This window comes from Aristolochia californica, unplaced genomic scaffold (genome assembly GCF_029961685.1).
Source record: "Aristolochia californica isolate CCGP_79_NKW_82.1479 unplaced genomic scaffold, dmAriCali1.0.hap1 SCAF_4, whole genome shotgun sequence".
Classification (NCBI taxonomy): Eukaryota; Viridiplantae; Streptophyta; class Magnoliopsida; order Piperales; family Aristolochiaceae; genus Aristolochia; species Aristolochia californica.
In genome coordinates, this window is record NW_027182103.1 from 41,801,896 (window position 1) to 41,852,429 (window position 50,534).

General features: G+C 37.5%; 4 protein-coding genes across 5 annotated transcripts; all 4 read left to right on the plus strand.

Moving 5' to 3' along the window:
- The first annotated feature begins 15,386 nt into the window (after positions 1 to 15,386).
- On the plus strand, positions 15,387 to 19,493 carry LOC137963356 (lipoxygenase 6, chloroplastic-like). Its single transcript, XM_068810488.1, has 9 exons — positions 15,387 to 15,765; positions 16,087 to 16,367; positions 16,460 to 16,697; positions 16,930 to 17,262; positions 17,364 to 17,449; positions 17,538 to 17,645; positions 17,761 to 18,065; positions 18,245 to 18,511; positions 18,658 to 19,493. Exons 1-9 carry the CDS (start codon positions 15,387 to 15,389, stop codon positions 19,415 to 19,417), a joined length of 2,757 nt encoding a protein of 918 aa, XP_068666589.1. The 3' UTR covers positions 19,418 to 19,493.
- Positions 19,494 to 21,084: 1,591 nt separating this feature from the next.
- On the plus strand, positions 21,085 to 23,454 carry LOC137963933 (4-coumarate--CoA ligase-like 9). The gene is made up of 6 exons (XM_068811165.1): positions 21,085 to 22,180; positions 22,262 to 22,451; positions 22,536 to 22,681; positions 22,770 to 22,837; positions 22,925 to 23,027; positions 23,112 to 23,454. Exons 1-6 carry the CDS (start codon positions 21,164 to 21,166, stop codon positions 23,235 to 23,237), a joined length of 1,650 nt encoding a protein of 549 aa, XP_068667266.1. The 5' UTR covers positions 21,085 to 21,163; the 3' UTR covers positions 23,238 to 23,454.
- A 1,003-nt stretch (positions 23,455 to 24,457) lies between these two features.
- LOC137963043 (COP9 signalosome complex subunit 3-like) lies at positions 24,458 to 35,363 on the plus strand. 2 transcript variants are annotated; one of them, XM_068810224.1, is made up of 12 exons: positions 24,458 to 24,574; positions 24,692 to 24,929; positions 26,714 to 26,829; positions 26,997 to 27,243; positions 29,193 to 29,250; positions 29,355 to 29,444; positions 29,650 to 29,712; positions 29,801 to 29,890; positions 34,578 to 34,736; positions 34,811 to 34,932; positions 35,010 to 35,082; positions 35,162 to 35,363. In XM_068810224.1, exons 2-12 carry the CDS (start codon positions 24,745 to 24,747, stop codon positions 35,225 to 35,227), a joined length of 1,269 nt encoding a protein of 422 aa, XP_068666325.1. In that variant the 5' UTR covers positions 24,458 to 24,574; positions 24,692 to 24,744; the 3' UTR covers positions 35,228 to 35,363. The 2 variants fall into 2 exon arrangements, with proteins under 2 accessions (XP_068666325.1, XP_068666324.1); XM_068810223.1 differs by having other exon boundaries at positions 24,570 to 24,603.
- An 844-nt stretch (positions 35,364 to 36,207) lies between these two features.
- LOC137962441 (protein TPLATE-like) lies at positions 36,208 to 46,141 on the plus strand. Its single transcript, XM_068809310.1, has 7 exons — positions 36,208 to 37,654; positions 39,498 to 40,094; positions 40,962 to 41,323; positions 42,192 to 42,495; positions 44,400 to 44,522; positions 44,788 to 45,243; positions 45,442 to 46,141. The coding sequence occupies exons 1-7, from the start codon at positions 36,533 to 36,535 to the stop codon at positions 45,964 to 45,966; spliced, it is 3,489 nt and encodes a 1,162-aa protein (XP_068665411.1). The 5' UTR covers positions 36,208 to 36,532; the 3' UTR covers positions 45,967 to 46,141.
- The last annotated feature ends 4,393 nt before the right edge of the window (positions 46,142 to 50,534 follow it).

Genomic DNA, 50,534 nt, shown 5'->3' on the forward strand with positions numbered 1-50,534 from the left:
AATAGAATGATGAAAGAAAACCTTGACGATAGGGAAACTAAGATAGAAGAAAGAAGTCTTGACCTTTTTAATTTGTCACTAAAAAGTGGAATATTATGTTATGTAATTTTAGAAGAGGGCTAATCTAATACGAAAAATCATTTGGTACGAAATATGCGAAATGCTACCTCACTCATCCGATCATGATCAACAGTTATTTAAATTGTTCAATGGTGATCTGACGGTTGAGATAGACGATATGTGAGCTACGTAAGAGATCAGTGACTGCGAAGAAGAATTAATTGTCAAAAGTAAAACTTAGTATAAGCGGCTTCTGCCGTGCTTCGATCAACAAGAATCGGATCTAGCAATGCAGACAGACATAAATTTCTTGAACCAAAGGAACGAGAGAACAGATGTGCCCGGATCGAATAAAAAAGAAAGCTTCGTCCAACCATAATGATCGTAACGAGTACGAGGCCAAGCCCGGAGCTCAACAGATGTCGACGGAATTCAAAAGAATGAACAATTGAATAAAAGAAAAAAGAGAGAGATCAGCTCGTTTTTACTTATCAACTGATCTTACATGTAGAGCATACAGAGACCCACCAACCTTTCTAACCTTGTAAGGACATCTCTTCCCTTCATTTCCTGGATGGCTGTAATGTGTACAGGTAGTGGGCGGCGTGACAGACCCACGAGGCAGAGATTCAACAAAAACCAACCCCAACGATCTCACAGATGCAGAATGTAGAGACGAGGCCCAATTGTCAAAGGTCAATGGCCGGACAGCATGCACTTGGGAGGAGAAGAGTAGTAGAGGCAAGACGAGCAGAGCAAGGAGCGATTTGAACGTCGCCATGGGCGGAGCAAAGAAGCTCCGTAATGGAAGAGAGGGAAAAGGAAGACGCTCGCTGGTTCTCTACACCTGGGTTTCCAACTCCCCAAGTATATATTTAATGGGAAGTTTCGTTTTCTCCTTCTCTTCGAGAAAAGGATCAGCACTATAGTTTGAATAACAGAAAAGCAGTACGTATTTGAAGGTTATCAATTTTTGAATGGCGGTGCTTTAGGAAGACAAAGAAGAAGAAAAAGAAAAAAGGGTTTGAACTTTGAAGAAGACGACCTGCAGTCACTGGTGCCTCTGTTGAAGCCGCTAGCAGGTCTGCTGGTCCAAATCCAACAGAGAGAAACGGGAGCCACAGCCATTCAAGACTGGATCAAGGAGGAGACAAGCCGTAGAAGCTGTAATTACCTCAATCGGCGAGGCTTGTAGTCTGAAGTCTCTAGCCTCTATACTCTCTAAAACGGCGGTTCTTGACCGAGAAATTTATTATCTTCGTAATTAATACTCAAACAAAGTTAAGGTTAGCATGTGTTAATTCAGAAGAAACGAGGGAGTTTCCTTGTCAGCTTTTGAGTTGAACGAGTCTCCTTTCGTCTATAGCATTTGAGTGTTCAGATATATATTCATACTAGAAATTATTGAAGATTAACATCCATCAGAGATTAATGAGAGATCTATTGAAGTTAAAACTCCATATTGAAGATAAACATCCACAAAGATCGATCTCTGATGGATGTTTATCTTCAATAGAAACAATTCACCCTAACAGTAACACCGTCTGGACCTCTTTGGTAGAAAGCTTCGGTAACTGAAGGTTGTGAATGGGAAATTGGGAATGGGCTCAAAAGCCAAGTCAGTAAACTTCTAAGACAAAATTTTTAGCAAAAAAGTTTTCTATTTTGTATGTTTGAGTCAACCTATAATTATAAAATGGTAGCTTTCTTTATACTAAATTATTTCAATATAACGACCAATCACTCTCTCTCTCTCAAGACATCTAAATGTTCTTTGGTGCCTATTTTGTGGACTACTTGTGACATTTTAACTCTCTATCAAAGGTGTCCATAGATCCTTAAAAATTATTAAGTATTTACCTCCTAAGCCTACTCCTACATAGTCAAGTAGCTCCACGAATTTTTGGTCCTAATAGGTTATTACATGCAATTTATCAAGAACTATGGCATTATTGTCCTCCCATTGACTCAATTATTGAAAAAGGGAGGTTTCACATGGACGGAAGAGCCATCTAAAACTTTTCAAGACCTCAAGTTGGCCTTTATAATACCTCAGGTTTGCTCTTCTATATAAGATTTTTATATATGTTTATATTATATATAATCTTCTTCGGTCTCCCTCATTATTTAAATGTATATTTTAAAATAATATTTCACATTTAAAGTTTAGCTTTTTTTGTCTATTATCATTTAGTTAAAAAATAATATAAAAAAAAATCATTCTAATCCATAATATGATTTGTTCTAATTAACACCCAATCTGATTTGTGTAGAAATGGATCACAAGTTGATAGAAACCTAAGGGACAAGGGGCATGAGGGCAAAAAGAAAAATGCCAAAGGGGTATTGGGCATGAGGGTAAAAAGGAAAAATACCCAAGGGGTGTGGGGCCTATTGTGTTTCTTTCATAAGATCATGTGAGACCCACAAAGATAAGATCACGAATTGGCTTTCTATCATGGTTCACGTGATTAAAGAAGAGTTAAAAGTTGAGTTAAAGTAGTCTCTTAAATGAATGTAATCTTATCATGATAGGCTTATCTTAGAGAGTTATAGTTGGAATGTAATTAGGAGTCCTAAGATTACTTGTACATGGACTCTAAAACCTTTCACTTAGTCATATTTTGATTACTTGATTGGAGAACTATTTTACTTGATTTGCCTACTATGGTTGAAGATAATATGAGTCACAAGAGTGACATACTCAAAATCACCACTGTACCCTTACGACATCAAATTTTATGAACTGATCCACATCGGTTCGTCGGTTTCTTATCACAAAGGACCTAGTTGGTCATCTCACCAATCGTGGACCACATATTGATAAAGATGATATATTCTATACCAAATGGTTAAAGGAGGAAACATTGGTTATTAGTTGGGTTATCAACAATATGGAAGACCATGTCTCCAATAATGTTATTCATGTAGAGATAGCTAAACAAATTTGGGAGACATGCGTCCAAGTTGTATTCAAGCTCCGACAACTTACAACAGTCATTTGATATTTTACAACAGATGCTTACAACTAAACAAGGAGACAATATACATGAATATTTGGGCCGCTTTCAAGGCTTTCTTTAAGAATGTAAACTTGCCCAGCCAACCGCTACAGATATCTTTGTCCAAGATAAACAGAAAGAGACTTTAATAACTGCCATATGTCTTGCTAACATTAAACCACATCTTGAAGTTGCTAATGTTAATGTAAATATGTGTATGTAAATAGGGGCATTCTTGTCTTCTTTTTTTGACTAAGGGTATACTTGTAAATTGCCTTTTTCTTCTTCGTTTTGTATAGGGTTCCTCGTGAAACCGTCAGAGCATTGTATTCTAAGTTTATTGCATAATGAAATATACTCTATGAAATTAAAGTAATTTACATGGTATCAGAGCGGGAAATCGAGTGATTTTGCTTCGATTTTGCAGTCTAACGTGATTCGTTTGTTCTCGCACTCAATTTTTTTTGCTCATTTTGCGCTCGTTCTGCTCGTCTGCTGTTTTCGTCCCATCGGTTCCCTCATCGTCCGGTGATCTCTGGTTCTTGAAGACGCCGTGCCGCCCCTCAAAAGCTTTGTCTCTGGCTGAATCGCCATTTCGGTGCCATCAGAGGTTGGTTCCCCTCTATCTTTGTTTGGTCTGTTCTCGATTTGTTTTCTATAGAGGATTTCGGAGTTCTTGGTTCGTCTAGGTTATTCTTTGCTTTGTTTCGCCGGTGAGAGGTAGGAGACTTCGATTGGTTATGTTTCGGATGCTGTAATGGTCTAAATGTCGTGGGACCAGTATTTGGTTTGGTAAAATTCTGCCAGAATGTCGTGGGAACTATAGGCTTTTCCCCATTTATCAATTTTGGTTGTGGGGGACATCTGTATTCTTTTTGGTTTGGGGGTTCTGTCCCACTGAAGTCAAAATTCACAATGGCTGATTTCTCCAGAGTGGCATTTTGGAGTTTGCTTGATTTCTTGGAAGGTTTGTTCAAGTTGGGGTATCCTACAATGGGCTGAAGTGGATTAGGATTTTGCGACAATAGAGCCTTTGGGATTTGAATTCTTGTGGATTATTGCTATCCAGAGAGGTTTTGGTATTTGGATTAATATTTGCACAGTTGGATATTTGATATTTGGTTATTATTGGGAGAATTAGCACTGTTGAATTCCCTTTGCAAGATCATTTGACAATCATTTCTATGGATTCTATTAGTCACTCAAATGATTCTACACTTGATCTCTCATCATTAGCTGCCGAGATCGCACGCATTCTTGGCAAGTTGTATGCTCCTAGTACTCAATTTGCATCTCATGCAGGTATGTCTTGTTTGGCTGGCTCCATTGACACTCATAAATAGATCTTAGATTCTGGAGCCACACACCATATGACACCCCATTTGTCTCTTTTACATGATTGTGTTCAACCTTCTCACCCAATTAACATCCTAGTTGCTAATGGCTCTCCCATGCCATTAGCTTCGGTTGGAACTGTCACTCACCCTACTTGGTATTTGTCTGATGTTTTCCATGTTCCCCATCTAGCTGTTAACATTCTTTCAATTGGCAAACTTATTAATTTAGGTCTTACTATTACCTTTGCTTCTGATCATTGCCTTATACATGATCGCAAGTCCAGGAGGCAGATTGGGATAGGCGATAGAGAAGGAGGTCTTTACTTGCTTGATGACTTGAATTTGCCAGTACCTCTATAGGCTTCTAGTTTTTCAGTTCAATCCATATTGCATGATTTACTTTCTATAAATAATCCTTTTTATATATGGCATTCTCTTTATGGCATTCTCGTTTGGGACATGTTTCTACTTCTCGTTTACAGTTTATGATCACACACAATATGTTAGATTCTATTATTAAATCTTCCACTCTTCGTGATTGTGTTGGTTGTAATCTTGGCAAACAATGTCATTTACCTTTTACATTAAGTCACTTTGTTACTTCTTCTCCTTTTGATCTTGTTCACTCTGATGTTTGGGGACCTGCAATTGTATCCACTAAAGGCGCGGCTCCATATTATGCATTGATTGTTGATGATTTTTCTCGTTTCTCTTGGATATTTCATATGCATCGAAAATCAGACTTCTATTCTATTTATGTTCAATTTTGTGCTATGGTGAGAACTCATTTTTCCACTCACATTAAATTTTTCGCTCTAATTCGGGTGGTGAATATATGTCATCTTTATTGAATGATTTTCTTAAGTCTGAGGGCATTATTCGTCAATTGTCTTGTCCTTATACGCCTCAGCAGAATGGTGTTGCAGAACGCAAACATCGTCATCTTATTGAAACCGCTCGCTCTTTACTACTCCATGCCTATGTCCCTTCTTAATTTTGGGGGGAAGCCCTTCTTACTGCCACTTATTTGATTAATCGTATTCCTTTTTTTGTTTCTGGCAATATCTCACATTTTGAACGGTTGTATGGTGTTCGTCCTACCTATGAGCATTTGCGTGTCTTTGGTTGTGCATGTTTTGTTTTATTGCCCCCTTCTTGACGCATTAAATTGTCTGCAAAATCTGCATTGTGCGTGTTTATTGGTTATGGTTTTGGTCAAAAAGGATATCGATGTTATCATCCTGAGTCTAGTAAACTTTTTGTTTCTCGAAATGTTAGGTTTTTGGCATAGTTCTGTTACTTTTTCATTCCCTTGTCTACTCCTGTTTTGCATGATACAAAATTGTTACACATTGATCCTTTTGTGTCTAATGCACACCATGATGACCAGTTGATCATTCAACATCCATCCATTGATTCACCACTACATCCTGAGGTTTCCTCTCATATGCCTTTGCAACAGTCACCTGCAGATACTGACTTACCTTCTCCTATGGTGCCTCTCCCTCTCGACTCCCTGGACTCTGGTAATCCGCATCCTGCCACCCCTCGCATTTCCACTCGTGTCCGTCGTCCCCCTCAGAGGTATAGTCCATCTTCATATTTGCTCTCTTCCACCTATTTGACCTTTTTGTCTAAGATTCATTCTTTTGTTGAACCTAAGTCATACAAGGAAGCTGCATCAGATGCAAATTGGCGACAAGCCATTAATGATGAGCTCACCGCCCTACACCAAACTGGTACTTGGGAGTTAGTTCCACTTTCTCCAGGTAAGCATGCTATTGGTTGTAAATGGATTTTCAAAGTCAAAACTCAATCTGATGGTACACTTAAGCGATACAAAGCTCGGTTAGTTGCTAAAGGATTCTCACAAACTAAAGGCCTTGATTATGATGAGACTTTTGCTTCTGTTGCTCAAATGAAGACAGTTTGCACCTTGATTTCTATTGCAGCTGTTCAAAAATGGTATCTTTATCGAATGGAGGTTAAGAATGCATTTTTAAATGGTGATTTGGCCGAGGAGGTATATATGTGGCCACCACCAGGCCTTCCTCATATGTCTGGTCATGTTTGTCATCTTTGACGAGCTTTATATGGTCTCAAACAAGTTCCTCGAGCTTGGTTTGAGGAGTTCAGTTCCTCTTTGATTCGTCTTGGATTTGTTGCTTCAAATTATGATTCTGCCATGTTCATTCGCAAAACTATTGTGGGCCATATTGTGGTTCTTCTTTATGTTGATGATATGATTATGACTGGTGATGATGAAAATGGGATTGCTGACCTTAAACAACAACTTCATTCTATGTTTGAAATGAAGGATCTTGGATACTTACAATATTTTTTGGGTATTGAAGTTGCCTATTCTCCTAAAGGTTATATTTTGTCTCAATCGAAATACACCTCTGATGTGATCAGTAGGGCAGGATTGACAGATGATCGGATTATGGACTCTCCTATTGAACTCAATCATCGCCTTAACCTTACAGATGGTGAATTGTTATCTGATGTTACCCGATATAGAGAGGTAGTTGGTTCACTTGTTTACTTGATGGTCACCCGTCCTGATATTACCTATGTTGTTCATGTGGTTAGTCAGTTTGCTTCTGCACCTCGTACCGCCCATTGGACAGCCGTTCTCTATATCTTACGTTACTTACATGGCACTGTGCATCATGGTTTACTTTTGTCTTCCGCCTCTGATTTGGTTCTCACTGGTTATTCTGATGTTGACTGGGCTGTGATCCGACAGATCGAAAATCTACCACTAGGTATTGTGTCTTCCTTGGTAATTCTTTGGTGGCTTGGAAGAGTAAAAAACAATCAGTTGTCTCTCTCTCTCTCAAACTCTATTTTTATGCTCCACTTGATAAAATTTTGCGTCGATGACATCTTTATCTATAGTGGTACTATGCAAGATTATGTTGACCATTATATCCAAGTTTTTCAAATCTTGGTACAACAATTTATTTGTCAAGAAATCTAAATGTTCTTTGGTGCCTATTTTGTGGACTACTTGTGACATTTTAACTCTCTATCAAAGGTGTCCATAGATCCTTAAAAATTATTAAGTATTTACCTCCTAAGCCTACTCCTACATAGTCAAGTAGCTCCACGAATTTTTGGTCCTAATAGGTTATTACATGCAATTTATCAAGAACTATGGCATTATTGTCCTCCCATTGACTCAATTATTGAAAAAGGGAGGTTTCACATGGACGGAAGAGCCATCTAAAACTTTTCAAGACCTCAAGTTGGCCTTTATAAGACCTCAGGTTTGCTCTTCTATATAAGATTTTTATATATGTTTATATTATATATAATCTTCTTCGGTCTCCCTCATTATTTAAATGCATATTTTAAAATAATATTTCACATTTAAAGTTTAGCTATTTTTGTCTATTATCGTTTAGTTAAAAAATAATATAAAAAAATCATTCTAATCCATAATATGATTTGTTCTAATTAACACCCAATCTTATTTGTGTAGAAATGGATCACAAGTTGATAGAAACCTAAGGGACATGGGGCATGAGGGTAAAAAGAAAAATGCCAAAGGGGTATTGGGCATGAGGGTAAAAAGGAAAAATACCCAAGGGGTGTGGGGCCTATTGTGTTTCTTTCATAAGATCATGTGAGACCCACAAAGATAAGATCACGAATTGGCTTTCTATCAAGGTTCACGTGATTAAAGAAGAGTTAGAAGTTGAGTTAAAGTAATCTCTTAAATGAATGTAATTTTATCATGATAGGCTTATCTTAGAGAGTTATAGTTGAAATGTAATTAGGAGTCCTAAGATTACTTGTACATGGACTCTATCACCTCCTCAACTATAAATATAGGTGATTGTAACTCGGAATTCAATCAAGCAAGTCCCTACTCTTTTTCTCCTCTCTCATGTGAAGTGCTCTCTCTCTAATCTCATTTATTTTCCTTCTCTTCTCTCACTACCCGAGAGTCTTTCTCTTTTTCCCTTCTTTTCTTTCTCTCTCCCCTTGCTCGAGGTATTATTCATGAGGTCCTAAATTCAATATGGTATCAGAGCTGCCAATTTAGGATCCCAATTATGCTCTATAAAGATATGATTAAAAGTTGCTCATAGAATGCTCCTTATGAAGCAAGATTGAAACTCATGAGATAAGTATTTATTTCTGATATTAATAATTTTATGCTACTGGTTTTAGGTATTAAGAGGTGGTTTAGAGATGTATTTATGCATATTTTCATCTTATAAAATTATGAGAATATATGCATCTTGGATTATCTATGATTAGAACAGATTATCAAGGCAATTATTTTTCGGTTTGCACAATACTGTGACAGAGACCAGTGCATATTGGATTTTTTTTTATAAATCTATGGGAACAAGATTCTTGGATAAAGAAGGATGATGTTGAGCCTTTTATGAGTCATTTTCCATTAAAAATAATTACTTAGCTTTTATGTTAAGCATCTCCATTAACCGAGTTGGTTAAAACCTTTCACTTAGTCATATTTTGATTACTTGATTGGAGAACTATTTTACTTGATTTGCCTACTATGGTTGAAGATAATATGAGTCACAAGAGTGACATACTCAGAATCACCACTGTACCCTTACGACATCAAATTTTATGAACTGATCCACATCGGTTCGTCGGTTTCTTATCACAAAGGACCTAGTTGGTCATCTCACAAATCGTGGACCACATATTGATGAAAATGATATATTCTATACCAAATGGTTAAAGGAGAAAATATTGGTCATTAGTTGGCTTATCAACAATATGGAAGACCATGTCTCCAATAATGTCATTCATGTAAAAATAGCTAAACAAATTTGGGAGACATGCGCCCAAGTTGTATTCAAGCTCCGACAACTTACAAAGGCCATTTGATATTTTACAATAGATACTTACAACTAAACAAGGAGACAATATACATGAATATTTGGCCCACTTTCAAAGCTTTCTTCAAGAATGGAAACTTGCCCAGCCAACCACTACAGATATCTCTGTCCAAGATAAACAGAAAGAGACTTTAATAACTGCCATATGCCTTGCTAACATTAAACCGCATCTTGAAGTAAATACCCTTGCATCATCAAATAATCACTTTAGATAACTAAAAATTAACATTTAATTTTAGTGAAAAATTCAACCCAAAAAATTATTAGAAGGAATAGTAGGAGAAATAAGAAATAAGCATGAAAGAAGTGGGATAGTTTTAACATGTTTTATAATGATTAAATTCCTTCACCAAGAAATCACAAAATCAAAGCCCTACCTCAACCATGTTGAGATGGCATCTACAAAACAAGCTCCGCCTTTATGCTATCTACTTGACCATCAAAGAACAAGGACAACAATCCTCACTTATGACTCACTAGCCTCTTTTGACATGCCTGGCGCATCCCAAAAGGTTTGGTAGTCACCATCTTTGCCCCAAGCCAAAAAGAAAAATACCTAAATCATTGAGAATCATATGTATTATCCTAGAAAAAATCCAAGAGAGATGAAATAGAATGATGACAGAAAACCTTGACCACAGGGAAAGCAAGATAGAAGAAAGAAGTTGGCGCATCTCTCTTCTTCCGTTTGATTTGACAATCAGTGGGTGGGTAGAGGTTGCCCTCTTAGTGAAACCGTCTTAGTGAAACCGTGAAAAAGTCTCAACCCTTGACCCTTGTTTCTATACTAATTATATAGATTCATTTTAATCTATGTTTTTTCCTTTTAATTTGTCACTATGAAGTGGAATATTATGTTATGCATTGTTAGAAGATGGCTAATCTAATACGAAAAATCATTTGGTACAAAATATAACGTTATCTCAGCCGATCGATCATGATCAACAGTTATCTCAACTGTCCAATCAACGGTTATCTCAACTGTGTGATCATGATCGAACAGTTGAGATAGTTGTTTCGTATGTTTTGCACCATATTGGATCATCTTTGTTGCTAGAATACTATGTTATTAGATAGTTGCAATTCACAGGAGTATTAAATTTTTAAATTTGACATGGTTTTTAAGGGTTCAAGAATATTAATATTTACTGCATAAAGTAAGACTATAATAATGTACAAGTGGAAGATGGGCAGTTCAACCTAAACCCTTGTCCTCAGGTTTTATTTGTCACAGTTCTGATATTTTGCACTTTTTGTGTTCAATGATCGGTATTACTGGCTACTTTTCATTCGTATCTTTTTGCAGTGAAACTGGACAATTTTTCTAAATTTTTTCTTCTTTTTTTGATAGGTAAGCGGGGATTTCAGCCAGCTCCCTGTTCTTTTAATTTTCTTTCTGACGATTTGTGAGCTACGTAAGGGATCCGTGACTGGGAATAAGAATTTATTGTCAAAAGTAAAACTTAGTATAAGCGGCTTCTGCTGTGCTTCGATCAACAAGAATCGGATCTAGCAATGCAGACTGCATAAATTTCTTGAACCAAAGGAACGGGAGAACGGGAGGTGCCCAGATCGAATAAAAAAGAAAGCTTCGTCCAACCATAATGATCGTAACGAGTACGAGGTCAAGTCCGGAGCTCAACAGATGTCGACGGAATTCAAAAGAATGAACAATTGAATAAAAGAAAAAAGAGGAAGATCAGCTCGTTTTTACTTATCAGCTGATCTTACAAGTAGAGCATACAGAGACCCACCAACCTTTCTAAGCTTGTAAGGACATCTCTTCCCTTCATTTCCGGGATGGCTGTAATGTGTACAGGCAGTAGGCGGCGTGACAGGCCCTCGAGGCAGAGATTCAACAAAAACCAACCCCAAAGATCTCACAGATGCAGAATGTAGAGACGACGCCCAATTGTCAAAGCTCAATGGCCGGACAGCATGCACTTGGGAGGAGAAGAGAAGTAGAGGCAAGACGAGCAGAGGAAGGAGCGATTTGAACGTCGCCATGGGCGGAGCAAAGAAGCTCCGTAATGGAAGAGAGGGAAAAGGAAGACGCTCGCTGGTTCTCTACACCTGGGTTTCCAACTCCCAAGTATATATTTAATGGGAAGTTTCGTTTTCTCCTTCTCTTCATGAGAAAAAGATCAGCACTACAGTTTGAATAACAGAAAAGCTGAACGTATTTGAACGTTATCAATTTTTGAATAGCGGTATTTTAGGTAGACAAAGAAGAAGAAAAAGAAAAAAGGGTTTGAACTTTGAACTTTGAAGAAGACGACCTGCAGTCACTGGTGCCTCTGTTGAAGCCGCTAGCAGGTCTGCTGGTCCAAATCCAACAGAGAGAAACGGAAGCCGCAGCCGTTCAAGACTGGATCAAGGAGGAGACAAGCCGTAGAAGCTGTAATTACCCCAATCGGCGAGGCTTGTAGTCTGAAGTCTCTAGTCTCTATACTCTCTAAAACGGCGGCTCTTGACCGAGAAATTTATTATCTTCGTAATTAATACTCAAACAGAGTTAAGGTTAGCATGTGTTAATTCAGAAGAAACGAGGGAGTTTCCTTGTCAACTTTTGAGTTGAACGAGTCTCCTTTCGTCTAGCAATTGAGGGGTTCAGATATATATTCATACCAGAAACTATTGAAGATTAACATCCTCGTAGAGTGATCAGAGATCTATTGAAGCTAAAACTCCATATTGAAGAAAAGCATCCATCAGAGATCGATCTCTGATGGATGTTTATCTTCAATAGAAACAATTCAGCCAACAGTTAACACCCTCTGGACCTCTTTCATAGAAAGCTTCGGTAACTGAAGGTCGTGAATGGGAAATTGGGAATGCGCTCAAAAGTCAAGTGAGTAAACTTCTAAGACAAAAAATTTAGCAATTTGTTTTTCTATTTTGTATGTTTGAGTCATCCTGGTAGCTTTCTTTATACTAAATTATTTCAATATAACGACCAATCTCTCTCTTTCTCTCTCTCTCTCTCAAGACATCTAAATGTTCTTTGGTGCCTATTTTGTGGACTACTTGTGACATTTTAACTCTCTATCAAGGGTGTCCATAGATCCTTAAAAATTATTAAGTATTTACCTCCTAGCCTACTCCCACATAGTCAATTAGCTCACCGGATTTTTGGACCTAATAGGTTATTACATGCAGTTTATTAAGAACTATGGCATTATTGTCCTCCCGTTGACTCAATTATTGAAAAAGGGAGGTTTCACATGGACGGAGGAGCCATCTAATAAGATTAGAATGTAGAGGAAACAAAATCTCAAATTATGAATGTTGAAAATGAAAATCCTACACCACTTAAGATGAATCATATAAAATCCAACCCTACAGTGCAGAAATGTTGCCATGAATCTCACATGGTAGATAAGCTCTAAGTTTTTTCTTCTCTGTTTTTTGTTTGGTTAAGACTCGAGAGACGTGGGAACATGGCTTAAAGCTATAAATACAAATCTAAAGCATGCGCTGCTCGGTGGGAATAGATAAGCCCTCCTGATCCTCAGAAACTGAAAAGTTTTGATGCATGGAGATTTGAGAATTCTGCGAGCTTATCACTTCTTTAAAAAATGCGTTTCTGTCTGATCCGGTCGTGAAAAGTGAAAAACGTTTAGCGAACAACGCCTCGTCTCCAATGAATTTCAGTTGCTAAAAAGCGATGCAAATTTTTTTATTTCTGAAGTTACGGATACCAGACAATCGAGGAAGAAGGTGCAGCTAAGTCATCGAAGTATCTCGAGCCAAACGGATGAGCTTATCATCAAAGTGGCGTCCCACATTTAGCACGCTAGGTTGACGGACCGAAGAAAACGAAAGGGTTGTGGAACACCCAACTCCGGACGGGGCTTGTGGTCTCTCCGACCGGAGTCTGGGACCTTTTTTATTTGGAACCGCTTCTTCTGTTCTGTTACACACAATAAAAAGGAAAAAGAAGTAAAGAACTTTCATATCCTGTTATTGGGAAATTTTAAAAATCTGTGTTTGGCTCTCATTTCTGACCACTGCCAGTCAGTAATTAAATATTAGTAATTTCCCCGGTCCATGCTCTCCTCTCACTCATAGGGGAGATTATCAAGGATGTGTTGATACCCGAAAATCTACTTCTTGTTTTATCTTTATGTTTGGAGGAGGTGCCATTTCTTGGAAAAGCAAGAAGCAAGATTGTGTCGCGCAATCAACCATGGAGGCAGAATATGTGGCTATGAACTTAGCTACAAGGGAAGTTGTCTATCTTCGCAAATTCTTGCGAAGTCTTCTAGTGGTAGACTGTGTGGAGCGACCTATTCCTCTCTTTTGTGATAATGAATCTGCTATTGCTATCACGAAAGATCCGAAGTGTCACTCCAAGGCTAAACATATTGAAGGCAAATACCACTACATACGAGACATGCTGAGGAAGGAGGAAGTTGTTCTTTATAAGATATCTTCTCCGGATAACTTAGCTGATCCACTAACCAAGTGTCTTCCCGTGACCAGTTTCACTTTCATGTGGGGAACATGGGTTTGATTTGTTTACAATTGATGAGACCAAGTGGGAGAACATTGTTTTGTATGCATTGTGGTCTCAATGATTTGTAATACTATGTATGTCATGACATTGTAATTTATATTCCATGGAATGATTTTGACAAAATGCATATGCTTTTGTGTGATAATATGAGTACTCAGTGTATGCCATGAGATTCAGCTTCCCTATTAGGTATGCACTTGTACGTGTATATATGAGGGTCTCAATAGGGAATGACGGTTGAGTCTCGAAATTGTCCAGGCCAATGGGACTGCATAGGCACAGTTTCCTTTACGGCTAATACTCATGCTGGTATAGAGCTTTACCCTGAGCTCCTCAGGTACTGAGTATGCTATGGACGGTGAGATGCCTTGATGTCCAACTTTTTTATTAGGTATATACTTGTATGTATATACGGAAGGGTCTCAATAGGAAGGTTGGGTTGGATGTCTAAATTATTCAGGCCTATGGTACTGATTAGGCACAGTTACCTTAGTGGCTAATACTCGAACTGGTACAGAGCTTTACCCTGAGTTCAGGTCCGAGTATGCTATGAATGGAGACCGCTGAATTGGAAAATTTGACAAGTATGGATTTGGTTTATTCCCCAGCCTTAGATATTTAAGATATATATTGTGTAGGCCCGGGTTAACTACACATGTATATTAAAGTGTTTAAGGTAATGCCTATGGTCATGGTATGGTTTTATGTGTCAAAATTAATTTTCAAAGTTTTTTTTCGAAAATCGGACTTTGAAATGGATTTGAAACCAAGTGGGAGTTTGTTAGAATTATGGTTTCAAATAGATAATTTATAAAATAAAATTACCATGATATTAGAGGCGTGGGACCCACTTCTAGATGTTGTCATTAGATGTTCAGTATAGGGAATAATGGCCAGCACATCCCCCTATAGAGGTAGATTCATTGGGTGCATTGACTGGACACATCCCTTGGGCATAAGGAGATGTATCTCTCTTGAGGGGATGTATCTTTCCTTAGAGGATGTATCTCTCCTAAGGGGATGTATCTCTCCTAAGGGGATGTATCCTTATGAATAGTCATAAGTGCCACACCCTTTGGAGATCTATAAATTCCTCCATGGTCTTACAAGTGAGGCAAAGGCTATTTGCACACCCAGGCTGAACGGGAGCAAACTTATCACTTGTAAACGAAGTATAAAAGATTATCTTGTGCACTTCAAGTTCTGTTTATATTCTTCAAGATGAAAGGTACGCTCTCTTTATTCTTCTTATTTCAATTCTATGATATATATATGGTTTTCTTGATAATGAAATTATGGAGGATTTAATATCTATTTTCTATGATGTTTATATTATTATTAGACATCAAGTCTAACAAGGGGCACAGGATTTACCTTTTTGAAGCTTCCCAGATTTGGTCTGAGATGCTGAGATGTTATCAGCACGGCCAGCACTCTCGAAATCGGAGACCAGTCCTGGTCTTCAGTTCCGCATTTGTATCAGTTTAAATACTAGTAGTTTCCCCAGTCGGAGCACAGGATTTCTCTTTTTGAGTAGGAATTTCCTTTTTGAAGCTCCCCAGATTTTCTCTGAGTTGCTGAGATGTTATCAGCACGGCCACCACTCTCGAAATCGGAGACGAGTCCTGGTCTTCAGTTCCACATTTGTATCAGTACCGACGAAAAGAATGGGAGAATGAAGAGGACCCAAGAGACACGATTCCGATCCCGGCGACAAACAGCTCAACCAATCCGAGCAGTGATCAGTAGCGGCGACCAAAGCGTGGGGGTGCCCACCACCTTTTCCGCCTCCGGGGAGTCCCGAACATCGATGTCGGATATCAATATCAAGGCTGTGATCACAATCAGGAAAAAGATGAAGGAGAAACTGAACGACAAGATCGAGGAAAGCTGGGAGTCATTCCTTAATGGAATTGGTCAGGGGATCATGATCCAGCTTGTAAGCAAGGAAGTTGATACAGGTTAATATGCTGAAGTAACGGAGCACTTTATCACAAATTTCCCAGTTATCAAATCGTTAGCTCTCAGTGGATCTTCAAAGTTGATCATGTTCTTGTTTTCTGTAGCGTTTAAATAAAAATTTCATTTGCAGTTTTCAGTAGTTTATGGAAGATAGGTAGTTTGCTTTCTGTCTGGAAGACACTGAATCACTGATTTGTTTGTTTCCGTTTATCCAAACTTTATTTTATCAGAAAATGTACGTCTTTTTTGTTCAGTTCTAGCTTCGATCTCTTATTTTAGTTGTAGAGTGTAGACTAACTCATCCTTCTGTTCTATTTCAGTAACCAAAGTAGGGGCAAAAAGCGCAGAAACTGCTGTGAGAGGTTGGTTTTCTACTTCACCAAACCATCACTACATTATCGAGTATGCAGCAAATCTCACAGTAGCATCTACTTTTGGCCAACCTGGGTCCATTATAATCACCAATCTGCATCCCAAGGAGTTCTACTTGATGGAAATCGTATTACATGGTTTTACTGAGGGGCCCGTCTTCTTTCCTGCAAATTCATGGATCCACTCACGTAATGATAATCCTTACGGTAGAGTTATATTTTGCAATCAGGTAAGAAGAAGCAGGAGAAACCATTTAATGTTTTTTACTCAAGAAGTAGTTATCATTAGTGTTGCTGAGCTTCTTATCCATGCTTTCCCCAGTCATATTTGCCCTCCCAAACTCCAAGCGGTTTAAAAGAACTTCGCGCTGCTGAACTGGTTAGGCTTCGTGGGAATGGAAGAGGTGAACGCAAAAAGTTTGACAGAATTTATGATTATGCTTGTTATAATGACTTGGGCAATCCGGATAAGGATGAAGATCTTGCAAGGCCAGTTCTGGGTGGTGAAGAGCGGCCTTATCCTAGGCGGTGTCGTACTGGTAGACCTCCATGCAGTTCAGGTTTGTAAATTTTGATCTCTTGAAATCCTAATTTCGTTTCTTTCTTTCATTGTGCAAAACAAGAAAAGATTGTGAGTTAGCACACAGATCAACAGTACGGATTTGTTTATTTTTTTGGTTCCTATTCTAGACCATTAGTGCTTCACAATCTTCCTATACTTGAATCATATGCCAACATATCTATAGCTAATCACAGTTTTCTTCACGATCTCCCTGTTTCTATTGTTTGCAGATCCTTTTTCAGAGAGTAGAATAGAGAAACCCCATCCAGTATATGTCCCTCGTGATGAAACATTCGAGGAAACCAAGCAGGCCACCTTCTCAGCTGGAGCCCTTAAAGCATTGCTCCATAATTTAGTGCCTTCTCTGGTTGCCGCCCTCTCCAGTTCTGACAATCCATTTCAGTGTTTTACTGAAATCGACCAACTGTACAAGGATGGAGTTGCTCTGAAGCTTGAAGAATCCAAGAGTATTTTTAGCAATATGTTGCTGCCAGCCATGATGAAAAAAGTTGAAAATGCCAGTGAAAGTATGCTCAAGTTTGAAACTCCTGCCATAATATCAAGTATGTAACTTAAGCTCAGCTTGTCAATTTCAACCAATTTTTTGCTGCAATTTGAATTTTTGGGGTTCACTGATCCAACCTTATTCGACATTGATTAATAGGAGATAGATTTGCATGGTTGCGTGACAATGAATTCGCCAGACAGACTTTGGCAGGTGTCAATCCAGTGAACATTGAGAGACTGCAGGTAACTAACTGTGATTTTCTTTCTTAGAAGATCCATACTCTGATCCAGCAGCTATTCAAATCATTTCTGTGTTGCCTGGATTTTGCAGGACTTCCCAATTCGTAGCAAATTAGACCCTGCTGTTTTTGGTTCTCCAGAGTCTGCTTTAACAAAGAAATGCATCGAGCAAGAATTGAATGGGATGAGTGTTGAAGAGGTACAGCTGATGCATGTCTAAAGTCATGTCTGTGCAATGCATTTTGTTTATATATGTATCTGCACTGAAGCAACCTTCGGCCCTTAACTCTGTGATCCATAGCGGATGCATGCAGGCAATTCAGAAGGGAAGGCTGTACATACTAGATTACCATGACTTGCTCCTGCCTTTTATCAAGAAGATGAATGCCTTGAAAGGGACGAAGGCTTATGCTTCCAGGACAATCTTTTTCCTTTCACAAAACTCTGATACTCTCAGACCTATTGCTATTGAGCTGAGTCTTTCACCAACTCCTTCATCACCAGAATCCAAACATTTGTACACTCATGGCCATGATGCAACATCATACTGGACTTGGAAGCTAGCTAAAGCTCATGTCTGTTCGAACGATGCAGGGGTCCATCAACTAGTCAATCACTGGTAACTGTATGCAAATAGTCAAGATCAATATGGTCTAGCATTCCCATCCTGGACTGTCTATGATCCTTAAATTGTTTCACTGACACTCTCTATACAGTTTCTTCATCCCATGGACTGAAACAAAGTCTGAACATCAGTTACTTGAGATGGTAGCGAACCCTAATATCTAATCTTCTCAGGTTGCGTACCCATGCTTGTATGGAGCCTTACATTATAGCAACTCACAGACAACTAAGCTGCATGCATCCTATCTACAAGTTGCTTCATCCACATATGCGCTACACCATGGAAATAAATTCTCTGGCTCGACAGAGCTTGATAAATGGTGGGGGAGTAATTGAGTCATGTTTCAGCCCAGGAAAGTATTCTTTGGAGGTGAGCTCAGCTGCATACAAGAGTAACTGGCGATTTGACATGGAAGCACTACCAGCTGATCTGATTCGGAGGTAAACTTCCTGCTTGTTGCCTGGAATGTGTTTAAAAACCCTAAACCTAAAGTTGCAAATAATTTTTTTCAGTGCTTCAAATTCCTGGACTTTTCCCCCTTCTTCTGATAAACAACTCTGTTCTGTTCTGTTTTGTTCATATACAGGGGAATGGCAGTGGAAGATCCTTCAAAGCCGGGGGGCGTGAGACTCCTGATAGAGGACTACCCTTACGCAGCAGATGGACTTCTCATCTGGGAAGCCATAAAAGATTGGGTGGAATTCTATGTGAACCGTTTCTATGAAGAACCCAACAGTGTGGCATCAGACTACGAGCTTCAAGCATGGTGGGACGAGATAAAAAACAAAGGACACCCTGATAAGAGAAACGAATCTTGGTGGCCTAAACTGAAGACCAAGGATGATTTATCGGGTATTTTAACCATCATGATCTGGACTGCGTCCGGGCAGCATGCAGCCATAAACTTCGGTCAGTACCCCTTCGGAGGGTACGTCCCAAATCGTCCCGCTCTCATGAGAAAGCTCATTACCCAGGAAGGGGAACCAGATTACGCCAAGTTTCTTTTAAATCCTCAGCAGACTTTTCTATCTTCAATCCCAACCCAGCTTCAGGCGACCAAAGTGATGGCGGTTCAGGACACGTTATCCACCCATTCGCCGGACGAGGAGTACCTTGGTGATCTCCACCATACGCACGCACGCTGGATCGATGATCAGGAAATTCAGAAGGCGTTCAAGAGGTTCTCTTCGAGGTTGGAGGAAATCGAAGAGATCATAAACGAGAGGAATAGAAACGCTCGTTTAAAGAACAGAAGTGGGGCAGGTGTTCCTCCGTATGAGTTGCTTCTTCCATCTTCGGGACCTGGGGTGACTGGCCGAGGGATTCCAAACAGCATTTCCATTTGAAATTGTAACAAGGTTGCTCAGGACGGTGCCTATAGGGTTGTCGATCTGAAATCAGTCGTCAATGTTGTGGCTTCTTGTTAAGTTCAGGGAATGTTTTAAAGTAAAAGTTCTTTGCTTTCCCAAAACTATAATCTAAAAAAATCCCATTACTGCATTAAAAATATTTATATCAGAAGAGATCCTTGACTAAATTTTATTTCTATGAAACCTATTAAATGAAAAAATATCTCTTAAGATCTGAAACTCACCCTTTTTGGGTTTCTTCCTTGGAGCAATTGACCTAGCTAGCAGGTTTCTTCCCCGGAGAAAAAATGTAAAACAGTTGGGATCCGTTTCATACTGTATTTGCATTAATTTCTTTCTTCCTAATATAATTTTCTTGCAGATCTTTGTAATAAGCATTTGGGAAGTGATTTGTGGAAGAAGAAGAGGCATGGGAAGGAAGAAAGAGAGCGCAGGAGATAAAATTTTCATTCAATCAACATCATTATCCCATACAGTTACAATCAATTAATAATAAGAGAAATTAAAATTCAAAATTTTAAAAAAAAAGATAAAATACCCCCTTAAAAAATTATTAAGTCCAAGATATGCCAAACCCATTGAAAACTGCCAAACCCGCTTCACTAACACAGGAAGTTTTATACAAAGGCCAGATGAAACCCTAATTCTCATCACGTTGCTAAAAATCAAACCACTAAAACATTCTTACAAAACACTTAAAACACAAAACATAACAGAATGGTAAAAACTAAAAACATAAAAAAAAATCAATAGTAGGGTGAGAGGCTAAGAGCTTTAACCTCTAAGAAATGAGTAGGAAGACGCTCTTAAAACAATATCAGCACGAGGTGTTTGTTCCATCGAAGATAAATAATAGAATACAAAAGATAAAAAAAAAAAACCCCAAAAGATTAAGAATAAAATAACTTACCTCTGTTCTATCACTTCTGTCGATGAGGAAGAAGTTCAGAGAAATAAATCGAAGAGGAAGAAGATCAGAAAAGGAAGAAATTAGAGAAGAAAAAATTGGAGACTGAAATTGATTGTAAAAAATCAGAAATTGAGATTGAGAGTAAGGAATCAAAGAGAGAGAATGAGAAATAAAAAGATGAAATTCTCCTCATTTCTTTTGAATCGTCGCCTGCCGAACACCGTTTCCCTATTCCCCCTGATTCCCGAGAAAACGAAAGACAAAGAGACTCAAACTCAAAGTCAAAGACCTCCTACCTCCCGGGCCTTCGTTAAGTTAACAAGCGCAAGTTTTTGAATCGAACCATGATTCTATCGAGTTTGGGTCGTTAACTTAAACGAGCCTCATCTCCGTATAAACCGAACTTAAGCCACTTACAAACCGGTTTGGTTCCATACGAAATACAATTTCAAGATGCATTCAACTCCCAAATTACAGGTCAATTCGTTCAAGATGCACTAACCTCCCAAACGATCGGTCAATTTCATCGGATTGCATTATTGTGGCCATCAATTTCTTGGATTCTCTCAATTCATGGTGGAAGCTCGACTGATTTCTAAAAGGATACCACCAACTCTTTCGGATAGGACAGAAACGCTCCAACTACCACTTTACACGTCGATTCCTACTGTTTTGTCTGTGACGTAGTAACTGCCAGTAGTTTTTTAGAACACCTTAGAGCATCATCCGTGAAATCTACATGATTCCAATGACCGGGCAATTTCATCAGGTTGCACTATCGTAGCCATCAATTTCTTAGATTATCTGAATTCATGGCGGAAGCTCGACAGACTGTTCTTCCACCGAACGTTGACCCCAAAAGCGGCTTCTGTCCAGAGACAAAGACCTTCTACAGCCTCAGAGCCGCCGTCCCCCTGCCTCTCCCTGATGTTCCCCTCTCGGTTGCTTCCCATGCTCTCTTTCTCCACAGATCTTCCCCCACGGCCGCTGCTACCGCTGTCATCGACTCCGAAACTGGCCTTCGCCTCTCCTACGCCGAATTCTTCAACCAAGCCGAGTCTCTAACTGCATCTCTCCAAAACCTGAGGCCTTCCCTCCCCACCGGATGCGTGGCGTTCATCCTCGCTCCCACCTCCTTCCATCTCCCCGTTCTCTACTTTTCTCTCCTCTCCCTCGGTGTCGCCATCTCTCCCTCCAACCCCCTCTCCACTTCCGCCGAGATTTCCCGCCAAATCCAACTGACGAAACCCGCCATCGCCTTCGCCACTTCCGCCACCGTTCAGAAGATCTCTTCCAATATCCCAGTCGTGCTCCTGGATTCGCCCGAGTTCGAGGCCATGACGCGCAACGCAGTCGTCGTGACTCACTCTCACCTGGATGTCAACCAATCCGTCCCCGCCGCGGTTCTCTACTCATCCGGCACCACGGGGAGCGTCAAAGGCGTGGTGCTCACTCACCGGAACCTGATCGTGACCCTGACGGTAATCAAAGACATGCTAGGAGGTCGGACCTGGCCAAAGGTGTATCTGCTGACGTCGCCGCTTTTCCACGTGTTCGGTTTCGTTGTGTGGCTGTGGGCGGTGGCGATGGGGAATACTATAGCCCTGATGAATAGATTCCAGATTGGAAAAGCATTGAAGTCGATCGAGAAATTCAAGGTCACGCACTTGACTGCTGCCCCGCCCGTGGTAATGGCGATGGCGCAGGAAAGAACGACGGGTCAGTACGATCTGAGCTCACTAGAGGAGGTCAGGTGCGGTGGAGCCCCACTTGCCATCACTGCCATGGAGCGCTTTGTCTCAAAATTCCCGCACGTGCGGCTAGCTCAAGTAACATATCTTCCAAAATTTGTCTAAAAAATTAATATGATCATAAGAAAAAGTAAGAAGTAATTATATATGTGTAAATAGGGATTGGGAATGACGGAGGTGGCGGTAGGCATCAGTCACACGATGGGAGCAGAAGAATGCCGGCGTTTTGGATCTGTGGGTCGACTCAATTCCAGTCTGGAAGCGAAGATCATCGATCCGGTTACCGGCGAACCGCTGCCTCCTCGTCGGAGGGGGGAGCTCTGGATCCGAGGACCTGCTGTAATGAAGGGTAACAACCAGCAACTACGAAAGCATTTCCTTCTCATAGCCGAACAATAGCAGAAAATATCACCAAAATCTTGACCTATTGCAGGCTACATCGGAGACGAGGCAGCGACAGCGGAGGCATTAGATAGAGATGGTTGGCTAAGAACTGGCGATCTTTGTTACGTAGACGGTGATGGATTCCTCTTCGTGGTGGATAGGTTGAAGGAACTGATAAAGTACAAGGGCTACCAGGTATTGACTCAATTTATGAGGCTTTTCGTCTGAACTCATCTCTTGACTTGCCTATTTTTGTATCCGTGACGTGATTCGATAAAAATAGGTGCCTCCAGCAGAGTTAGAGAATTTGCTTATGAAGCACTCAGAGATTGTTGATGCTGCAGTGATCCCGTATGTATTTCTTTCTGTTATAACTCTCTCTCTCTCTCTCTGTGTTTTGGGCTGTTACTCCACTCCAAATGTGATATTCTTGTGCAGATACCCCAATGAAGAAGCTGGCGAGATTCCTATGGCCTTTGTCGTGAGACATCCCAAAGGCAGCCTCGACCACAGTCAAGTAATAGATTTTGTGGCTCGGCAGGTAAGCCCCATCTCTCACTTTCCTCTCTCTCAATCAGCTGAAACTCTGCTCAATTAATTTTTTGTTTTCTCGTCTTTTGATAAGGTTGCGCCTTACAAGAAAATAAGGCGAGTTGCCTTCGTGGATTCTATTCCTAAGACTCCTTCCGGGAAAATCTTGAGGAAGGAACTCACAAAGCGAGCTCTATCTGCCTCTACATCCAACTTGTGACAAACTTGGGAAAGAATGAACGCAGGGCCTCTGTGGAAGGTTATAAATTAAATAACTTGTTAGGAAGTGATTGCACTCTTTGGCTGTGGAGATGGGAGAATGCTTTCTTCCTTCTCTTATATCTCTTTTCTCTTCTGTTTTTTTTTTTTTTTTTAAATTAATTATTTTTATCTTTGATATTAGAAATATTTATAAATAAAATTAACTTGTTATTTTAGTTATGTGTATTTTTATTGATTTATTAAGTAATATAAATATTTTTATTATTAGTAATTTTAAAATGTGAAAATGTATGTACTTTGAGTAAATAGATTTATTATATGGTTCATCATTATTATATAAAGCATATTATTTTATAATTATTTACCATTATTAATACAATTCTAAATCATATATTATAATTATTAAAATAATTTAAAATATTAATTGATATATAATTAAATTTAATTATTATTTTAATTAAAACAATTTTTATATTTTTGTGTGAGAGTACATTTTTTCTTAATTATTTTACACAAAATATATTTTATTAATAATTTTTTGACACTTTTCGTAAGGTTACATTAACATAAAAAAATTATAAAAAATAGAATCCATATTCACTTTCCTTGCCCCTCTGGCAAGAACTCATCTCGTCGATGAAATTTTTTCAAATTTCTTCTTGCAAAGAGAACGCATTATGAGGAAGATGATGGAGGCAACTTTGTCTGAGAAGCAATTTCGATAAATTTTGAAAAAGTCAAGAGTTAAACTTAGAGAGATTGGATTTCAAAGGTTAGGTGAATTTGTAATGAGATAAAAGAAGTTAAGAGGGTAAGCATAGGGAGATTAGATTTCGATAATATATTATGAATTATTAGTGTCCATGCACGTTAAAATATATTACAAACTCTAAAAAAATACATATTTATGAAATTTGAATTAACTCTAAAAATTCAAATTTTTTTTAAAATTAATAAATATCATGAACTTAAATTTTTAAATAATCAAAATAATTAATAAATGAATCTTTTAATTAGTAATATATTAAATTTAAATGTATTATCTAGCGTGTGTATATATAGCAACCACCCTTTTCTTACTTAATTTTCTCATAATTGTAACGATTTTTTCTGACCATAAGATGACAATACTTGATTTTTACATCTTTGAAGCTGCATAAGAATCCAGTTCTAACCAAACCTACTTCACCTAACCAATTTTGGTTCTAATAATTTGAGAATGAGAGGGGACAGGCTTGGGTTCATTGCTAGCATGAGAGATTGGGCCTCTAATGTAACTTCTTTTTGCTGGTCCCAAACTGCTCTCGCCTCTCAATAATTCGGTGGCAAAGGGAGGTATTAACTGTTCGTTCCTCGCTCGACCGGCACGTCCCATGCTCTCTCTTCCTCCTGCCTTTTTCTCTCTTCCAATTCAGTGTTTGCTAGACGGACAATAACGTTGGTTTCTTTCAGGCGGAGGCTGAGAAGGGAAAAATCGTTTTTCGTCTTTCCTTTCCCAGTTGCCAATGGATTCCATCGACGCTCTCATTGCTCATGTTCAAGGCCTTTCGAGCTGTCCCGAGGACCTCAACGCTTTACATGTACACTTAAATCAAGCCGAAGAACTTCTTCTTTCTCAGGTGAATCGGTTGGCCAATTCTCTCGACCAGCTAGATCCTTCCAAGCATTCTCTTGGATATCTGTATCTCCTGTAAGTTCCTCTAATTTTCTTTACTAAGCATCCTTGAGGCTTCTCTTTCCTGGTCTTTGGTAGTTTTTTTTTTTTGTGCTATTCTGAGAGTCGTTTTTTGGATGCTTTATTTTTTATTACTTGGATCATTTGAAGTGTGCGTTACTTAATCAGGTACTCGCCTCACCGCTTTGGTTCTTTTTGTCATTAATTTTTTTTTTTATTTGCATTTTTTGTTCGTTTCTAAGTGTGTATAAATTAGGGTTCTAGAATGGGGTTTTCTTACTTTTTGTCAGTTTGTACAAATAAAGCACTTGGGCGGTACAATGGGCGGTTCTCTTCAATTATCTTCCATTCTACTTTTAAGTGATTGTCGTGAAGGGTTTTGGTAATTTTCACAAATATGTTGGTCTCTGGGAAGTGTTCTCCAGTAGTTGTCATTGTTGGCAGGATATTGCTTCTGAGTACTTTGATTTGAAATCTTATATTCTTGACTGAAGGAAATGTTACCTTTGATCACAGTCCTTTATACGCAAATTTTTTGCTTTATTTATGTTATACATAGTTCCTTTTGATTTTGGATATTATGTCTTTCATCGTAACTTTTTTCCCTATAAGTTTTACTCAGCATTTTTTAATTATTCTGGTTGGTTTCCCCCCTCAATTGAATATTTCACGGTTTAGACTTGTACGATCTTTTTGAGTAGCCAAAATAGCCATGTTTCGGTTTTATATTTTCAAGTTACTGAATTTTCGCATCAAACATCGTTGGAAGAAAATTAATTTTTCCTTTCAAAATAAGAAATAAGATAATCTTCTATCACCCATCTATGTATAGTTGGCTGGAAACCAGTTAGAGGTTGTCCCTTTTATACGGAAGTGTTCTGATGTTTTGTATTCTATTAACACATCATGGTAAATTATGCATGCCAAAATCATGAATAAAATGCAATAAAACTTTCATTTTCTCTTCCAAGTTTTTCATTTATAGGGATCACAACAAATATAATAAGATCAGCTTTAAGTTTACTGAGCTTTGAAATTGAGGTTAATATCTGTACTTGAGTGATGTTGGATCTGGAAGGTGCAGCTTTTGGTTCCTTTTACTGCTTGGAGCTGGTTGTTTAAGCTGAGTCTGAAGTTATGCTTTTTAATCATGTATATGACTAGCTTCATGATGGAGTATCTCATCTTGTCATTCTTCTTTTTATTATTGTTATAATATGAATGATAGCATCTTATCATACTTACAATTGCCTTTAATAAGTGCTTAAGAACTGTTGTTTAGTTAGCTTTTGTATTTTGCTGTTTCTTTTATGTTTTTGATATATAACTGGTGCAATGGAATGCTCCAGAAAATCAACAGGATTTTCTTTTTGTCAAAGAAAAAAGTAAGATGTTTCTAGTATTAACATTGGTCCTTGCGTCTTCTTTTTCTAGTACCACAAGATCTGGTTTATGGTCATTTTTGCCTTTGTATTTTGATGTAATGAAAACAGAGTATGTACAAAAAAATAAAAATCTAGTATAGAGTAAACTCCAGGAGCTTGGAATACAAATTTGGATACTCGGGCTCCTTGAATCTAAACCGGAAGGCTCTCATTGTTGGGAGGTCATGATGTAAAATGACTACCAATTAGACAGCCTCAGGAGTGTGGTCGATGGTTAAATCAACTCGCTAATTTTTTCTTCAACATTGAGAGGCGCATAAAAATAGGTTTTCAAAATGTGCTATTTTTGGTAGAAGAACATCATATACTCGTGCTTTTTTTCCTATGAATGGAGTTAGACCTGCTTTTTGACAGGGAGGCATACACATCGGGTCCAATCTCAAGGGAGCAAGCTGGTGAAATTGTTCGGTGTATTGCAAGATTTATCATGACCTGTGAGGCAGAACAGATACGTTTGGCACCTGAAAAATGTATAGACCTGTGTTTTTCAGTGTTATCTTACCTAAAATATAAGCCTCTTGTTGACGTAATGGTTCTAAAATCTTCAGTTCAACTCATTTCTACACTTAAAAAAAATCTCTCTTATTTACATATTTTCTTTTCCTCTAAAAAAGCATATTTAACTTATATCTTGCAGTTGTATCTGTCTGTAAGAGGCTGAAGGATCAAGTTATGCTTCTTCAAGTGCCCATCCAAGGCATTGCGCCTATGAGGGGAGCTGTTCGTAAACTCCAATCCTCACCTGAACATTTAACTCCCGTACATCCTGATTTTCTTCTTCTTTGTTTGCTGGCGAAGTGCTACAAAGCTGGTCTAAGTGTTTTGGAGGATGATATTATTGAGGTTGACCAGCCAAGGGACTTCTTTCTTTACTGCTATTATGGGTGAGTCGTTGAATTGTTCCAGCTGCTTTCATCAAGCATGGTAGTACAAACTCCATAACTTGCAGCTTAATAATGTTTCAATCTGCTTATCATAATCTACGATTTTATATCAATAGTTTCTGTAGGTATTAAGCATTTAATGACTCTTCTGCTATATTTGCCTGAGAATTAAGCATTTAATATAAGCCCACTCAACTGTTGTGGGCTGACGTAATAACCATATTTGAGGATATTATTGATCTATTAAATTAAGGTCATTAAATGGTTTCACAGCAAGTGTGGGCCTATAACAAATCTGCAACTCATAGGCCCGTAATATAGAGAATTTGTAGCATCTTTTTTATGAGAGTTTTTTTTTTGTTTTTGTTTTATGCCAGTGTTAGAGTTGACAAAAATTAACTCTAGGGAACATATGTTTTTTCGGTGAACTTGCAGGATATGTAGGTATTAGTATGAAACACCAAATGTATGTTAGTCTATACCATATATCAGGGTTATGTGGGTAATTCACTCTTTTATCAATTACAGTTTTGTAAAGGTGAGTAATGTGTGAAAAAAACCGGGCACTGAAACGAGGGGCATTCAAGTAAACAAGAAAACCTTTCAAAAGAAAAAAAAAGGATGAATCAGGAATAAGAATTCTCTTTTGAGCCTTCAATGTCCTTACTCTGGCACTGTCTTGATAATATATAGGAAAAGGAGAGCCAACTTCCATATGTATTTGATGAACTGAGCTCATTATGTAAGTGATTCATCCTAAAAGATTTCACCAGAGAAATTTCAAAATATCATAGAGCTCCGTTTGCCTATATTATTTTTTTAATTTTATTTTTAAATTTTAGGTAATTCTTGTTTTTTTCTCTTTATTTTCCTTTCCAGATTGTATTAATTGCTTCGTTGGGAATTCCATGTATTTTCTCTTCTTCTTTTTGTGGAAAGATTAAGTATTTAAGAAGCTAACCTATTAAAGAGTTTGTACTCTAGGTGATATCAATCTTTTTGCTACCAGGTGAAGTTCCCAGCTCCATGAAAGGAGCAGGAAACACCCTCCTTAGCCAGCAAGTAGAATATGCCGTTAGCTTCTCTGAGAGAGTGCTGCCGTTTCAGAGTAGTTTTTTCTGTTTTTTAGTGAAACTCTGTTTCTGTCTTGAAAGTGAAAAAATGAAGAATTTCATTGAATTTTAGTTTCATCTTCTTTACTATAATCTAACTTTGTCAACAATAACATGCACTATTGGTAGGTAAAACCTGAGTGACATTCTCTTGCTACTTTAATTTTCTAAGTCTTTCTAGGTGTCATATTTGGAAGCCTTTAGTAGAAAAAGAAATATTATAAATTAGACAGATTACAAAACTCAAGCTAGAAAAAAAAAGGAGATCTTTGTGGATGTTGATCATTTACATTGCTATGCCTTCACTTCACTGAAAGTTGACTTTTAAGCTAACTAAAGGCAGGGTGATGATGTTGTGTCCTAAATAAACTATTTTCTGGTTCTGATATCTGAAACTAAGCCTATTATCTTCTAATAAGAAGCTTGTTGTTGTTGTTTGTAATGTGAGATTTTTTTAATGAAAATATTTCCTATTTTAGGAGATTCTTTTAGTTCTTGGCTGTTCACTGCATTTGTTGTGGCATACTTCATTGCTTCTTTGTCTTAAGTTAGGAATGCTACCCTAATCGGTAAAATAAAGCACAATGACATGTTATATTACAGTGCACAGGCATCAAAAAGTGAATTAAAAATTGTTATTTTTGTGTCTATGTCCATTTGGTAGGTAGCCTGCTTGACTTTGAGTTGCTTTTTAGATAAATGTATAGAGGCTTTTCATTAGCAGTTGTATTACATATAATTTACTATACTCCGATTATGAAGATGTGGAGACAAAATAAATATTTATTTAAGATTAAGGAGGATGATCCTAACCATAGCTTTGTTTTATTTTTACAGGGGAATGATAAATATAGGACTAAAGAATTTCCGTAAAGCATTGGAGTATTTGCATAATGTCTGTGAACAAATTGAATTCATTGGTTTCTTTTTCTTTAGCCTCTGTTCCTGTATACCAACTGTCAATGCAATTAGATTAACAAAAGTAATTTCATTCCACAGGTTGTCACTGCACCTATGACATCTTTAAATGCTATTGCTATTGAAGCATATAAGAAATACACTCTTGTCTCACTTATTTATAATGGGCAGGTGTGTTTGATTCTTCTGTTGTTCTTTCACTTTCTTGGTTAGGGTCTAAAGCAACTCAACTCTCGAACCACTCAAAAAATTCTTCTTTAATACTTGTTTAAATAGCATTATTTAATTGTTGGCAGTTAAACTCTGATCTAATTTAAAAGGTTTTATGCTAAATACTTCTATACTTAGTCACTAAATCTTAGAACTTTTGCTACAGGTTCCTGCTTTCCCTAAATATACTTCTTCTGTGGCTCAAAGAAATCTGAAGAGCTACTCCCAAGTAATTTTTGCAGAAAAGTTGTTCATCATCCAGTTTACTGAATTTTCAAGTCTAACAATCAAGTAATTTCTTAATTATTATTTTGCAGGCTTACATTGACTTGGTGGCCAGCTATGCCACCGGTAAAATTTCAGAATTGGAGACTTGTTTTGAAGCGAATGTGGAGAAATACAAAACTGTGAGTGTTTCCCAGCTTCTGCATTGTTTGAATATATGCTATGTTGCTCCAAGGGCACACTGTGGACTTTACCTATATGTGTTTTTTTCATCTGATCTACTGAATCTGGATGCTAATTTGCTGCATTTTTTTAATGGGCCTCGGATTATGTGGAAAGTTCAGAATGCCGTTGCCTAAGACAAACAGTTAGAAAAAGGTTATTAGCCATACTGTAGAAAGAGAACAATCTGATTGTCTTGTTTATATGCAAGTTGGAATTCGATATAGCAATGATATTTATTTTAGTCTCTCTCCTCATAGATGTTCAACCTAACACTTAATTGAATTTCTATGTCCTGGAATATTAGTAAACGAAGAGATTTCTTTGTTGTTACTTCTGTGATTGGATGCGACTCTTGTTACTTTGACTCATGAAAAGTTTCTGGGCACTCAGGTCAACAAAAGATTTGACAAGTTTCCTGCCATACATGTTTGCACAAGTGTTTAGGGGTGGCAAATTTTGACCCAATCTGTCATCCTGACTTGAGTCAGAGTCATTTTTTTTATGACCTGTGTGAACTTGGGTCTAAGGCTCATCCCAAAATGACTAGCTAACTTAGGATACCTTTTTCCTAATTAACAAACTCAAAATCTTTGTACTCACTAATCCATGTGGGACTATTCCTTAACACTCCCCTTTCACGTGTAGGCTATCTTTTGTGGCTCTACAAGTAGATAATTTTAGGTGTAGGCCCTCTTTTGTGGCTCTACAAGTGGATAATTTTTAGGTGTAGGCCCTGTTTTTGTGGCTCTACAAGTAGATAATTTAGGTGTAGCCCCTCTTTTGTGGCTCTACAAGTGGATAATTTAGGTATATCATCCTAAAATGACTAACCAACTTAGGAAACCTTTTTCCTAACTAACAAACTCAAAATCTTTGTATTCACTAATCAATGTGGGACTATTCCTTAACAACCTGAATTATGAATGTATCAGACTTAGGTTTATACCTGACCCAATTATTTAATGAGGTTGCATTCAGGTTTGAGACACAGGACCGGATAGGTCCCAATATAAGTGCTCGAAATAGTGAGGACATTCAGTTCAATATATTTGAATTGGGTCAAATTGCCAAATTCTCTTATTTTTTAATGCTTAAAGCAACTTGCCTACCATTATATATATATATATATATATATTTTTTTTTTTTTTTTTTTTTTTTAAATTCATATCCTTATTTTTCATTTTTTCCATAATATTTCGTCATATTAAATGGCTTGATCCAAACCCAACCAGAACCTGGATAGTTCAGGTTCAGGTCATGTTTGGATTACCCATTTAACAGCTGATTCAAGCCAATTGAGCTGGATCCAACTGGTAAGTTGCAGGAGAATATGCATGTCTCTCTCTCTCTCTCTCTCTCTCTCTCTTTAATGCTTGTGAACATTCCTGATTGGCCCATTACTGGCAGACAAAACTCATTTTTTCGTTCTCTTAACCAAGTGATGTTGGTCCAGTTGAATTCATCTTGGCTAGGCCTTCTTCTCTCTTGGTGCTTATTTCTATGCCTTAAAATAAAATATACAGAAATTTACTATCTGACTCATGAATAACTTTATCAAGGGTTATAAGCCTAGACTTTTATTGAGTTTCAATTATTAGATGCAGTAGATGTAAGGTTTTTGGTCGCATTCTTGATGGAAAGTTTTAGAGTTGGGTTTTGGGGTTTCTTAAGTTATAGATCTATTAATCCCAAACAATTTCATTAAAGCTGGGCCGTTTTTTTGGAAATAACTAGCTGAAGTTAGGAGGCATCTTCATAACTAATAAGCAAGAGATCTTTCTGAATTGAATCCAATATAGTCTTGTTTCTTCACTATCACTTTTCTCACTCTCAGAAAACTAGTTGGAGATGCGGATCACTTGGAGGGCATTTTTTTCCACCAAGGCTCCTTTTCATGTCCATAGTAAAAATAGACTTGGTCCAAGAGATGGAGAGCATACATCAAACATATCCCACATGGAATACAGATGGGTGGTTGGATGAACAAAATGGGCTTTGATTCACATTGATTACTTGTTGAAATTGGGCTGCTTCCTCCTGAAATGACTAGTTGAAGTTAGGGGCTTTTTCTCAACTAATAAGCACTTGATTTTTCCTTGCAAAAATTAAGTGACACTATTTTGTGACAACTACTCCCTTACCTTCAGATTAGGGGTTGTAGTAAGGTGGAGTAAATGGGGAACTTGCGGTGCCTTGCCCCTTTTAAAGTGGAGATGGTCTTCACCATGAAGGGTGGAGACTTGATCTAGTGAACATCACCCACCAGGGTTTGTTGTGGAGACAGCTTTTCATCCTAGGGACAGAGAGTGAAAATGAGGGGAAGGGCTCACGTCTCCTTCCCTCCCCCTCCCACTCCCTCTCCCTTATCGTGTGAAAATGAGGGGGAGCAGGGGAGACATTGAGCCTTTCCCCCTTGTTTTACTTGTACAAGGAGGTTGAGGCTCATCCCCCTTATAACAATAAACAATCCACAAATTCAGAGAGGGAGGATTGCTTCCCTTCCCTCCACTTCTTTGTGCACCCAGTAAGGGTGGGAACTTTCCTCCCTTCCTCACTATGTGAATTCCCTCTGCTCCCTCTCTGCAAGTGTGTGGAGTGGGAGGAAAGGAGGGGAACTCCCACCCCTGCCTATTTCCCTTTCCCCCTACGTGTAACTCTCTTTTCATGGACAGAGATGTGAAAGTAGATTTGTTAAGAGGAGAGAGGAGGCAATGGAACTTTCTCCTACTCTCTGCTTGTGCTCAGATCAAGTAGGATCCTCTCTCCTCTCCCTTCGCAGACTTGTACTTTTGCAGACATGTAGAGAAGAAGGGGAGGTGGCTCCCTCTGTTTTGGCACCTCTCTACTCATCTAGAAAGAAGGAGCTTGAGTAAAGAGGACAATGCTTCGTCTCCATTCTGCAGTGGTCAGGGTTGAGGACACATAGAGGACAAGAATGGAGTTGAGAATGCAGCTAGGCATCTTGAAGCAGGGAAGGGGTAACTTCTCAACCGCGTTGCTCGTTGGGGACATTTGGTCAGGTTTTCAGAAGTTTATCCGGAATTGTAGGACCATCTTTTACCTCATCATCAAACTTAGTCCTTATTATTTTATAAAAAGATTAATTAAATTATTATTTCATAAAAAAATCAAGGATGTAGTTGAAACGGACCCTGTGAGGTGAATGGGTCCGGTTCAATCAGGTTTGTTGAATCGAGACAAAAAAGAAAAAATTTGAATCGGGGGAAGACCCCCAATCTGACATCACATTTTCTATGATGTCGCTTGCCCACTCTAGTGCCGGCAATGGGGAAGGAGCCCCTACCCTCGCAAGTGGTGGTGGTGACGATGGGGGCCAACAACTAACAACTTGAACTTTTGGCATTTTTTCCTTGTTGAAAAAATTTTAGTTATTTGCTGTTGGGTTAAGCCTGGTTCTATCCAAAATGGCGGGTTTGAAACATGGGCACAAACTCCCAACGAAATACCCGAGATGTAGACTTTCACCTAATGAAGCTCAATACTCAAATAACTTGGGGAGGACATCTTATTCTGATACTATTGTTGGGTTGAACTTGGTTTCCTTCCAAAATGACTAGTTATGTAGGAGGCTTATCGCACAACCTTATAACCCAATCACTTTCTTTACACTTTTCAATATGGAACTTATTTCTTACTCAAGATAAAAAACTGTGCACACCTGGGGATCCTCAAAATATGTTTTTTTATTTGAAACTCCCAAATTATTTATTTCATCAGTCAGAGATAGAGGAGGTAGAACTGATAAAGATAGACAATGAGACCATCCATTAAAAGAAAAAGCAGTTGGTACTACTTGCTCTCTTTTAGTACGTGTTTACACAAAAATGATGTCAACTGAAATGAAGTTGACATAAAGTTATATTTGTACCTGTAAGTTAAGCTCATGCTTTTACTAGATACTAATGCAGCTTCTTTAACTGGGTATATAAAATGAAAAATTTGTCTCATACAACACAATATTTGTCTAGTTTAGGCTTTTGTCTATCCATTTATACGATCCTTTTGCTTTGTGGTGCTTGTGAATATTCCATGTTGCAGATTAAAGTAAAACTGTATGACAATGTCTTCAAAGATAAAAATATCGCGGCAACGTTGCTTACTGGCATGACCCTACTTACAGATGCAAATGTGTCAAAGTTTTGGTGAGGTTGCTCAACCCATGCTTGGATAAATGACCCATAATGCATGTTTATGTGAGTAAAAAGTGATAGTTTTCCATTTCAGCCATATGGCTTGAGTGATGTCCAAGTCTTTAATAAGTGTACACTGTCATTAGTCTGACACAGCTTTGTATCAGCCAAATGCTAAATTTCTGTTTCCCACACTAATATACTGACAAAATTGCTGGTTGTGCTTCTCCTCTTTGATGGAAGAAAATGGAGGCAAAAATCTAATTGCAGTTTAAGTTTTTTTATTTTCGGGGGGGGGGGGGGGGGGGTGTTCTTGTTTCCAGCTGTTTTGTCATGATCATTCTTAGGTATAGGTGCTTGATTTTCAAATATATATAGGTATGTGGATTCGCAATGGTAGTTTTAGTTTTATGACAGTTTATACATAAGAATGTACTTGGCGTTTCCATGACAAAGCCATGCACAGTTTTCTAAAACGTGTATTTCCATGCAGGACAATAACGTTGGACTGGTCAAGCAAGTTTTATCATCTTTATCCAAACGTAATATCCAGAGATTGACTCAAACTTACTTGACTCTGTCACTTCAAGATATAGCAAACTCGGCTGAACTAGAAAACTCTAAGCAGGCAGAGATGCATGTTCTTGAAATGGTATAATCACTCTTAAAAAGATCTCAGGCTGCAACGGGTGCATTTGAACTCACTTGTGCTCTTCTTAATTTTAGATCCAAGACGGGGAGATCTTTGCCACTATCAACCAAAAAGATGGGATGGTCAGGTTTCACGAGGATTCTGAGCAGTACAAATCCTGTGAGATGATTGAACACATAGACTCTTCAATACAAAGGTACCTTATTTTGTTTTGGCCCCTGTTCTTCTTGGCTTCAATCTTCTTTTTCATGTTTAATTGAAGGCAACCTGCAGGGTAATGACACTCACAAAGAAACTGAATGCAATTGATGAACGGATTTCATGTGATCCCGCATATCTGGCTAAGGTGAGTATCTGAGACTATCAGGATATTTCCCACTTACCAACTGACTGAATCTTAAATCCTGTATATTGTTTCTGCACAGAGTGGAAGAGAAAGGCCAAGGTTCGACTTGGACGATTTCGATTCAGTGCCTCAGAAATTCTTGTGAAATGGTGTCGCGAGGGTATATCAATGCGCGCTATTCTGTTGTGATGGAACATTTTAAGTGGACGAGTTGTAATTATCAATTTTGGTTATTGATCATGTCACCCTCACCCTTCTTGGTAGTTGGTCATTCTTCCATCTTTTTGTGGGTTCATGCCCAAGCTTTGAATCATCATTTCAAAGGGTAATGGAGAGGTGGTCGGTACAACTGATCCGTTCAGCTCCCTCTCAGCTTCTACCTCTGCATCTCTCTTCAAATAAAGGAGCCAAACAAAGAGGGATGAGGCTTGTTTTCCTTTTGTGATAGAAAAGAGGTTAACTGAAGAAGTGAGCTTCATTAATTATATTTTATTTTTGAATTTTATTTTTTTTAGAAAAATATTAGTTAACTTAATAGTAAGGGTATAAAATATTTAGTTAACTTGATAGTAAGGACCTCTAAGTTATAAAATAAATTTTAATATAATAACTTGAATTTAAATTTTATAATAACTAAGAATAAACTATTTATAAAATTAAAATAAAATACTACATGAATGCTAATTTATATTTATATTAAATTGCAAAAAATAAATTATTACTATATAGTGCAATTTGAAGTTTAAATAAATTTAATTAAATTCATAATAATTTTATTTAATGTTTATCACATATTTTACAAAATAATCATCAATTGAATGTATAATAATTAAATTAATTCAAATTAAACCAATATATTAATTAAATTTATGTAATATTTAGCTTATTTAAGTAATTAACTAACTATAGTATTAGTTACATATAATTATCAGTTTATTATAATTATTAATTACTGTTGTCAAAATATTTTAAAGTCAATAAAGATTATTTATAATTTAAAGTAATTTATTTTTTATATTAAATATTACTAAAAACAAATAACAGAGGAGAAGCCTCTTGCCACCACAACGGAGGCTTTTCTCCCTCAGAAAGTCCAAAGAAGACGGACAAGAGCGGGGACGATCAATTTTCCAAATAAAATGAATTCCACTCCAATTTTCCAGACATATTATAACACAATTTGTTGAGTGAAATTCACATTCCACTCCAGCTGGGTAGTTCTCTTCCCATGATCGGCTGGTTACTGATTGCTGACCAGAACGGAAAAAAGAGCAGAAAAGCAGAAACAGAGGGCGAAGAAATTGCGCAGTGCCTCACTCCTGCACTATTTCTGCAACCACAGGCTTAAAAACCCTGGAGCCTCCAAAATCACCCTTCACAACGTCGGAGCTCTTCTCCCCAAATTGTTCTCCACAACTGCTTACGAATTGCTGCAGTTTGTCGTCTCCAAATGGACATTCTCTTCGCGCAGATCCAAGCGGATCTGCGCTCCAACGATGCCCTCAGGCAATCTGGTGCCCTCCTTCAAGCGCTTCAGCAGTCAGCCGCCGGCAAAGACATCTCCTCCATAGCAAAATCTGCGTGCGAAGAGATCGTCGCGTCTCCCGCCTCCGCCATTTGTAAGAAGCTAGCGTTCGACCTCATACGCTCCACCCGCCTCACCGCCGACCTCTGGGAGATTGTATGCACCGGAATCCGTACTGACTTCGACTTCCCTGACCCCGACGTAACCGCCGCCGCCGTCTCCATCCTTGCTGCCATTCCCTCCCATCGCCTCGGAAAACTCATCTCAGACTGCAACAAAGAGATCTCCAGCTGCTTCGACTCTCCTAGTGATAATCTCCGCTTCTCCATCACCGAAACCCTCGGTTCCATACTCGCCAGAGATGATCTCGTAATTCTGTGCGAAAACAATGTTAATTTGCTGGATCGCGTCACAAATTGGTGGAAACGCATTGGGCAGAACATGTTGGATCGATCTGATGCGGTCTCCAAAGTTGCCTTTGAATCGGTTGGAAGGTTGTTTCAGGAGTTCGATTCCAAAAGAATGAGCAGGTTGGCAGGCGATAAGCTTATTGATAGTGAAAATTCTTTAGCTATAAAATCGAATTGGGTTACTCATATTGTGGATTTTGTTTGGAAGAAGAGAAATGCCTTAATGGCAAGGTCTTTGGTTCTTCCGATAGAGAGTTTCCGGGTCACGGTATTTCCTACCGTTTATGCAACGAAAACTGTGGCTTCAGGTGCTGTGGAGGTCTATCGGAAGCTGTCTAGGAGTAATAGCAGTATTGGTAGTGTGCTCAGCTCGGACAGTGCGGAGAGGTTTGTCGGCGTTTCTGATGTGGTTTCACATCTGGTGCCATTCCTGGGATCAGTAGACCCATCATTGATATTTGAAGTTGGCATTAATATGTTATCTTTAGCTGATGTTCCGGGAGGGAAACCTGAATGGGCTTCTGCAGCCATCATTGCCATTCTTACGTTGTGGGATCGTCAGGAATTTTCCTCTGCCAGAGAAAGCATTGTGAGGGCTGTTGTCATGAATCTCCATCTTCTTGATCTTCATATGCAGGCCAGTGTTCCTTTTAATTTGATGTTAAATGTTCATGCTCGGTTGATATTTTGTTTCAAAACATCCAATTATTTCTTCTAAAAGTATCAGTTATTTTCTGCTTTTACCTGCAGTTTATGTTCTATCACCCTATTTAATTGATACTATATTAATGATATGATGGTACATTGTGTTAAACACTCGAGCAATTTGTTTTGAAGAACTTCGCTGGTTCAGCAAATAATGCTGCAATAAAGTAATCTGAAACATATGATGATACATATATTTACAATCTTCTTTGAGTAACCAGATGTACTCCGTTCCTTAAAAAAAAAAATTCTGTCATATTTATTTGATTACTATGAAATGGATTGAAATGTAAGTAAAGACTTAAAGAAGCCAAACCTTAACAATGAATCTACCAAACATTATGCCGAATGGAGGACTGATGTTCTCGTGAAACATACCAGTGAAATGCTTCCATGATGATGATCTATTTGATCACAGTACTTAATCGGATTGATTATTCAAGAAACAAAGGTTGATGTTAGTCTGCAACAATTCCAAAAAGAAAGATACTAGTTAGGTGTAACGCTGACATGTACTGGTCTTACAAAGTAATTTGTTCTGTTTTTTTGCTAAAATCTGTTCTCCTTCCAGGAATCTTTCATCTCATGGCATTGAAGTTATTTATCTAATGTTTGACTCATAATTTAAAAAAACAGGAAATGGAAATGACAGACAAAATGAGGAACTGAAATGGAAGGGTGGAAATTTTTTTGTTAAATGTAAACCTAAGAAATGATTGAAAACATTTGAGAAACTATTACAGAAAGGAAACAATTAAAAAACTTGTAAAAAACAGGTAAAAAATGAACTAGAACTTCCTATAAATTTGGTGACAAATGATTTATATAAGTAGTTAGTGGTGAATTCTTATTGACAATAATCACCCAATAAATTTATAATAATGAATTAATTATAATAAATTTTACTTATTTTAAAAAATAGATTTTACTTAATAAAATAACTTATTCATTCAAATACTTTAAAAAAATATTATTCTTGACCTTTTATTCTAAGGAAATATATAAACATAATTTTCTATGAAGTTTCAAATAAATTTTCAGTAACTTCTATTACAAGTTTTTAAAAGTTTGTGATTTGTTTCCATAAATATCCAAAGAGTTTTCTATAAAACTTGAGAAAAGTTTTGGTGTAGTTTCTGAAATGTGATTCCAAGGTTATGAGTTTCCTATCCTTATAAAGAGTTTTTAGTAATTATAGTTTGACAAACCGTTCATGTTTTGGCCTGATGTCAATTTTGAATCTGCTGCCACATTGCTATATTCTGGTTCCATGTTTTTTGGCCTCCAATATTTACTGATTTGTTCTTCAAACAAAAAACAATGTTGTGACTAAACTATTAATCTTGTGTATTCTCTTAATCACTTTCTAAGTTGATTAAAATTACCATTAATGTCTGGGTTGTTTTACTTTTTTGAATTTTGGGTTTCATGATAATGACCAGTAAAAATTGTTCTGATGTTTTATCTACATTTGATATTTATAAACAATATAAAATGTTTTTCCTCTGTTGATTTGCATGTGAGAGCAGGGATGTCAAAATTTGAGAATGGAAGCCATCATTTAATAACGTCTGTTATTTATTTCTCTTCTTATCCTTCTAGAATGTCTACTTCTTTCTATTTCATTTTTTCTAAATGGAATGTTTTTTGGGACTGCATTTCTGAATGTAACTTTAACTGTCCTATTTTGTCATCATCATATTTAACCAAGTATGATACCCACCTTTATTCAAAGAGTATTGATTAAGATGTAATGCAAAAATTTCAATTTGCAGGTGTCTTTGTTTAAGAGGTTGCTTCTCATGGTTAGAAACCTTAGGGCAGAGTCTGATCGCATGCATGCGCTAGCATGTATATGTCGTACAGCTCTTTGTGTTGATCTTTTTGCTAAAGAAAGTGTAAGGAGGGGTCAGAAGCCTCTCCCTGGTACTGACATTGCTGCACTTTTTGAAGATGTAAGAATTAAGGATGATCTTAACAGTGTGACAAGTAAAAGCTTGTTCAGAGAGGAGCTGGTGGCTTCATTGGTTGAGAGTTGCTTTCAGTTGTCTCTTCCACTGCCAGAACAAAAGAATTCTGGTACTGAAAGTAGAGTTATTGGAGCTCTAGCTTATGGAACTGGATATGGTGCACTGAATTGGACAGAGCCAGCTTTGGAGGTGGTGGAAGTTTGTAGACCTTGTGTTAAATGGGACTGTGAAGGGCGAACATATGCGGTAGATTGCTACTTAAAGTTGTTGGTTAGGCTCTGCCATATTTATGATACGAGAGGAGGTGTTAAGCGGGTGAAGGATGGAGCTTCTCAGGATCAGATTTTGAATGAAACAAGGTTACAGAATTTGCAGCGCCTACTTATTAGTGATCTGCTTGAGGTCTGCTTTCTGTACCTTTGAGTATGACCCCAAATTTTCCTCTCCATTTGATGTAATATATCATATTAAAAAATTTCTTCAATGGTGCTTCTCCATATGGTTGTTGCTTCCACTTTTTCTCTCTCTTGAATAATGTATTGTGGTGGTATTTGGGTCATTGATAATCTGAAATTTGCTTGTACATAACTTGAGTTCATTCACACAATGTTGTAACATTTATTTGCATTTGAATCTGCTGAATCATTTTGTTGGATGTTAAATTCTGTTGGGAGGGACCTAGACCACTAGCTAGCTTTTGCTCAATTCTTCATTATTTGGAGCTTCATCTGGAAATGCTCATTTTAACAAGGACTCATGGTTTTTATTTCTCAATTTCTTAGGGCCCTTACTGTTTCTTTTTTTTTTACAACAATATGTAACTGACTTTTTTTTTTTAATTTTTTTATTTTACTAAAGAACAACAATCTTCACTTTATAACTCTGGAGGTTGTGTTTTAGTGGTCACTTTTGACTTATGGGCACTTTGATGTGACTGTCACCTTTTAGTTGCAGCAATTAGATTTTTTTTTTTAATGTTTAAGCAAAACCTTTTTTTCTTTTCTTTTTGTATGAACATAAGAATTTAACCATGATTCTTCAGAAATCATGAGATATTATGTATTTTGGGCATCATATAATAAATTGAAGCTTGAAAAAAATATAATATTCGTCATCATCTAGTCTTTTCATTTAAAAATATTACTTATTTCCCTAAACATTTTTATCTTTTTCTTAGTCCTCTTCATCCCTTATTTCCTTAGCTTTTCTCTATTTTTGTGATTTAGGTTTAAATATATTATATTGAGACAACCTTGTGTACTTTCTTAGGTGAATACACCAAGAATTTGTGCACGTCTGCTGTGGGCAGTGGCAGAGCACTTTGATCTTGAGGGTCTTGATCCCCTTCTGGCAGATGACCCAGAAGATCCATTGAATATTATTATCTCAAATGTTCACAAAGTGTTGATCAACATGGATTCATCAGCAACAGCAACAAATCGGCTTCAAGATGTACAAGCTGTTCTTCTGTGTGCCCAACGCTTAGGATCACGACACCCCAGATCTGGTCAGCTACTGAGTAAGGAGCTCGAAGAATTCAGAAATAATAGCTTATCTGATTCTGTAAGCAAGCATCAATGTCGTCTTATATTGCAGATAATCAAGTACATCACTGCTCACCCTGACAATCGGTAAATATAATGTGTCATGTTCTGATTACCTTTTTATCTAGTTGAGTTATTCATCTGTGCTCATTCTTCATTGCTCTCACAATGACAGATCAGATCTCACAATTTCTTCCATGTGTAAATTAAAATTGCTTTTAGGGATGGCCCAAATTTCTTGAACCCATGGATCTGACCCAAAGCTGACCTGAGAGCATATATTTCAATATGAGGCAAATTGCTGTCAGATTCTTGTTAATTTTTTTTTCTCAGCATTGCTCTCTTCTAATGCATCCCCCTTGGAATGCTTTTCAAAAAGATTGAAAACCAGGATAAGATTTGAGATCCTTAATGATAGAGAGGAGGTTCTCGATGCAAATAAATACTGAATAACAAATACATAAAAAAACATTGTACTGAGGTGTACTACTATTGCACCTGATTTTCTTCTCTTATTCTGGCATTTCTTTGAAGCCTTTTCCAACCTATGTTTCATGAATCCTAATGCTAGAGTTCATGCTATGAGATGTGATAAAGGTCTATGCCAGTTGTCAGTCTACCTTATTCTCTTTTTGATGTTTTTGGGACAGACAGTTAAAATATTGACTGGAGACACCTATTTTTTCTCATTTTAAAATTCATTCATGTAAACTGTTTGCATTCATTAGAACCCATGTAATGTGATCAAGGTCTTGTCAGGTCTGTGTATGGTAAAATCTAGAACTTGTGTAGTTCATGGGAACCAGATTCATCCCAACTCATTGTACCCTTAACTCCACTTGTTAGGATTGGTTGAATGTTTTTGCTGTTGACCTACAAATCTCAGTCCCTTACTTCCTTTTGTAGTATTTTCATGTACAAGCTTGTAACTTTTCTAATAGCATATAATCATCAGGTGGGTTGGGGTAAGTGAAGCCCGAGGAGATTATCCATTTAGTCACCACAAACTCACTATTCAGTTTTCAGAGGCATCTGCAGCGCAGGATAGGAAATTGGAGGGTTTGGTTCACAAGGCCATTCAGGAACTTTGGAGGCCTGATCCTAGTGAGCTAACTCTTTTGCTAACAAAGGGTATTGACTCTACTTTCCTGAAGGTGCCTCCGATTGCAATCACTTTGTCTGGTAGCAGTGATCCTTGTTATGTTGAAGCTTATCATCTTTCAGATTCAAGTGATGCAAAGATTACTTTGCATTTAAAGGTCGGTCTTTCTTGTACAGAAAAACCATTATGTTCTACTGTTTATTATTCTGTTTGTGAGACGTGTGATCATTTTGTACATAAATTTCGTGTTCTTTTTTTAGATCTTGATATTATCATATTGCACTCAAGTGAAAGCTTGTCCTTATAATTTTAAGTACTTCTAACTATATTATAGGGCATAACTGTGAAATGTCCCAAGAGTATTTCTTGGTTACTGCACCTTCCTGTTTTGCCACTATTTTCAGCTTTAAACTGTCTTTTCTGTAACAGCTTCTCTAGCTCATGGCTGTCAATCTCTCTTTCAGGAACTTGTATAAGTTTTATACTCTTTTAACTAATTAAAAAATTTCCTCTTATTGCAGCCTAAGATAGCATTTTATTGTCTTTTGCTGTGCCTTGTGTAGCTTATGAACTTTACGGACTACTTCATGTTAGTTCCTGATCTAGTTGGTTTCCCTAGTAAGAAATTTATTTCTAATCTCTGTGCAGTACCTAATGAAGGGGAGTCAACATTTTTCTTTCTGGAACTGGCAATATAAGTTTGCTGCTCTTGTGTGTAACTCTACCCTTGCTTCTGTCTTATGGAATTAGTACGTTTTTTTTTTCTTTTAGTGGCTAGTGATAATTTTATTAAGAAGAGAGGGGAGACATGAGGCGTACTAAAATATGTTAGTACGTCACAATGTCACTATGCACCCATCTTTGGCATGTGAATCAGCAGCCATTTTGCTGATTTTGGGGTGTGAAGCCGTGTGATAGTGAGGGAGTCAGCAGTGTTCAGGATTTCTTCAACCACGTGCAGAAGGCACCATGGGGTTGATGTATCCTTGGTGCACCAGCTGATAACAGCAGCAGCCTCCTTTTGACATGACTGGGAATTGGAACTGGTGACCAATTCAGTAACCATGAAGGAGAGCACTAGCTTAGACAATGAGTGGGGAATTGAAACTGGTGACAACAATTCAGAGTCCATTTAGGAGAGCACTAGCTTAGGCAATTGATGGAATAGGATGTTCTTATGGAACGAGTGTATGAAAACAAGGTTTCACCGCTAGAATTATGGAAAATTCCCCCATCTGACAGGTCCTGCATTGCCAAGTGAGCATCTGGCAAAGTGACATTGATGTTGTTTGGGTGCAGCGAGAGCAGCAATAGCTTTTTTCCAAATTTCAGAGGGGGGGGGGGGGGGGGGAGAGATCATCTGGCAAAAGTGATATTGATGTTGTTTGGAGGTGGGGGGACCAAGATTTAATGTTCTGTTTGGGTGCAACGAGAGCAGCAATAGCTTTTTTCCAAATTTCAGCACTTCCAAATCCACCACATTCCATATGCAACACGCAGCAATGATGAAGAGTGTGCACCAAAGGAGTTTACTTAGGTGGGGGTAGGGGGATATAGGCACATTGAGTGATGAGATTTCTGGAGGGATTGGGAAGACAGACGTTGATATTGAATAGTTAACAGATATGACACCGTTTTTTTTGTGGGCAAAGGGGCAGAGAATGGACGGGTGATCAGTGGTCTCTTCAGTAATGTTATAGAGCCTGCAGGAGTTTATTACTGTGGTTTCTCACTAGTCTAGATTGTCCACAGTGAGTTCCTGTTTTTAACTGACACCAGTTGAAAAACAGATCCTTTAGGGGGGGCTGAGGAGCTTCCAGATCATAGTAGGGGCAGTGTCCATAATGAATAGCATGAAATTGTCAAAAGCCTTCTGGCGCATTATGAATTGTACACAAAACTAGTTTATGTTATTAATTAGTAAAAAAAAAAGGGAAAATTATTATTGCCTGGGTGTTGACTATCTTGGTTTAAATGTCATTCAAACAAGGCTTAAATTTCATTATATTCATGTCTTATAAGTTGAAATGCATGCTAATCTAACCAGAGGTTCTTTTGCAGATTCTAAATTTGACTGAATTGGAACTCAATAGGGTTGATATTCGAGTGGGGCTGTCTGGTTCCCTATATTTCATGGATGGGTCTCCTCAGGCAGTGCGCCAGTTGCGGAATCTTGTTTCTCAGGTTTTCTTTTTCAAGACTGCTGTACTTTTTATGTCTACTATTGCTTTAGGAATCTATTGCATAAAGTGTATAAATCCTCCACTGGTCTCCTCATGCAGTGCACCAATTGTAGAACCTTATTTCTCAAGTTTTCTTTTTCAATTATATATATATATATATATATTCCATAAGCCTAAGACTTGTTATTGAAATCTCTGGGAAGCAGTTCTGTGTTTTCTGAAGATATTGAGCATCTTCATGATTCATATAATCTTCCTATTGTCAGGATCCAGTACCTTGCAGTGTGACTGTTGGAGTTTCCCATTTTGAAAGATGTGCTGTTTGGGTTCAAGTGCTGTACTATCCTTTCTATGGAAGTGGTGGAGCAGGTGACGTTGAGGGAGATTACACTGACGATGATCCTCAGATTCTGAGACAGAAGCGAAGCTTAAGACCGGAATTGGGAGAGCCTGTGGTTTTGAGATGTCAACCATATAAGATTCCTCTGACTGACCTCCTTCTGCCTCATAAGATATCACCTGTTGAGTACTTCCGCCTATGGCCTAGTTTACCTGCTATTGTGGAATGTACTGGTTCATACATTTATGAAGGAAGTGGTTTCAAGGCTACAGCTGCACTGCAAAGTGGGGCATCGCCCTTTCTTAATGGACTCAAAGCACTATTCTCCAAACCCTTCCATCGTGTGTGCTCACACATCCTCAGAACAGTAGCGGGATTCCAGGTTTGTTTTAACGTCTGCTTAAAGAATCTTGGTTTGGAAAAAAAACTGAATTCAGCTATTCTTTTTGCCTTTACATGTTGATCTGAAGCAAAGTGATGGTTTCAGTGCAGGCTTCTTGCTTATCGTATATTTTGCTTATACTTCATTTACTCGTATTCTAATTGTTTTGGTTTTCTGTCATTTATTCTATTCAAACAGTTTTGCTACAGTGCTAAAACATGGTATGGGGGCTTTCTTGGCATGATGATCTTTGGAGCTAGTGAAGTCAGCAGAAACGTTGATCTGGGAGATGAGACGACTACGATGATGTGTAAATTTGTTGTCCGAGCCTCTGATGCTTCAATCGTCAAGGAAATAGGATCAGACTTACAGGGGTGGTTAGATGATATTACTGATGGTGCAGTTGAATACATGCCTGAAGAAGAAGTAAAAGTGGCTGCTGCAGAGAGGCTAAAAATATCCATGGAACGAGTAGCATTGCTAAAAGCAGCCCAGCCACCACCCCAAGCCCCGAAGGAGGAGGTGGAAGGGGATTCAGAACAATCTGATGACGAAGAAAAAGAGAAGAAAAAGAAGAAAGAGAAAGATGAAGATGGTAAATCAGAGGGAACTTCCACATTATCTGCTTTAACTGCAGAGGAGGCGGAGCACCGTGCTCTTCAGGTAGCTGTACTGCAAGAATGGCATATGTTGCGCAAGGAGAAATCAGTACAGGGTCGTTGACATTATATTTCTCTCTCCAGGTTAGAATCATTCTTTTGTATTTTAATTTTCTTTTCTTTGGAGGAATTAATGCGGTAATTGTGTAAATGTTGTCACGGGATTTTATTTTTTTCGAGTTTTTATCCCTAAACATACGATACAAGAGAAGTTGCTAAAACCATAGCCTGTGTCCTCACTTTTTATGTTCGTTGAAGGTACATTTCCTCCCCACCATAAATTGTAGAGACATGGAAGTTGTCACTGCACTTCGATGCCTAGCGAGTAAATACTAAGTACAAATACTTTGTAAGTAAAAGGATCGACTGAATTGCAAGGATTTTTTGCCTTTTAATTAAGCACACTTTGTGTTTTGATAGGAGATAAATCAATGGAACAACAAAGTAGAACTTCACAAATAATTAAAATGGTTCTACTCATGTGATTAACAATACTATGTATGAAAGATTAAAATTATATATTATTTTTTTTCAAAGAGTTTTGATATTGAAACTCGTAACTTAGATAAAATAATTAATCAAAATTTAAATCAACCAATTAAAGTAGTAAAATAATTATGAAAGTAAAAACGTATACTTAACTTGCTTAAAAAACTCAAGTTGAAGGCCTCAATTTTTAAAAATTTAAAATTTGGGATATTTTACTAATATCTTACTTGAGATTTTCTTTTGAATATTTTGAGCTTGTACATGTACTCGACTCCATATGTTTGTGCTTCACTCCATGTGAGTATGTGCTTTTAACTCCCTTTCCTTTTCAACCTTTACTTTTAATAATTTTTTAAACTTCTTTTCTAACATATGCTAATTGTATTCATTTCAAGAGACATAAAGTCAAGTCCTTTTTAAGATTTTACACTTTATGCAAACTTAGAATAAAGAAATCAATAACCTATGTTTGTTATCATCAAAATCTGGGTTTCTGGAGAATCCTTTCAACTTATTTTTCCTCATTCTCCCCCTTTTTTTATGATTATAAACATATGATTTAAAATTTAACCACATGTCATGAAATGCATTCCAAGTGAATGTGAATTAACTTTCCCTTATTTATCACCCACTTCCTTTAATTTCTTGAGAAATTTTAATGGCTCCCCCTTACTTTTTGAGTATGTGCCAATGCTAAAACTAATCTTTCACCTCCATCTTATATCTTCCTTCTCCCCTGTGTGTATTTTTAAAATGTCTAGTCTTTCTCCTCCTTTGGAATCATTAAAATAAAGCACAAGTTAGAAGAAAAGAGATATTTCATTTCAAAATTTGTACTAGTACAAAACAAAGTGCTTTTTTGTATAGTAATTTACATCATTTGGAGGAGGTGGAACGAAGGTGGAAGGTTGGTCCTCTCGATGATGCCCAATTTCAATCCCAAAAGCCTCAAATCACCCACAAAGGGACTAATGGCAACAACAATACATGCAGACACACAGAGGGATTAAGGGCAACATTAAGTACAAATACTTGGTAAATTAACAAATGACTTGAGTAAGAAGGATCTCTTGCTTTTCAAAATAAAACACAATGTGCCTCTTGATAGACAAATATATCAATGAAACAACATAGTAGAATCTCACAAATACTTAAGTGGTTCTACCAATACGATTAGCAGGACTAGGTATAAATAATTATGAATATATGTTACTTTTTTCAAAGAGTTTTGATATTGAAATTTAAAGCTTAGACAAAAGAATTGATAAAAAATCAAGCAAACTATTGAAATAACTATGAAAATAAAAACATATACTTAGCTTGCTTGAAAATTCAAGTTGAAGACTCAATTCTTCAATTTCAAAGTTTGTGGCAAGATGATCACTGAGTATGGATGGGAAACACTTCAAATTTTGTGGCTAAGATTGTCTTTTAAGCTAGTGAAGGTTTGGGTATTTATAAGATTGAAATCCAATTCAAAAACTGGTTGTTACTAGTTTATAACCTTGTTTCTAGCTCTTGCTAAAAGCCCAATAAATAAAATTTATAAAATATGAAACACACTTAAAATAAACTATTTGTGATGCTTGTCATTTTGGTATAATATTTTAGAGGTTTGGCCAAATGTATTGACTTTTGATATGCTTGAAATTCCATTTCTAAAACATGGGGTCGAATCCTTTGCTCCAATGACTCTTTTTAGGCTCAAGTTCACCTTCAATTTCATTATTGTAGAAGATGTCTAAATCTAACAAAGTACTCATAGAGATTCTCACCTTGCTTCATCATATACATCTATTGAAAAATGCCATAAATTTTTTGAAGATTGTTAAAGTATCTCAAACTTCTTTGGTTGTATCCAAGTGAAAAAAAATTGTTAGCAATTGGCCCTTCCATACTATTTATCAACCATTTTATATCCAAAGTATCTTCCTTTAATCACTTTTGATAGCAAGGGTCATCTTCATCAACAGGTGACTTGGTCAAGTGTCCAACAAGCTCTCTTGTGATCAGGAAACATTTTACTGATTGTGACCATTAAGAAAAATTAGATAAGCCTTTAAGTGAGATAGTAGTGATTTTAAAAAAATCATGGTTGCTGAAATCAACATATGAACTAGAAGATTTTATCTGCCATGTTGGACAGCAACTAATAAGTCAATTGAGGACTTCAAACACACATGTTCAAAGTATCAAGGTAGTATCAATTACCCCAAAAAGGACTTGTTGAATACCTGAATTCAACAAACATTGACACAATTTTTTAACTAAAAAGCTAGAATGAAGAGGACATGCACGACATTCTTAGCAATGTGAGTTTCAATCGATTTAATTTCACAAACTTGCAAGTATTCCTACGAAAAATATGAAGAAAAATTAGAGGAAAAACAAACACTTTATAAGAAGACTTCTTGCAATAGCTAACACCAAACACTGCTTTAGCTTTTCTAGCAAAAGAAGATGAGAATTCTAGCTCATTTCAATACAACTCTGGCCAGCACTTCAAGTGAGTTTTTGATATCTTAAGGAGGATTTTTTTAGACAGAAAATCAACTTTTGAAAGAGCATAAGATAGGTCATTGAAAGCAACAATTTCAGCCCTCAAATATCTAATATTTATGCATGATATGACATTTTTCACATCATGAATTGGACACCCAACAACGTGAACAAAGAACTAGATATTTTTAGTAAAATAATACTTTGGTAGCTAAGAAATGATTGATTTATCTAATCAAGAGACCTTGTTGAAATTTCTGGAAAAATTCCTTCATTTTCCTTGTTTTCAATGGTTGCCTTGGACATCCACCTTCATATACACTTCTCTTGTCATTCTTTTTTCTTCTTAGAGCATCTTACATGAAAAGCGTAGAACATCTGCTTTGATACAATGTCAGATTCTAGGGTTTCATACTTAAAAGAGTTAAGGATGATGAATAAAAGAAGAGAGAGAAAAGAGAAGAAGAAAGAGAAGTCTTGACATAAGAGAGAGAGAGAGAGAGAGAGAGAGAGAGAGAGAGAGAGAGAGGGAGGGAGGGAGGGAGAAAGAGATTAGGGTACAAAAATACAGGAATTCGAATTAGGTTGTTAAGCCCTTTCTATTTCTCTTATTGATAATAAAAGTTTTATTGCAAAAAGAGATTAAAAACATTACACAATCTTAATTTATCTTCTTTAGCAAATCCAAACTTACTATAAATCAGATTTGACTCCTTGTAATTTGTAGCTGAGTGCATGGGTTCACTCCTTGATCAAGGGATCGACTCTGGATTTCTAACTTGAGAGATTTTTTGGTGATTTGAATATCATAAATTTGTGTGTTTAGCTACTTATGCATGTGCTCAACTCCATATGGGTGTGTTTGACTTCATATGAGTATATGCTCGACTTCTCTTCTTTTCAACTGTTGCTTGTAACGACCTTTGAAATTTCTTTTCCAATTGTTGCTAACAGTATTTAGCTCTAGGGACATGTGCTTGACTCCATCAACTTTTTAACCATTGCTTTTAGTGAACTTTTGAACTTCTTTTGTTACCATTGCATACTATATTCAACTCTAAGAAGCGAGCTCGACCCCATTCATCGTGTGCTTGACTCCATCAATTTCTCAACCATTGCTTGTAGTGAACTTCTTTTTTTATCCTTTGTTGATCATATTCAGCTCCAAGAAATGTGTTCAACTCTATCCATCATGTGCTCGATCTCATGAACTTATGGTTGAGTTGATTGTTGTGTGTTCTCAAATTCTGTCTTTTAGAGTCGACTCTTGAGGATTCATACTCTATGCACACTTAGAATCAAAATCATCAACAATCTAAGTTTATTACCATCAAAATCTGGTTTTATAGAAAACTTTCCTCATTCACTACTAGACTCCCATGAGCCAGGTTTGAATCCAAATCCATTCACCTCTAGATCCCCCATCTCCCACTAAATCTCCATCCACACATAAAAACATGCAAAATTCAACATTTAAAAAAAAAAAAAAAAAAAACTTAACAGTTGTTGTTGGTGAGGCGTCAGGCCTCAAGGCATAAAGATGAGCATATAAGTTTGCTCATTATCTCTCCTGAATTGTAGTGATTGATATTAGTATTAATGGGGACGAACAATCTAATTCATCAAATAAACCACAAAATGAGC

Bases quoted from the DNA above. Each gene is read 5' to 3' on its own strand.
- LOC137963933 (XM_068811165.1), top strand. From the start codon at position 21,164: ATGGCGGAAGCTCGACAGACTGTTCTTCCACCGAACGTTGACCCCAAA. The intron at 22,452-22,535 runs GTAACAACCAGC...GACCTATTGCAG, and splicing joins AGGACCTGCTGTAATGAAGG to GCTACATCGGAGACGAGGCA. The intron at 23,028-23,111 runs GTAAGCCCCATC...TCTTTTGATAAG, and splicing joins TAGATTTTGTGGCTCGGCAG to GTTGCGCCTTACAAGAAAAT.
- LOC137962441 (XM_068809310.1), top strand. From the start codon at position 36,533: ATGGACATTCTCTTCGCGCAGATCCAAGCGGATCTGCGCTCCAACGAT. The intron at 40,095-40,961 runs GTCTGCTTTCTG...GTACTTTCTTAG, and splicing joins TTATTAGTGATCTGCTTGAG to GTGAATACACCAAGAATTTG. The intron at 45,244-45,441 runs GTTTGTTTTAAC...CTATTCAAACAG, and splicing joins GAACAGTAGCGGGATTCCAG to TTTTGCTACAGTGCTAAAAC.
- LOC137963356 (XM_068810488.1), top strand. From the start codon at position 15,387: ATGTTATCAGCACGGCCACCACTCTCGAAATCGGAGACGAGTCCTGGT. The intron at 15,766-16,086 runs GTTAATATGCTG...GTTCTATTTCAG, and splicing joins AAGCAAGGAAGTTGATACAG to TAACCAAAGTAGGGGCAAAA. The intron at 17,263-17,363 runs GTATGTAACTTA...ATTGATTAATAG, and splicing joins AACTCCTGCCATAATATCAA to GAGATAGATTTGCATGGTTG.
- LOC137963043 (XM_068810224.1), top strand. From the start codon at position 24,745: ATGGATTCCATCGACGCTCTCATTGCTCATGTTCAAGGCCTTTCGAGC. The intron at 29,251-29,354 runs GTCTGTGAACAA...TTCATTCCACAG, and splicing joins CATTGGAGTATTTGCATAAT to GTTGTCACTGCACCTATGAC. The intron at 34,737-34,810 runs GTATAATCACTC...TCTTAATTTTAG, and splicing joins AGATGCATGTTCTTGAAATG to ATCCAAGACGGGGAGATCTT.